General features: G+C 52.5%; 1 long non-coding RNA gene across 1 annotated transcript; it reads right to left on the minus strand.

Annotated features, from left to right (window-relative positions):
* Window positions 1-6,317: 6,317 nt before the first annotated feature.
* Window positions 6,318-34,657, minus strand: LOC138987273 (uncharacterized). The gene is made up of 3 exons (XR_011463777.1): window positions 34,516-34,657; window positions 7,821-7,890; window positions 6,318-6,879 (listed from the first exon to the last, which is right to left on the minus strand). It is a non-coding gene; the product is annotated as an uncharacterized lncRNA (long non-coding RNA).
* Between the last annotated feature and the right edge of the window lie 36,687 nt (window positions 34,658-71,344).

The raw sequence follows: 71,344 nt of genomic DNA on the forward strand, positions 1-71,344 counted from the left end.
GGGGGCAGGTGGCTGTCAGTGCAGTGTCCGAGCTCCAAGATCATCCTGGCCCTTCTCCTGCTGCCTTGGTTCATGTCCACCTTCAGAGGGCAGTGCCAGCCGCTTGGCCATTTTCACAAGGAAAGGAAAGGTGTCCCCGGGGTTCCTGGCAAGTTTCCACTCTTTCTCATTGGTCAGTGCAGGGTCACCTGGCAGCTCCTGGCTCTAACCCCAGGAGTGGGAAGAGGGCCTTCTCAGCTGGTTTCCCTCCAAAACAGCGTCCTGACCTTGCTGGTGGCCCTCTTTCTGTAGACACTTTATTCTCCAAACAGCATCGAGGGGTGTGGCCTGGATGCCTGACTTCCAGTCACGGTGCAGAGCTTGACCTCGTTTGTGACTCTGGCTCATTTTCTTCCTGTCTCTGGACTTGAGTTTTCCCGGGGAGAAAGCCAGGCCATGGGGTCAGCCTGGACAGGTAAGGTCCCTCCAAAGTCATCTTAAATGACACAGATGTGACATTCTCGTGTACAAGGAGGCCTGGTTGGGGCTTGCTCCAGGACTTGCTAAATAATCTGGACATTTCAAGATCCATGGAGGAAAGGAGACCAGGGAAGAAATAGAAAGATAGCAGGATAAATAAGAGTTTAAAAGAAAAAACTAGGTGATTTTTCAGAAGGAAGAAAAGCATTTGGGTGAAAGCAATCTATTTTATCGGAAAAAGAGGCCCATTAGAACAGGCTAGAGGTGAAACTGAGGGCAGAAATCCCACTGGCTGGGGGACTCCTGCCAGGTGATGGAGGGGGGAGGATGGACAAGACGTGGGTCCATGTGGCGGAGACCCAGTGCCAGGATGGGCTCCACAGAGTCGTGCGCAGCCGCGAGAACTTGTCTTTGGCCAGAAGACACATCTGCATGAGGGGGAGCCTGGCTGCAGACAGCCCCATGTGTTTCTTTAGGTACACTTTCACCTCCGGGGCCAGGGGACCTCCCTTCCCACACCCGTGAGTGATGGTGCTCCCCGCAGGCGAGGGTCCCACCCCACGGTTGCCTAAACTTGCACTTCTCCCCGGAAGCTCTGTGCCCTGCAAACGCACTGACTCCCAGCAGCCTGCTCTCTCGATTCTACAGGTCTGAATGGCAGATTCAGCTCTGCGAGTGTTTCTGCACACACTTTCACGTGATGCTGATGCCCTGTCCCGGGAGGCCCAGCCCTTTTCTGAAGCCCCCGCAAGGCTGTGCACCTGGGCTGTGGGAGAAGCCCGTGGGCTCCTGTCGGACCAGGTAGCAAGGGATGAGGCAAGGCGGCTGCTCCGGACAAGCCCTGGTGGTGATCTCTGGGGTCTGGGCAGACAGAGTGACTGAGCAGGGGAGGTCAGCCACCATCCACGCCTGCGGCTGCTGGGAAGGCGATGGAGCTGGCTGGCACGGGTCAGCCCCGGGGACACAGGAGCTCAGCTCCATCCAGCGGCCTTTGCTAGGCAACGCCTTCTTCCCCGGAGCGTAGGGCCTGTGTCATAGATGCAGGAACCACTAAGAGACCTGATGTCACTTGGGACTAGGGAGCATCCAAGGTTGAAAATGAAGGGCTTGTGACCCTGCCCATTGCCTGGGGGACAAGGAGGCCCTGCCATCCGCTGCTGGTCACATATGCCTCGACATGGACAGCAGGATTGACGTCACCAGTTTCTTGAGGGTTGGAGGCAACAGACAAATCTCAGGCTGGGTAGCACTCTTGGGACAAAATCTCCAGCTTTGTGTGAAGCAAGCCGTCCTCAGGGTCAGAGGAGGGGGACCCCGTGTGAACCAAGCCAACCTTGGGGTCAGGGGAGGGGGCCCCGGTGTGAACCAAGCTGACCTTGGGGTCAGGGAGGGGGTCGGGAAGGGGGCCAACCCGAGTCAGAGGAGGGGGTGTGAATCGAGCCAACCTCAGGGTCAGAGGAGGGGGCCCCGGTGTGAACCAAGCTGACCTTGGGGTCAGGGAAGGGGGCCCCCGTGTGAACCGAGCCAACCTCGGAGTCAGAGGAGGGGGCCCCGGTGTGAACCAAGCTGACCTTGGGGTCACAGGAGGGGGCCCCGGTGTGAATCGAGCCGACCTCAGGGTCAGAGGAGGGGGGCCCCCGTGTGAACCGAGCCAACCTTGGAGTCAGGGAGGGAGCCCCGGTGTGAACCAAGCTGACCTTGGGGTCAGGGAAGGGGGCCCCTGTGTGAACCGAGCCAACCTCGGAGTCAGAGGAGGGGGCCCCCGTGTGAACCGAGCCAACCTCGGGGTCAGAGGCAGAGGCCCCTGTGCCTGCAGGGCTGACCTGAGCATCGCATGCAGCCGGTCCAGCTTGGGAGGGGCACAGGGACCCCCCCATTTTCCAGACAAGGAAGCCAAGGCTTGGAGATGGGAAGTAAGTCGTGGTTTACACTCGAGGAGTCGGGACAGCACACAGCCCAGGGCTCCTGTGACCCAGCGACCTCTTCTCAGGGCTGCGGGCTGCGATTTTAGGGGGTGGAGGGTAGGGCTGCCCTTTCCACCCATCTCCTGGCCCTGAGGCAAATTCTCCCAACCTGACTTCTCCCCATCCCCACCGCCTCCTCTGCCTCCCTCTGCCCTCCTGCAGGCTCCCCTCCTGTGATGCCCCAGGGACCGCCCAGGCTCCAGGCAGCAGACCTGTCTCCCTCCCTCTCCGCTGCTTCTTCTCCTCTCTCTGTCTCTCTGCCCCGTCTCTCTGGCTCTCTCTGTCCATCTCTGCCTCTGTTTCTCTTTCTGGCCAATCGCATTTCGAAGAGATTCTCTGTGGGGTCTCCAGGGGAGCAGCGTTGGCTGGGGGAGCAGACGATGGTGTGTGGAGGAGACCCTGGAGCCGCCCGCGTGGAGGGAGCCCTTGTTTATTCGCAGTGCCCTTGGTTTTGGCCGAGGGGCAGGACTTCAGGGCAGACCATCTGATGGCCCTCACCCCCGCCCGTGGGCGCTCCGGGAGCGGGCATGTCCTGGCTCACCAGGGCACTCTGCTGGCCTCAGGGGACCTCAGGCATCCAGGAGCTGGTTGGGGGTAGAGTTGTATCATCCTTGGGCACCTGTGCCCCAGTGAGGCACACCAGGAACCTGCACGCCCACGTGTGATCAGTAGATAGAGTACGCAGGAGTCAGTCTCCCCACAGGCCAGAGCTGAGCAGGAATGCCGGCAAGTCTGCAGCCAGCTCAGCAGAAACAGGGTCTGGTGATTCAGGCAGGGAGCGTGGCCTCTCTCAGAGCTGCCCCCTCCCAGGGGACACACACAGGCAGGCGGGCAGCCCCCTGGAAGCAGTGCCCCATGTTGGCCAGGACCTGCCCCTCGCATCTGCCCCTGCTCCCCCCTCACTCGCTGACTCAGCTTCCCCGGAAAGCCTGCCTTCAGCTCCCCCCACCCCATCTGTTCTCACAGCCTCATCTGCTGGGGGCAGTCAGTTCAAGTTCAATCACGAGAAAGGCAGGACAGATGCCACGGGGGACATTTTATTGGCAATCCCGGGAGAAAACAGGAATCTGGGCCCACGGGAAGAGCCGTGCGCAAGGGAAGAAGGCATCTGCCTCTTAGCCGGGGTGGGAGCCTGGGGTCGATTGGGTGCTCCCGAGGGTCACACCTGGCCTGGCCTCCGTGGTCCTGCTGCGGACGCTCATGCCGTGAGAGCCCGAGGCTTCACGTGAGTTTGGGGTCACACTGGCCACCCCAACATTTCACGTGGGTTTGGCCTCACACTGGCCATCTGCAAAGATGAACTGAAAGTGAATCCCAAAAGAAACCACATCAGATATGCCTGTGCAGGAGGGGAGAGCCGTTACAGCAAATCGAAACCCATGACTGTCACCCCGCACCCCTGGCGTCTGAACATGCCCCTCGCACGTGTGTGGTCTGCGGTGGGGATGCAAGGTCACTCTCCATACACTCACACGCCAGGGACAAAGGGGCTTTTGTTTCTCCATCCTGCTTGGGTCTTGCTCAAGAGCCCCGGCCCCTGGGCCTGGCCTCAGTCGCATCATCCCTGAACCAGTCCAGGAGGTTGAAGTTCACGCTGCAGGCGGCACCTCCCCCTTCCACCCCCTCCTAATGGTGGTGAGCCTGCAGGGGGAGCACGGAGGTGGGGTGACCCGGTGCTCTGGATGAGGTCTGGGGCCTTGCGGGCTTCTGATGGGGTCCCGCCCTGGGGCGTTTCCCCATCTCTCCACGGGAGCCCTGACTGCTGCCCACGTGCTCTGCTCTCTCCCCCACTGGCGGCTGTTGTCCTCGCTTGCTTTACCCTCCATGTCCTGGGCCTGGTTCCCTCTGTGTCTGAGGGAGCTGATGATGCCCTAGGGTGGCCAGGTCTGCGTGCCGAGGGCTCCTGCTTGCGCAGTGAATGCTCCGTAATTACCCGAAATGGCAAGTCCCAACACACAGCCGCATGCTGACGTGCTATCTGGATACTGGAGCTCTGTTAGCACAGATGCGCTCAGGGAGGCCGCAGCTGGCCCGGCCCACGCCCCTCGACGCCACTCCCCCGGCTGTCGACGCTGAGAGGAGGCCGCGGGGCTGACACCAGTGTGCTCGCGCGTGGTGACCCGGTGCCGACTGGCACTGGCACCCTCAGGCCAGACACGTCCGGGGCGGCTTGGGAGGGGGCGGCCCCCGGAGCCTCCTGCCGCCCTGCCTCCAGCAGCCCGGGAACGCGGGTTGGGGGCAGCATTCAGAGCTGGATGAGGCCCAGACTTGCAGGGTACAGGGGTCTCTGGGAACCCCTCCCTTTTCACAGATGGAGGGGCTGAAGCCGAGGGAAGGTCTGGCGGAGCAGGCTGGACCACACCCACCGCGGACTCTGCAGGCCAGCAGCATGTAGATCTCCGCAGGTGTATCATTTACGTGCCATGAAACCCACCCACCCCGAGTCCACAATTTCGTGATTGTGAGTGAGCTCACAGATCTGTGAAACTGGAGTCACACTCCAGTTTTACGGCATCTCCTCCACGGCCCAGAGCCAGGCCCAGCCCCATCCACCCTGGGCCCCCGGCACGGCACCCGGCTTGCTATCTCCCCTGACAGCACTGAGTGGATGGGACATGACACATCCCAAACCCGGCTGGTGGTCAGACTGGCATCTCGGGCTGTGACCCGTGCGGTCTCCGAAGCGGCCCACTGCAGCTTGGGGGTCTGCAGTCTCCAGCCTGAAACTCAAGAACGAAGGTGGCCATGGGGAGGGGCGGGCGGGGGGGCAGGGGGCCGCGCTCAGGAAGGCTGTAATAACGCAGCGGGGAGTCACACGCTTGGCCCTCCCCAAACACAAAAGCAGGCATCCATCTCCTGTGGGGCTGTTGAATTCTGCCAGGCAGCACAACAAATCACAAACACCGCCACCAACGGGAAGAGAAAGGAAAATTATAGCGTGGGGCACGGCGACCTTTGTGCCAGGAAACACGCTGTCTGGATCGGAGGTGGGACTCGGGGCTCGTCACGCCCCCGCCAGCCGGGAGCTGGAGGCCCCACAGTGGCCTCACCCGCAGGTGGTCCTGGCAGAGCCCCTTGGAGCCGCCCACATGAAGCAGCGGGGACGGGAGCCGGGAGTGGGGCCAGGGTGACGCACGATGCCTGCGGGACCCCGGGGGAGCATCGGGGTGAAGGGTGAGCAGAGAGGCATCTCCCAGCTCTGACTGCGGATGCCTGCCTGCCTCTCCCCTCCCCCAGCAGAGTTCACATCTTCCCAGGCTCCCACCCTGAACGGGGGCAGACGTTCTAGTCCGGCTGGAGGTGGCCGCGGCCATCCCGCCCAGTGAAGGTCCTGCTGGAGCAGAGGTGACCGCTCCTGGAAGCACTCTGAGTGCTTGTGTTCGTGATTTGTGTGCTGCTTGGCAGAATTCAACAGCCCCACAGGAGGTGGATGTCTGCTCTTGTGTTTGGGGAGGGCCGAGCTTGTGATTGCCCACTGCGTTATTACAGCCTTCCTGAGCGTGGCCCCCAGCCCTCGATGGAGTGAGCCGGACCCGTGAAGGCTGGTCCTCCCTGTCTGCCGGTCACTGCCTGTCCTGACACTGACCCCTGGGGTCACAGCAGCTCCAGCCTCGGCCGAGGAGGGCTCACCAGACAAGACGGTCCTGAGAAAATCCTTTAGGACACTGGTCTCCATTTCTGTCAAGGCGACCTTAAGACTCAGAGATGGGACTCCCTGTGGCCCAGGGGTTAAGACTCCGCTTCCACTACAGGGGGCAGGGGTTCCATCCTTGGCTGGGAAACAAGGTCCCACCTGCCAAGCAGCACAGCCCACAAAATAAGTAAACAAGCAAACACTCTCTTTTTTAAAAAAAAGATTTATGTATCTTCAACAAATGAAGACACAGGCTTCTCAACTGAACCCAAGGAATAAGTAAACGGACAAACGTGTCTAGACCAAGTCAAGATTAGCAAATAAATCTTCAAGCTTTGAGTATTGATTTGATGTCAAAGGGATCATCCTTTTTAAAAAAAGAGTCAGAGAAGAGTTTAAACGTCTGTCGCGGGGAAGGGAGGAGCTGGAGGCCTGTCCCCTCTCCCGGGCTGCAGGGCAGGTGTTTCTCTCTGGCACTGGGAGCCCCCGTGTGCAGAGCTGTCTGCTCATTTTGGGTACCAGGGACTAGGAGAAGCCGTTCAGGTTTTCAGGGGAGTCACAGGCTTCTGCCTCTCCAGGGGTGGGCACACCCACCTTGACCTGCCCGTGGCTGTGACCTCTCCCTGCTTCGTGCCTCTCCAGGTCCCTGGCGGGCAGGGAGAGCGGGCGGAGGGAGGTGAGTCCGTCCAGGAATCCTTGAGTTAAGTCTCTCGTGGGGGATCCAGTCAGAGAGGATAAATGCTCAAAACAGGCCCTGGGTCGCAGAGAAAGTTCTGGGCTGAGAGCTGACTCTTGGGAGGGCTCTGGGTCCATCAGACGTTCCTAAAAATGGAACAAGAGGAGACACAGGAGCGGCTTGGGCGACAAGGTCAATTATACCCCCAGGTCTCAGAGGCAGGAGTGCAGGGCCCTTAGGGGACCGCTGGGGGGTCAAGAGGGACCGGAGTGTCAAGAGGGATGATGCCCCAAGCCCTGGCCCTTCTTGGCGTTTCTGCAGAAAACACGAGGTGGGGGGGGTGACAGCCTCAGATGGACTAGGGTGGACACCCCCTAGGACTCGGGACACACAGTGACCCCCAGGGGCTCGGCACCGGGCCCTGCAGTGATGCAGGCAGAGGACCACCGCCCCCAGGGTGCCCAGCAGGGAGAGGACATGTGGGTCTGGGTGGGTGGTCTGCTGGATGAGGCACGACCCTGCCTGGGCCTTGAGCCATTGGGACAGCCTGGCTGGCCCTGGGAAGGGGAGTTTCCCACCCAAAAGGTTTTAAGATGTCAAAACAGCACAGTGTATAGAAAATCAGAAACAGAAAGAGTGTGAGGGCCATCCCAGGAAAGAGGTGCTGAAGCTCAGGGGTGGGCTGCGATGAGGAGGGAGGGAGCTTAGCTGTTGGTAGGGGGGCTCCATACCCCACAGACACGTCACGTCCCCATAGACACATCACAGGCCCACAGACACGTCATGTCCCCATAGACACATCACAGCCCCACAGACACGTCACATCCCCACAGACATGTCACATCCCCACAGACACGTCACGTCCCCATAGACACATCACAGCCCCTCAAACATGTCATGTCCCCACAGACACGTCACGTCCCCACAGACACATCACATCCCCACCAGATATCATGTCCCCATGGATGTGCACATCCCCACCAGGAGCATCCCAGGTCGGATGACACTGGAGGAGGCTCTGGAGCTCGGAACCAGATCCTAACTTGTGAACATACTCGGCCCAGGGATGTCTGGGTGGTTAACTTACCGATTTGACCTTGGCTTCCTTGTGTCTGAGGCAAGTGGGTTCAACAAGGTTTTCTCTGCAAGGCCTCTGGCTGCCAAACAAAACACACAAAAGGACCACAGACTGAGGTGGATTCTCTCAGAGCAACAGGTCAGCCAGGATGTCAGCAGGGTCGGTCCCTCCTGGAGGCCAGAGAAACCCTGCCCAGTGCCCCGGCACTCCTGGGGGGGGCCCCCGCCCGTGGTGTTCTGTGGCGTGTGGCTGTGGCACTCCCGTCTCGGACTCTATGGTGGCATCACCGTCTCTGGTCTCTAGACCGTCCTGACTGTCTCCTCTGACGGGTGTCTCCCTGTAAACAGGAGGACACCCACGGAGGCTCACAGGAGAGCACGGTGAGGGACAGTGGCCTGGCGCCCAACCGGCATTATCACATGGAGTACATGGACAGATTCCCTCAGCTCTGAACTCAAGGACCACAGGCCCATCTCGGACTGGGTACCACGTTAATAAACCCAGAAAGTGAGGTTCTGGAGAGGATGGTCACATGTGTCCTTTAGCTGCCGTCACAGGACAGGCAGAGAACCAGTTCCCAGTCCATTAAGGGTGCCCAGCCACTGAGTCATCAGTGTGACATAAGAAAGTGGTGGCTTTCTAGACCTCCCACATCAGCCTCATTAATTCTCCAAGAATGCTCCAAAGCCTGTAGCCCTGGGGAAAGGACTGCGAGTATTTTCATGGCAGCTCCATCCTCTGAGTCTCAATGCTGCAGTACCCTCACCTGCCCCATCTCTCACAGACCGCAGCTCTTTCATGATGGAAAGACTTCTTTTTTACAGCACCTTGGTTGACCCGTTTGAGCTTGGCTCCATTTGAATGTCCTCATAAGAACAGGAAAGATGAGGCTGCATCATCAACCCAGGATGGACAGAGAGGCTTCGTGGGAGTTGCTGGGTTCTCATTTCACGCTTGTCAGTCAGCCCTGGAAGCCACAACCTTCCTGGGAGTCCTTTCAGAGCGCTCAGCAGCCAGTGGGGACGGGGCAGTCTGCACCTCTGCCACTGATGGGACCTTTGTCCAGCTGTGACCACTCCACAATTCAACTTCACATCTTCAAAATTCAGACTTAACTCAATTGCTATGGGATCCAACTGCATGAGATCTCATCAATGCCCGTGCCCGTCACCCGCTTCGGGGAGCAGTGATCACCAAGCCCACCTGAGACGGCCTCAACATTGTTAATTGGCTATACCCCAGATCAAAAGGATTTTGGTGTTAAAACAAAATAAAAATTTAAAAAATTGAAGAAGCAAACAAACAAAATATGCTCCCAGGACAGAGCACGGATGAGAGCGCGGCCCTGAGCACCTGTAGACCCGGGGCAGCCGGCCGCGGTCCTGGTGGGGTGGGGGCGAGCCCTGGCCTGGGGTCCTCGCTGCTGACCATCAGGGCCTCTGCTTCTCCTCCACTGGAGACAGAGAATGTCTGTCTTCCGTGTTTCCCTGTCTTCCATCTTCGTCTTTTCATCCCACTCTCTGGAACATTTCCTCAACTTTCTGTCCACAGATTTCTGCTGTGTTTCGTCATTTTGCTTCACAACTTGGCGAGCTCGCTTCCCCTTCCCGGGGGCAGCCCCTGCCCACCCCGCCGCATCCCCCAACCCCGCCCGCAGCTCCCTTTTGTTTCAGACTCTGGCCTCCGTCACCCCCCAGAGATGCACGGCAGCTTCTTCAGGACTTCCCTCCCAGGCCCTCTGTGGTCTCTGCTTCCCTCAGGCCGAGTCCTCTCCCTCTTCTGGATCTTTTCCTTTGCATAGCAGGCTTTCTGAAATACATGAGCAGACAATCCAGGACAAGGGACATTTGGAAGACTGGAGCAGAGGGTGTGCCAGCTGGGCCAGGGGTCTGGCTGGTTGATGCCAGGCTGTGGGTGGTGGGGACCGTGGATGTGGGGACACCAAGAGCCGCACGAGCTACGTGGGCCTCCGGTTGACTCAGTAATTACTAAGTGCCAGGTTCTGTCCCTAAACACTCGTTCCTGCACAGGAACAAAGCTGTCCCTCTTTTTGGCTTGGGGAGATGAAAATCTGCCGGATAGGAGTTCTGAGTCCTGGGGTGGGGGCGGGTCTGGGGATGTGGACCACTGGCCGTGGAAGAGCAAGACCCTTTTGCTCAGCCCACCTCTCTCCGTGCCAGGCTTGGAGTGTTCTAGAAGCAGTGGCCCCTGCCCTGCCCTGCCCTCCCGGGCCGTCACCTGCCAGCACCTGTTTTATTGCCATGAGCTCGTTTCCCTCCCTGTGCTGGTGCTAGGGTGGGGGCAGGGGAGCAGGATGCCTGGGGGCGGGCTGGCTTTGTCCAGTATGCCCATACCATCAGGAGCGTCCAGGGGAGCATTTTAGGATTCTCACTCAGGTGGAAAAAGTCTGCCCTGCCCCCCGAGGACGTAGGAGCCTGTCTCACCCACGGGCAGGCTGGTGCAGCCCTGCATGGCCACCTGGGCTGGGCTCCTCTCAGGGGCTGAGACCCCTACAGGGGCATGGGGCGTGCTCTCCAGCCTTGCCAAGACTGGGGTTCCAATCCAACCAAGGCTTGGCAATGGGGGTCAGCCCTGGGCTTCACTGTCCTCATGTAAGTGGAAGGTAGAGACGAGGTGTAGCACTGGCTCCTGGCAGTCTCCAGACCAGTACTTGCTGATTGACTGAGTGAGCAAAGCTCTAGTGCATGGAGCTGAGTTAGAAGGAGTGTGACGGAGCACCTGTTGCTTCTGCAGCTGGTTTAAACAGGTTACCTTCAGAACTTTGGAGGGGGCCAGCAGACACCCTGGGGTTGGCTGTTACCCTGGATAGTCAGTGGGCTGGGAAAGAGGAGACTGTTTGGGGTCATAAACATGAGCTTAATGGGCTTTAAATGAGCCTTGGGGGTCACAGGGAAGAAAAGGGGGCTGAGCCAGAATCATCAGGAGGAACTCTCAGGGCCTAGTGCCTGCACGGCCTGCCACTCTGCACAGGTCACCCCTCCTCACTCCACCCTAGGAGGGGAACTCTGGCCACCGGCTTCTGGCTGGGAACTGAGGCCCAAGAGGGGAACATGCTGTCCCAGGGGCCAGGGTGGAGGGGCAGACCCGGATGTGGACGCAGGCCTCTGAACCAAGCCCAGGCTCCCAGCCACTGGACCGAGTGATCGGCGGGACTCTGTTCCAGCCAGGGCCCCTCCCGCCCTCTGGGGAACGGGCATTCAGAGCAGCCCCTTCCAGCTCCACGGCCCCAGGGAGGCCCTCGGGGGCACTCAGTGTGGGAGCCTGGGTGGGGGTCTGAGGCCCGATGGTGGGCAGCAGTGTAGCTTCACCCACCCACCACGGAGCCTGCCAGACCCTCCGGCTCCATCACTGCAGTGCATCCTCTATTCACCCACGGCCCAAATCAGCCAAGTCACTGCGGTCCAACTTAAACGTGGCCCTGATGGGGCCTCGGGCTTCCCTGAGGGCTGATGGTAGAGAATCTGCCTGCAGTGCAGGAGATGGGTTCAGTCCCTGGGTCAGGAAGATCCCCTGGAGGAGGGCAAGGCACCCCACTCCGGTATTTTTGCCTGGAGAATCCCATGGACAGAGGAGCCTGGCGGGCTACAGTCCCTGGGGTCACAAGAGTCAGACCCGACTGAGCAAGGAAGCACACAGCACAGGGCCTCACTGAGTGCCCTTCACCAGCTCCCATCAGCACAGGTTCTGTGTGAAAGCCCCCAGCCCTGCAGCAGACTTCCTGCCTCAGCCGTTCCTGAGAACGGGACACGGCAGCTCTGTGACCACGGGGCCCTCACCTGACCCAACTCACTGTCGCCTGCAGACCTGCTCCCAGCAGCATCCAGCGTGCGGTGCTGGGACCCCGAGAGCCGACGACTCGGCCCTGCTGCTGCCGGCCAAGAAGCCTCCCTGTGCTGAGATGAGCCCCGAGGGCAAGCTGAGGCTGGCGCCTGGACCCCGAAGGATCCGTCAGTGATGACCACCATCATGTCACTCCTGAGGGCCTGCGCCTGCTGCAGAGGGTCTCGTGGCCCCCAGCCAGCCCCGCCTCCCGGCAGGAACGCACAGCAGGACTGTGTGCGCCCGGCACCCCTGCTCTTGGTAGCACTTTCTCAGGGTGCGTGCCAAGGAGGCTGGGTGTTTCATTCCGGGCTCCTCTTGCCCCTCGACTCCACTAAAGGGCAGGACACCTGGTCTGGACCCACCCACCAGGACCCCCAGAGCCTGTGAAACAGCTGCAAACCAGCTGAGCTGCTGGGCCCAGCATCTTCCTGGTGTCCACTGAGACCCGCTCTCTTTGCTCATTTCAATCCTCCGTTAAGAGTTTCTGGGACCCCAGGCAACTTAAGCAGTGTAAAAGTGAATTTTAGGAACCATCAGTATGAGCCCTGCCGATGGAAGAAGGAGGCGCAGAGAGGCCACGCTGGCTTCCCAAGGCCACACAGCTGGTTAGCCACGGACGGGGCCGAGGCCCAGGCTCCCAGCACCGACCTCACGCTGCGTCCCTCGGCCTCACCCCACCCCACTCCCAGGCAAGCCCCAGGCAGCCCCAGGAGCACTGTTCCTCCCGTGGGAGAGTCTGATTCTGCAGGACTGACGGAGCCCCACAGGAGCCTGGCAACAGCAACCTCCTCTGTCTCTGACCCGCCTCAGGCCAGGGGAGCGGCTGGGATCCAGGCGGCCTGGCCTGCTGTCGTACCCCAGCCCTCCACCCCGGCTCCCGGGAACGGCCATCCTTGAACCAGGCCTGCTGGCGGGGTAATCGCTTCCAGAAGGCTGGGTGTTTGGTTGCCGGCTGGACGTAGGCCTGCACTGCGCCTTGCCATCGATGGGATACGTTTCCCGTGTCCAGGGGAGGAAGGGCCTTCCTTCTGGAGTTAAAAGGAGGCAGAAAATTGCTTTTGTGATGGTCTCTGAAATAAGCTGGAAAGTGCCCAGGGCAGAGAGCAGGAGGCCTGGATTGGGGTCCACCCAGCCTTGGTCACAGCCCTCTGCCAAGCATGGCAGGGCCCTGGGGCCTGAGGCGGTAGGGGCCTGGTGTCATGGGGCCGGGCGGTGCCCAATTGTCCGCGCTGGCGCTGGGCCCCGGAGTTTCCCAGAGCTGGCGAGCGGAGCCTTTGCAGCTGCCGTGGGCACAGGGTGAGTCTTCTGCGTTATGTTTGGGTAGGAGGGGGCTCAAGACAGATCCAGCCAGGTCTGACCCGACGTGGCCGACTCTCCTGGAGGACCACAGGCCCCGCCCTGGATGCACAGAGTCTAGGTCAGCTGGTACGGCTGGGCGAAGGCCCCCAGGAGGCTCTTTACAGGAAAGGAGATGCTTCCCTTGGATGATGGCCTTGGCTGGCCTGCAGACGCCCCTTTCTTGGGGCCCTTGCCCTGAACCCTCGCAGGCTTTCGGCCAAGTCTGCAGGAGAGGCGGACAAGCTGGCCGGGCCCCGCCCTCAGCCGCAGCCCCAGCAGCCCTGCTGTCTGGCCTCCCAGCCTCTTTCTCTCTCTGGTCCTGAGGCCGCAATAGGCCGTGGCAGAATCCGCAGAGCCCTGCCTCTGAGAGGAGGGCATCGTTTGGATGTGAATGCGACCCTCTTGGTCTCATCTCTCGCCAAGAAGAGCAGGGACATCTACCATGGGGGGTCCTCCCAGGACTAGTGGAGGCCCGGATCCACTACGCGAGCTGGACACGGGGCCCAGGGGAGCGTGGCACGAGGCAGAGTGTGGAACCTGGGGGCGCGGGTGAACCCATGTCGAATGCACGCGGGCGGTCCAGCCAAGGCGCTGGTACAAAAGGGCCGGGGGGCACGCCCCGGAGTGAGGCGACAGGTGGAACCAGGGTGGTGAGCACTCTGGTGAGAACGGGAGGAGAACCAACTGTGTTCATGATGACTGACGTTTCCCAGTACACGTTTCTATGTCTTTATCACACACCGGAAATAACTCACTTGCCAAAATTTGAGTCATTCTTCACTTTCTTACATGTCACTCCAATCCATCAGCACATTAAAATAGCTGTGCCTTCAAAATACACTCAGGATCCTCCCGGGCGAGGTGGAGCCGTGAATCAAGGATCTGTGAAGCGGCAGAACTGGCCATGAGCTTCACACGCGTGAGTTCTCCTGGAAGCCAGCTGAAGCAGGCGCGGTGACTGGGAGGTGGGGCGCTGTCGGCCTCCGAGCGTCGGGGACGCCGAGGCCCGGGAGGGGCTCCTGCTGCTGGGACAGGAGCTGGACCCCTGTCCAGATCTCCTGCGGGGTCAGGCGGGCAGGGGCGGGGTCAGCCCCCTGCAAACTGCGGCAGATGGCAGGAAGGACAGGGAGGGCGGGGCTCGGGCAGGACTCTGCTGGTGGACTGCTCGCTTCAACAGGGGACTCAATCCCACAGGCCACCTGCCTCTGAAACCCCGCAGGACCTTCTGGAGTTCCAAAGAGCAAGTTGAATCAGAGAAGTGAGGAAATGCAGAAACAAGGAAAGCAGTCAAGCGAGACATAAGTGTATGCTTAGTGGCTCAGTCGTGTCTGACTCTGCGACCCCATGGACTGCAGCCCGCCAGGCTCCTCTGTCCATGGGGATTCTCCAGGCAAGAATACTGGAGTGGGGTGCCATTTCCTTCTCCAGGGGATCTTCCCAACACAGGGATTGAACCCAGGTCTCCCACATTGCAGGTGGATTCTTTACCAGCTAAGCCACCAGGGAAGCCCAAGAATACTGGAGTGGGTAGCCTATCCCTGCTCCAGCGGATCTTCCTGACCCAGAACTCAAATCGGTGTCTCCTGCACTGCAGGCGGATTCTTCACCAACTGAGCCACCAGGGAAGCCCACTGTCACCTAAGAGAGGCCTTAAAACCAACGACAGTCATCTTTACAAGAAAAGAGAAAGATTTGGATATAGAGGCAAAGAGCACACACCGAGAAAAAAGCTGAGTGAAGACAGAAGCAGAGACTGGAGGGGTGCGTCTACAAGGCAAGACCCACCACGTGTCACTGGCTGCCCCGGAAGCTGGAAAGAGGCCTGAAATGGACTCATCTTCAGAAGCTACAGAAGGAACCAAGCCTGCGGACACCTTGACTGTGGACGTCTGGCCTCCAGAATGGGAGAGAGTGAACGTGTGCTGCTGTGAGCCTGTCCCACCACACACCACTGGCACCCTGAGAACCAGCAGGTACGCGGTGCGATGAGGCCGAGGGGTCGCTGTAGACAGCAGTGCCTAAAGACTCAGGCTGTGTGAGCTCCGTTAGCAGGAGAACTCACAAACAGTTAAAAGGTGCCGGTTTTCAATTTTCTAATCAGCGTCATCAGATGCTCTGAACAGAAAACCGACTCACTAAATTCTAGGAAAGGATTCCGTTTTTTAAGAATGTAATTTATGGACTCAAAGTAAAGCCTTGGGAAATTCATCCATTTGAAAGGGACACATCTGATAATATTGTTAGTGTAATTTAGTCAAAATGGGCAACATTAAAATAAAGTCAGGGCTTCCCTGCTGCTCCAATGATTAAGAATCCACCTCATGCAATATAGGGGACACAAGTTCAACCCCTGGTCCGGGAAGATCCCACATACGTTGGGGCAACTAAGCCCGTTCCCCACAAGTACTGAGCTGTGCTCTAGAGCCCCTGTGAGCCACATCTGCTGAAACCCGTGCACAGAGCCCGTGCTCCACGGCAAGAGAAGCCACGGCAATGAGACCAGAGCACCGCAGCTAGAGAAAGCCCATGCATAGCAACAAACACCCAGCACAGTCAAAAATAACAATTAATTAATTAAAAAAATAGTTCTTTTGTAGCGACAATACGGAGTTTGTTGGTAGAATGATGTTCTTGTTAAATGTAAAAGCTTAAGGATAGAAACTGGGGATTGCGTAGGGTACAAACATAATTCATGATTGTTCCCAACACCCTGATCATCTAGGGCTTCCCTGGTAGCTCAGCTGGTAAAGAATCTGCCTGAAATGCAAGAGACTCTGGTTCGATTCCTGGGTCAGGAAGATACCCTGGAGAAGGGAACGGCTACCCACTCCAGTATTCTTGCCTAGAAAATGCCATGGACAGAGGAACTTGGTGGGCTATAGTCCATGGGGTCACAAAAAGTCAGACACAAGTGAGTGATTTTCACTTTTCATGATAGTCCACCAAACTAACTGAAGCTACAGCCCTCACATTTCACAATATTATGAAACATATATTTATTTACACATAGACACACACATAGCTGGGATAACTGAAGTATAATTTTGGGGGGATTAAGCTCATGTTGGAAACAAATGTTGGCAAATATAATGACAGTAAATTTTTTTTCTCATTGTGTCTGTTATGAATTTAATTTTAGTAATATCTGAGTTCTGCAGGACCCAAATGCCCTACAATGGTATTACTGACCCTTTCTTTTTTCCCGGATATCTTGATCGAAAGTATGAATTGAATGGAGTGTCATAGAACTTTGACTTTTGAAGATGTTGACAAGTATAATTATTCAAAACAAAACCTTAAACAAACAGCATTAAAAATGAGCTAAAAAAAAAAACAGAAAAGGAGAGCTTAGTTTCAATCATGAAACTAAATAGTAAATAAATCAAAATTAATAAATACTAGCTACTATTGCTTGAATACTTCTGCCAATAATAATTATAAAAGCTAAAAGTGAAAGTGAAATTTGCTCATTTGTGTCCAACTCTTTGCAACCCCATGGACTATACAGTCTATGAAATTCTCCGGGCCAGAATACTGGAGTGGGTAGCCTTTCCCTTCTCCATGGGATCTTCCCAACCTAGGGATTGAACTGGGGTCTCCTGCATTGCAGGTGGATTCTTTACCAACTGAGCTATCAGGGAAGCCCAGAAAACTGGTTTATAACCAATCATGTCAAGGTACTGAGAATAAACTAAATGAGGAAGAAATGAGAAGGGATATAATCCCTGAAAAATAGGGAAGTACCCAGAAAATTAAACCCAGGAAAATAATTCTCCTCTGAATTTCTTTTTACTCAAAAGACAAAAATTAAACTCACTGGTGATTCAGATAGAGTTAGCAGAGAAAGGTTTTAAAATTACTACAGTTAATATGTCAAATAGTGGGGGGAAATACACAAAATGGAAGATACAGTGTTTCATTGAGAATTGAAATCTATAAAGAAAGTCAAACACATTGTAGAACTGAAAATATAATATCTAAAATGAGATGTTCATTCAGTGGATTTAAAAATACACAGATGCTGCAGAGGACAGAGACAGAAAATATAAAGATGAGTTAATAGAAAATACCCAAGATGAAAAAGGGAAATAAAAGAAAAAGTAAAAAGAAAAAAGAACTAGAGAGGCATGGAATCACAGTAAAGGGTCTGATAGAAATCACATGACAATGGGATATTTTAAATTAAATGGGTGGGGGTCGGAAGAGGAGATCCTACCAACCTAAAAATCTGTATGTAGAAATCTTTTAAATGTTGGTGGGAATACAAACTAGTACAGCCACTATGGAGAACAGTGTGGAGATTCCTTAAAAAACTGGAAATAGAACTGCCTTATGACCCAGCAATCCCACTGCTGGGCATACACACTGAGGAAACCAGAAGGGAAAGAGACACGTGTACCCCAATGTTCATCGCAGCACTGTTTATAATAGCCAGGACATGGAAGCAACCTAGATGCCCATCAGCAGATGAATGGATAAGAAAGCAGTGGTACATATACACAATGGATTATTACTCAGCCATTAAAAAGAATACATTTGAATCAGTTCGAATGAGATGGATGAAACTGGAACCTATTATACAGAGTGAAGTAAGCCAGAAGGAAAAACACCAATACAGTATACTAACGCATATATATGGAATTTAGAAAGATGGTAACAATAACCCTGTGTATAAGACAGCAAAAGAGACACTGATGTATAGAACAGTCTTATGGACTCTGTGGGAGAGGGAGAGGGTGGGAAGATTTGGGAGAAGGCATTGAAACATGTATAATATCATGTATGAAACGAGTCGCCAGTCTAGGTTCGATGCACGATACTGGATGCTTGGGGCTGGTGCACTGGGACGGCCCAGAGGGATGGTATGGGGAGGGAGGAGGGAGGAGGGTTCAGGATGGGGAACACAGGTATACCTGTGGCGGATTCATTTTAATATTTGGCAAAACCAATACAATATTGTAAAGTTTAAAACTAAAATAAAATTAAAAAAATAAAATGAAAACATAAATAATGACATTTTCAAAAAAACAGAAGCAAAAAGAATTCATTGCCAGCAGACGCACACTTCAGAAAAATAGTAAAGGAAGTTCATAAATGGAAGGGAAACAGTGCCAGCTTGAAGCTGAAACAACAGAAGCACCAGAGAAAGACAAATATTGTGTGTAAACATCGGAGAATATTAATTGTCTGAAACAGCAATAGCTTCTATGTCAGTATTAAAAACAGGCAGAAATTAGCATCATGAATAGGAGGAGGTAAATGGAATGCTATTCCTGTCTGTCCTCCTTTGTCAGTTTGGTACCAAGAAGCAGATACCAAAACTAAGCTATACTTGCAGAAGATGCACTGGGCGCCTCTGAGAAGGAAGAGGCGCGAGGCAGCAGGAGTAGGTGAGTCGGACGCTCAGCCCCGGTGCTGGTTCACTCTTGTGGACGGAGAGAGGGAAGGAGGAAGGCTTGGCAGGAAGAGATGGGGACTGTTTGTTGTGAGGCTCTGAGAAAGCCTTGGCCAGTCCCAGGCAGGCCACTGGGGAGCCCCTGGCAAAGATTACCTGTTGAAGGAATCCTTGGGCAGGAATAGGCTGGCTTTGCACTCCCTCCAAGCGCCATCATTGCCAGAGAGCAACTGGGGAGGAGACCATGGCCTTGGCTGGAGGCTACAGGGGATCAGAAAGAGCTACCCCCAGCTCCTTTCCCTGCAGCAGTGTCTCTTGAATCCACACGAGCATTGCTTTAAATGCAGTAAAAATTCTACTTTACAGTAGATTGTAATCAATCAAGGATACATACTGTAATCTCTAGACAACCTCTAAAATAGAAGTATAAAAGTACATACCTTAATATTCAGCAAAATTGAATAAAAAGCACTTGATTAACAATATCTTCAAAAAGATAATGTAAAGGAACAAATGGGCAAAACAGATGGGAAAAAAAATAAGATTAACAGTAATTGCATCAGTAATTACAGACAGATGGTTCAGTTGCTCAGTCATGTCCAACTCTTTGCACCACCATGGACTGTAGCACACCAGGCTTCCCTGTCCATCACCAACTCCCAGAGCTTGCTCAAACTTATCCATTGAGTTGGTGATCCAAGAAGATGAGATGGTTGGCCATCCAACCATCTCATCTTCTGTTGTCCCCTTCTCCTCCTGCCTTCAATCTTTCCCAGCATCAGGGTCTTTTCCAGTGAGTCAATTCTTCACATCCAGTGGTCAAAGTATTCGAGTTTTAGCATCAGTCCTTCCAATGAATATTTAGGATTGATTTCCTTTAGGATGCACTGGTTGGATCTCCTTGTAGTACAAGGGACTCTCAAGAGTCTTCTCCAACACCACAGTTCAAAAGAATCAATTGTTTGGCACTCAGCTTTCTTTATGGTCCAACTCTCACATCCATATGTGACTCCTGGAAGAACCATAGTTTTGATTAGATCCATTACATGCAAATGGATCAAAGTCAAAGAAAGACATGAAGATGTTCAATTAACAAGAGCACCAACCATTTACAAGATTTAATTTTGAAATTTCGTGGTATGGTTTGGCATATCTCAATTATGAAAACAAAATCTTTTGAGAGAATATTTTAAGTTGGATAATTTTACTGTATACTGAAACAGAATTCAATTGAGAAGTCTTAAAATTTTTTAGGATCTAAATATGGTGAAACATTCAAATGAATCTTAAGTATAATTTATTTAACAAGTTTTATTTTATACATATATTTGCCAAAGAAAAGTACTCTGAAAGGGGGAATAGAAAGAGTACCTGAGAAAATATTTGGCCTGAAATATTTATACATTTATTTACGGAAAAAACAAAATTAAGATTTTCTTTCATTTAGAAGAATTATTCTGAGGTTACTTGATAGCTACTTGTTAATTCTTACTTGTTAATTCTCAATAGAGAAATAGCATCCTATGATCAGTAGCAAAGAGTAGCAAGAGTTGAAGTGTGTCTGCAATTGCAGATTTATTAATGAGAAAACAGAACTTGGAAGAAGATTCCAGTTTTATGAAGAGACAGAAGAGATAAAGTTCATGGAAAAAGAATTGGTCAAGCGATGGGTTAAAGTGTTTGAATATATTTCAAGAAGAATGGGCTTATAATATTATTTTAGTGTTCAGATAACCAGAAGTTTACTTTATTTTGCTTTAATGAATACAGGTGCATGTTATTTTTAACAAGAATTTTATTTTTAAATTTATTTACTGGTAAAACTGTTTCATGTATCCAGCAATTCAAAATGGTATGGACCTAACAGAAGCAGAAGATATTAAAAAAAGGTGGCAAGAATACACAGAAGAACTATACAAAAAAAGGTCTTCATGACCCAGATAACCATGATGGTGTGATCACTCACCTAGAGACATAATCCTTCGCATCCTGGAATGCGAAGTCAAGTGGGCCTTAGGAAGCATCACTATGAACAAAGCTAGTGGAGGTGATGTGCGGGGAGCGAGCTCCGCCCGTGGCAAAGGTCATGAGGAAGGAGGCTTGGCATACGCAAAGGCGGGATCAAGCCTCAGGAGTCTCCCTGGAAATTCTCGAGCATCTACCCCCAAAACCAGAGTCTGCCTACTTTCTGCTTTGTGCTCTCACCTACACCTCTGACTTTACGGGGGGCTGTCCCCCACTACCTCTCTCTGAAACAAGAGTTAGCTTACAGCTCCAGTTAATAATTCCTGGGTGTGACAGTGTTTCAACCTACAAACTCCTTTGGAAATCCTCTAGCCTGCCTGAGTAGGTTTTTCCGGCCACATGTGATTGTTCAGAGCCTCCCAACTGTGAGAGGCATGAGATGTCCTAAACTGTCTAAATACAGATTCCTTTGAGCAGTTAAAAGATTGATTAGAAATTGTATTGGTGAAGGGATTTTCACTTGTTGGGCCAATGTTTGCTGCTAAGTTTCCATATCCCTTACCTGCTGTGTCCCTGGCAGTGTATTGATTAATATAATTGGTGTAAATAGTAGCTTTAATGTTTGTAACCTGGGACACTTGAGTTAATTCTTTTTCTTGTTATAGCCCACCACACCTTTGCTCTGTAGGAATGCAACTTTGTCTAATGCTTTTGGAGGGTGGCTCCTGACCAATCACCTTTAGAGAAAAATAAGTTTTCTGAAGAAAGGGTCTTAAAATGTTAACAGGCCTCCGGGCCAGAAGATGATGCAAATCACCTAAGCTTTTGCATATGATAAGTCTGCAGAAAGAAAGCCTGGCTTACTGCATGACTCTACCCCTTCCCCCATTATCCTCTATGCATAACTTAAGGTATAAAAACTACTTTGGAAAATAAAGTGCGGGCCCTGTTCACCGAAACTTGGTCTCCCCATGTCGTTCTTTCTCTCACCTTCTGGCTGAATTATTCAGCCTCTTTTCTCCACTGAATTTCCTCACTGAGCTATCCTTATTTCAGCCTCTTTTCTCCACTGAATTTCCTCACTGAGCTATCCTCATTCTATTACTCTTTATATCCTTAATTAAAGTTTAATTAAGCAGTTGTTTCCTGATCCTTGCCGACGCCGTCCCTGCTTCGAATTCCCTGGATCCACCGGGGCTGGACCCCGGCAGTGATGGAATTCCAGTTGAGCTACTTCAAATCCCAAAAGATGATGCTGTGAAAGTGCTGCACTCAATATACCAGCAAATCTGGAAAACTCAGCAGTGGCCACAGGACTGGAAAAGGTCAGTTTTCATTCCAATCCCAAATAAAGGCAATGCCAAAGAAATATTCAAACTATTACACAATTGAACTCTTCTCACATGCTAGCAAAGTAATGCTCAAAATTCTCCAAGCCAGGCTTCAACAGTACATGAACGATGAACTTCCAGATGTTCAAGCTGGATTTAGAAAAGACAGGGGAACCAGAGATCAAATTGCCAACATCTGTTGGATCATCAAAAAAGCAAGAGAGTTCCAGAAAAACATCCACTTCTTCTTTATTGACTATACCAAAGCCTTTGACTTTATGGATCACAACAAACTATGGAAAATTTTTAAAGAGATGGGAATACCAGACCACCTGACCTGCCTCCTGAGAAATCTTTTGCAGGTCAAGAAGAAACAGAACTGGACGTGGAACAACAGACTGGTTACAAATCAGGAAAGGAGTATGTCAAGGCTGTATACTGTCACCCTGCTTATTTAACTTATATGTAGTGTACATCATGAGAAATGCTGGACTGGATGAAGCACAAGCTGAAATCAAGGTTGTCCAGAGAAGTATCAATAACCTCAGATATGCAGATGACACCACACTTAACAGCAGAAAGTGAAGAAGAACTAAAGATGGAAGTGAAAGAGGAGAGTGAAAAAGTGAAAAAGTTGGCTTAAAGCTCAACATTCAGAAAACTAAGATCGTGGCATCCAGTCCCATCACTTCATGGCACATAGATGGGGAAACAATGGAAACAGTGAGACTATTTTTGGGGGGCTCCAAAATCACTATAGATGGTGACTGGAGTCATGAAATTAAAGACACTTACTTCTTGGAATAAAAGCTATGACCAACCTAGACAGCATATTAAAAAGCAGAGATATTACTTTGCAAACGAAAGTCCGTCTAGTCAAAACTATGGTTTTTTCCAGTAGTCATGTATGGATGTGAGAGTTGGACCATAAAGAAGGCCGAGTGCTGGAGAATTTATGCTTTCGAACTATGTTGTTGGGGAAGACTCTTGAGAGTCCCTTGGGCTGCAAGGAGATCCAACCAGTCCATCCTAAGGCAAATCGGTCCTGAATATTCACTGGAAGGACTGATGCTGAAGCTGAAATTCCAATACTTTGGCTACCTGATGTGAAGAATTGACTCATTTGAAAAGACCCTGATGCTGGGAGAGATTGAAGGCAGGAGGAGAAAGGATGAAAGAGGATGAGATGTTGGATGGCATCACTGACTCAATGGACATGACTTTGAGCAAACTCTGGGAGTTGCTGATGGATAGGGAAGCCTGGTGTGCTGCAGTCCATGGGGTCACAAAGAGTCGGACGCGACTGAGCGAGTGAACTGAACTAAACTGAATTCAATGCAATTATTTTCTTGATCCATAAGTAAATTTCAAGAAATTCACATTTTCATCATTTTTATTATTCCCATACTCTCGGTACTATCCTTGTTTGATGGTATCCTTTAAAACCCAGCATGAAAATTGGAGTCATAGCAGGTGACTTTGGATGAGCCAGTGTGTGTCACCATGATAAGGGCATGATGGCATATTATTCATTAGAATGGAGAGAGTTAGAAATGAAATTGGGAGTGACTGTGGTGTGTCTGCCCCAGGCACATTAGTACGTTGGAAGGCATTACCCTCAGGAAGACTTTAGGCTGCAGAGCCCACCTCGTCCAGCCCCAAGACCATTTTCTCAATTGGAACAGTCAGCAGAGAAAGGCGAGGTGACAAGGTGTCACAGAGGCAGTCCTGTTGGTATTCAGAAAGCAGTGCGCTGATGAACACGACCTTGTTTATGAGCCAGATCAGACATTTCCTTGTTACTGAAAGTCAAGAGCAAAAGGCAAGTTAACAGTAAAGAGATACATTATCAAGAATCAAGATGCCGAAGGTCAAACTTCATCTTACCACTAGCAAGCGCCTCTGTCATTTGAAAAGGTTACTCATCCCACTTGGAATATCAAGTGGTAGTTGATTGGGTTTAGAGCTTTTCCTATCTTTATCCTTTGCAAACTGTCTGGATGCCAATGCCCAATAACTCAGATCTCCAGATCCGGCAAACAGGAAACTACTAAGATACTTTTAGTTAAAGCCTGACTTTTTAATTAAAGTGATGGATAGAGCACTTAGCATAAACATTCTGTGTTCCCCCTTCTAACAAACATCTTAAGCAGAGCGAAAAGGAAAAAATACTTCGGTATTAACTTAACCTTTCTCATGAATACACTAGCTTGTATTTATTCTAGATTAGCAGAACTATTGTCAAAAATAGGCTCAAGAAATAAGCTAATAACCTGATACAGTGTAGGAATGAACACACATACAATACCTTGCTTTTGTTCAGTCACTCAGCTGTGTCTGACTGTTTGCAACCCCATGGACTGCAGCACGCCAGGCCTCCCTGTCTTTCACCATCTCTCGCAGTTTACTCAAACTCATGTCCATCGAGTCGGTGATGCCATCCAACCATCTCATCCTCTGTTGCCCCTTCTCCTCCTGCCTTCAATCTTTCTCAGCATCAGGGTCTTTTCCAGTGAGTCAGCTCTTCGCATCAGGTGGCCAAAGTATTGTAGCTTCAGCTTCAGTATCATTCCTTCCAATGAATATTTAGGGCTAATTTCCTTTAGGATGGACTGGTTTTATCTCCTCATTATCCAAGGGACTCTCAAGACTCTTCCCCAGCACCACAGTTTGAAAGCATCAATTCTTCAGTGCTCTGCCTTCTTTATGGTCCAACTCTCACATCCATACATGACTACTGGGAAAACCATAGCTTTAACTGTAGGGACCTTTGCTGGAAAATTGATGTCTCTGTTCTTCAATATGCTGTTTAGATTGGTCATAGCTTTTCTTCCAAGGAGTAAGCGTCACTATAATTAAAATAGATAACCAATACAGACCTCCTGTACAGCACAGGGAACTCTGCTTAATATGCTATAATAAACTAAATGGGAAAAGACTCTGAAAAGAATAGATATATGCATATGTGTAACTAAACCACTGTGCTTTACACATGGAACTAACTCAACAATGCAAATCAATTACAGTCCAATATAAAATAAAATTTTAAATAATAAAATACAGATAAAAAGGTCAAAAAAGTGAATGTATTAGCAAAAGCCAAGGGCTGCATCATTAAATTACTTTAGTTTCCATGTTTCCATTTTCGTTCTGTAAAAGCACAGTGTTTGTGAATTAGTCAGACTGCAGGTTTGGGCGCCCCTCCTGCCATGGATGCTAGCCGCACAGCTTGACTCCACATGCGGGTGTTGGGGGTGGGGTGGGGAGAGGGTCAGTTTTCCCAGGTGAACCTTGGAAACCTCACAGCCATGAGGTGAACCCCACCCCCCGGTCTCCAAGTCTGCAGAGTCACACCACTGCTGAGGGCCGCTTTACCTACAACCTGAGCTCAGTCTCAGCTACACTGTTAGGGCCTGGTTCCCAGGGCGCTCATCCACTCCCAGGAAGGCATTCCAGGAATTCTGGGGGCAGATTGGAGGTCCATCTTGTAGAAGTGGATGCCCCACTCAGAGGCGCTGAGTGTCCAGCTCAAGTGGTCTGGAGACAGGTGACCTCCAGGGACTTGGGACTCACTCCCAGGCCCTGCTGGCCAAGTTTCCAGGCTAAGAGGTTACAAATGGACGTTTCCTTCCATCCATACAGAATTCCAAGGATGGACAGTCAGGAAATAGCACCATCTGAGAGCTGGCACTAAAAGTTATGCACCCTGAGCCGTTCACTTTTCCGTGTCTCAGTTTCCTTGCTGGTAAAACAGGGGAGCTGAGTCAGAGCCCCCACATTCTCCTTTGTACACCCCAGAACCCTGGGCGAGTTTAAACCATATACACATGCATTGAAAATAATTTTCATTTTTCTAAAATTGGAAGGTATAATCAAGGCGTGGTCTTTTCAAGAAGTATACCTCAGTTATCCTGTTCCTTGTTGGAATTCCAACAGCACTCCATTACATAAATATTATATAACACCCCTCTCTACAAAAAACCAGAGAAGCCAGGCGGGTGAAGAACAAAACTATTACAGAGAACAGTGAGAAGTATTACTCACCATCAGCCACTTAATTCCAAGGATTAGGAGCCAAGCAGAATACCACACAGTAAGTGAACATCACCTAATTAAAACCTCCTTTATAAATGGTGCCATTAGAATCGCCACAGCCACCGATCGCGGGAGTATGTCATTATGCAGCATTATTACGGCCCTAAGACGCTTCTCTGGGACATGACTCAGAGTTCATAAACCCAGCAAGGACCCGCGCTCCCGATTCCAGCCAATTTTCGGAGCGCTGTGAAAAATACAGTTACGCCAGGGTGTGCTTTTCACCCCAGAACAGTTGTTGCCATTTTGTCGACAGGGGTGGAGTAGATGAGCGGAGGGAGCTCATGCAGGAAGAGACGGGGGATGTGGCTGAGGAATGAGGTGGGAATCAGAGTTGGCCAGGCCGCCAGCTCCTCACCTGCAGGGCTGGGGGGCCTTGGCAAGAGTGGGGGCAGGCCACAGCCCCGACTCCTCTGTGAGCCCACCTGGTTTCTGGAGCAGGACCATCCCCCAAACAAGAGGTCAGAACTGGCCTACAAGGGGCCTTAAGGCTGTGCAGCATTGCTGAATAGAAGGAAGAGAATCACCCACTTCTCTCCACCACTGCCCACCCCCCCAGTTTCCCAGCCAGGGCATAGAGGGGCGGTCACAGGCAACACAGGCCAGAGAGTGGGGCCTTGCTGCTGGGAACTCTTCTGTACCCCCATGCTGCCTGCCCCAGGGTGGAGACCCCTGGAGCAGGCAGCCTCTCCTTCCTTCCTTTCTGTGGAGAGGGGCTTGCCTGAAAGGTGAGTCTGACGCAGGAACCAGGTGTGCGGACTCAGCTCAGCCCTGCACCCCGCTCTTCTTTGCAGGAGCCAAGCGTCCTCCTGCCGGCCCAGCCCATCCACACCAGATCCGGGCCAGGCCCCCTCAGAGGGAAACCTCTGTGTTTCCACCTGAGACGTGAAGCCGGTCCGCCTAGTCGCACAGGGTTAGGTGGTGGAGGTTTAGTCCCTAAGTCGTGCCCGACTCTTGCAACACCATGGACTGTGGCCCGCCAGGCTCCTCTGTCCATGGGATTCTCCAGGCAAAAATACTGGAGTGGGTTGCCATGCCCTCCTCCAGGGGATCTTCCCAACCCAGGGATCAAACCTAGGTCTCCTGCATTGCAGGCAGGATTTCCCTGCATTGTAGGCAGAATCTTTACTGACTGAGCTACAAGGGAAGATAACCCGCTACAGGGTGAGCGGGTTAGTGAAAACTGATAAGCCATACTGGACTAGTGAATCTGGTAAGTCCGTCAATCAGGTTCACCTGAGGAACCGGGCCAAGCAAACAAATGTGGACCTGAGGCCAGGTGCCTAGGGATAGCAACTGGCCAGGTGTGGGGTCCAAGGAGGCTGAGCTCCCCGCCCGGGTTTCACCCGCTGGGATCTGGCAGTTCGATGACCAAGAGGGACGACGTTCTTCCCAGGGCTCTAGCCCAGCTGGGATGTGTCACAGGTTAAGGCGGTGGGTGGGGGTCTGTGGCTGCTCCTCCCCCACCCTCCCCTTCCCCACTCGGGGTGCTGTGAGCACCTCCCCCACCCATCTATCAGCTGCCATCCCGGCCAGGACTTGCTGCACCAGCCAAGGACTAAAGCTGCATTCCCTCAGAGCAGGGTGTGACGGGATGACACCAGCTTCTCTGGTCAGTCGTGTCTGACTCTTTGCGACCCCATGGACTGCAGCCCGCCAGACTCCTCTGTCCATGGGATTCTCCAGGCAAGAATACTGGAGTGGGGTGCCATTTTATTCCCCCAGAGGTCTTCCCCACCCAGGAATCAAGCCTGGGTCTCCCGTGTCTCCTGTGTCTCCTGCACTGGCAGGTGGATTCTTTACCATCGTGCCATCTGCGAAGCCCTTTTCTCTGGATTGTGGTTTCATCACACATTTCCTGGAATCTCTGCAGTTACATATCCATCACTCCAAAGCACGTTTCCAAGACAAACCATTCAATATCACAGTAATCCAAGTCTATGCCCCAAACACTAATGCCAAAGAAGCTAAAGTTGAACGGTTCTATGAAGACCTACAAGACCTTCTAGAACTAACACCAAGAAAAGATATCCTTTTCATCATAGGGAACCGGAATGCAAAAGTAGGAAGTCAAGAGATACCTGGAGTAACAGGTAAAGTTGGCTTTGGAGTACAAAATGAAGCAGGGCAAAGGCTAATAGAGTTTTGCCAAAAGAACACACTGGTCATAGTAAACACCCTCTTTAACAACACAAGAGAAGACTCTACACATGGACATCACCAGATGGTCATCCCTGAAATCATATTGTTATATTATTTGCAGCAAAGATGGAGAAGGTCTATACAGTCAGAAAAAACAAGACCGGGAGATGACTGTGGCTCAGATCACAAACTCCTTATTGCCAAATTCAGACTTAAATTGAAGAAAGCAGGGAAAACCATTAGGCCGTTCAGGTACGACCTAAATCAAATCCCTTTTGATTATACTGTGGAAGTGACAAATAGAGTCAAGGGATTAGATCTGATAGATAGAGTGCCTGAAGAACTATAAATGGAGGTTCGTGACATTGCACAGGAGGCAGTGATCAAGACCATCCCCAGAAAACCAGAAAAAGAAATGCAAAAAGGCAAGATGGTTGTCTGAGGAGGGCTTATAAATATCTGAGAAAAGAAGAGAAGTGAAAGGCAAAGCGGAAAAGGAAAGATATACCCATTTGAATGCAGAGTTTCAAAGAATAGCAAGGAGAGATAAGAAAGTCTTCCTCAGTGATCAATGCAAAGAAATAGAGGGTAAGAATAGAATGGGAAAGACTAGAGATCTCTTTAAGAAAATTAGAGATACCAAGGGGATATTTTATGCAAAGATGGCCACACCAGAGGGCAGAAACAGTATGGACCTCACAGAAGCAGGACGTATTAAGAAGAGGTGCCAAGGATACACAGAAGAAAGATCTTAATGACCTTAACCACAATGATGTGATCACTCACATAGAGCCTGACATCCTGGAGTCCGAAGTCAAATGGGCCTTAGGAAGCATCACTGCGAACAAAGCTAGTGGAGGTGATGGAATTCCAGCTGAGCTATCTCAAACCCTAAAATAAGATGCTGTGAAAGTGCTGCACTCAGTATGCCAGCAAATTAGAAGAACTCAGGAGTGGCCACGGGACTGGAAATGGTTAGTTTTCATTCCAGTCCCAAAGAAAGGCAATGCCAAAGAATGTAAAATAGAGAGCCAGTGTGAGTTTCTCCCCTTGCTTAATTTTATCTAAAATAAGTCAGTATTTTCAATACAATGCAAAGGGCTGAGATGCTTGGGCTCCATTTACTTCCTAGTTTCTCCGTGTGTAACTCTGCACCCATTTAAGCCTTTTACTAGGATGTGGCCATCCTGGTCCTAAACAGTCAGCGTTCACTCTGGCTGCCCCTGCCTTTACTCTTTTCTGCTGTTCCTTCCTTCACTTCTATGCTCACTGGCATCATTTCCCTTCTACTGGCACGATCCCCTTTCACACTGCCTTTAGTTCATGGTTTTACTTTTAACTTTAATTTTTTAATTTTGTATTGGGGTGTAGCCGATGAACAATGTTGTCATAGTCTCAGGTGAAATAGAGAAGGAACTCAGCCATACATACACATGTATCCATTCTCCCCCAAACCCACCTCCCGCTCAGGCTGGCACATAACGTTGAGCAGAATTCCATGGGCTATACAGTATGTCTTTGTTGTTTATGCAAATTAAATATAGCAAAGTGAACATGACTTTCCCAAAGTCCCTAAGTATCCTTTCCCCCTGGCAACTGCAAGTTTTGATTGCAAGTTTTCTCAGACTTCATTTGAAAATGCCTCTGTGTTACCTTTACTTTCAGAGGGTATTTTCACTGGGCATAGAAGTCTAAGTTGGCGGTTCTTTTCTTTTCTTGGAAGATGTCATTCAATTGTCTTCTGACTTCTATGTTTTTTGTTGAGAAGGCAGTTGTCAGGTTACCTCTTTGAAAATAATGTATATCCCCCACCTCCCACTCTAGTATCTTTTTTTTTTCATAAATGTTTTTAAATTGTGGTGAAAGACACATAACATAGAATTTACTATTTGTAAGTGTAGCATGAAGTGGTATTGAGTACATCCATATTGTTCTGTGAGCCTCACCATCTGTCTCGAGAACTCTCTTCATCCTGCAGAGCTGAAGCTCTGTACTTACTGAACAATAACTCCCCCTCCTCCTCCCCCAGCTGTTATTCTACTTCCCTTCTCTGTGATTTTGTCAACTCCAAGTGCCTCATATAAGTGGAATCACATAGTATCTGTGACTGGCTTATTTCATTTAATGCAATGTCCTCAAGCCTGTCAGAATTTCCTTCCTTTTAAAAGCTGACCAGCATGCCATTGTCTTTACAGACCACACTTTGTTTATCCACTCATATGTAGATGGGCCCCTACTCCAGTATTCTTGCCTGGAGAATTCCACGGACAGAGGAACCACTATGTATGCTTAGCTGTGACTTTTTCTTTTTTTTAATTCTACTTGTGGTTCATAACATTTCTTGTTCTATGGACTGATGCTTTTAGCGTTTGGGTGCTTGCTCAGCCAGTGCATCTTCAAAGCTGTTCTGTCCTCTCCTCTGGGGCTTTGACTATAGATACATCAGACTTTTTTCACCATCTCGCATGCTTCTTTTATGTTCTTTTTCTGCATTTATTATCCTTTTGCCTCTTAATGTGTCTTTCTGGGTACTTTCATTTTGCAGATAGTTTTCACTTTCATCTCAGATTCAAAGGATTTGTTAACAAAATAAGCCCACTCGTCATACACAAACAAATAATATCAATATTTATTAGAGAGCTATCTAGCTTTCTTTCAGTATACTAACATTAAAAGAAAAAAGAAATAGAAAGAGCAGAGGATACATCGCCAAATCAGGTTTTGACCAACATCCAGGCTTAAACAGCACCGGGAAGTCCCGTGGTACCACAGGTACTGCTGCTGCTGCTGACTCGCTCAGTCATGTCCGGCTCTGTGCAACCCCATGGACTGCAGCCCACCAGGCTCCTCCATCCATGGGATTTTCCAGGCAAGAGTGCTGGAGTGGTTGCCATTGCCTTCTCCGGCCCGGCACACAGGGAGTCCCAACTGGAAAAAGGTCCCAGGCAGCTCATTCACTCCGTGGATGAGACTTCAAACACTGTGAGGCTCCGGTTTACAATCCCAGGATGCAGACTGGTGTCGTTGTCATCAGTCTGTGAGCAACTGCAGCTCCGGTTTCACGTTAATGCAGTTTGTTTTGTCTGATAAAACTGGGAATGCTGGTAAGCCCAGGCTTGGTTAATCAGACTTCCTCCAGGAGCTCAGCAGCCTCAGGATCATCCTCTCTCTTATCTATGGTGCTGTGAGTCTTGCACCCTCAGCTGGAAGTCAGGGCATTCACAGTCAGGGCAGTGTCCAGGTACATTAGAAGCAAAGTCCAAGATCTTCTCTGCTTTGTCTCGGAAGCTTAAACAAGACTATCTACTTAATTTCCTGAACAACTTTCTACCGGCCCATCTTCCAGTTCACTCATCTCTTTCATTGTCTCTGATCTGCTATCAAATCCATCTATGCCTTCTTACACTTGCTATTTTATCTCCCAGCTCTAGTCCATTTTAGCCTTTTTCATAATTTATAGTTCTTCATCAAAACTTTACACGTAATTAACTATTTATTTAAATACATGAGCCAGTGGTGTTAAAGTCTGTAACAGCTCCTATGTCTATATCTTCTCTAAGTCTGTTCCCAACATTTGTTTTTCTTGCCTGGATTTTGGTCATTTGTATTGTCTCTAGTATGTCTGGTAATTTTTGACTGAATGTTTGACAGTAAGTATAAAATGTTTCAGGCTTCCCTAGTGGCTCAGATAGTAAATAATCCATGTGCAATGCAGAAGACCCAGATTCAATCCCTGGGTCAGGCAGGTTCCCTGGAGAAGAGAATGGCAACCTACTCCAGTATTCTTGCTGTGAGAATTCCAGGGACAGAGGAGCCTTGCAGGCTACAGTCCATGGGGTTGCAAAGAATCTGATGCAACTGAGTGACTTTCACTCCCTCATAAAATATTTCAGGCATAGTTTAAGATTCTGGATTACATTATCTTCCCCCAAGGAAATCTTTTTGGCTTAGTTTGCTTCCAGCACTTTGAGTTGGGCTGAGTGGATCTGTGGGAAGACATGCCTGGTGGACTTTGGCCGATGCTGGGGTTCCTCCCAGGCCCTTCCTCTCTGGGAGGCACTTTTCTCTGTTTGCCATCCCCAGCTCTTTGGGTTTCTGATGCTTCAGACTCTCAGCTAGGGTCTTCTGCCCAGTTTTCTAGTCTTTGACGCCAATGCTGGTGAATAACTTAAGGGAGGAAGAAGAAGCAAATGCTGGACTCATTTCTGTGAGTTTTCCTTCTCTCTAGGATCTTGACCTCTCAATTACCCTTTGCCTTGGCAGCTCTTCAGTACCTTTAAATTGATTTTTAAAATGTATTTTATCTAGATTTTTTGAAATGGTTCTCAATGGCATTGGTGAATGTGGTTCACTGTTACAAGAAGCAAACATTTCCCTTTTGACATTTTAATGCCTATTTTGGCACAGGTGGGTGATGAAAATGAACGTCATCCCTTCTTCTTATCTTCACAAGCAAGTAGATTATTAGACCACCAATGACAAATGTCTATTGAGCCTATTTGCAAGGTACCAGAGGCAGAGGAAATACCTCTTTTCTGGGCTTTTCCCAGGGAGCTTTCAGAGCACTAGGAACAGGGGCAGATGCTTTGTGACCATTTAAAGACAGCTTTACCTTACATCATCTTGTTCTGTTGAAAGGGAACAATAACTCTAAGTGATAACCCATTTAACGGGCTGAGGCCAATCCCTAGCACCAGCTAGTGCTCAGTCAGTGCTCCTTTTTGACTTCTGGAAGCACCTTCCTGCTCTCCTTAGAGCTTTGCATTCCTGTCTCCCACCTTCAAAAGCTCTTATAAGAAGTTGGCATAAACTAGGAGTTTGGGATTAATGGATACACACTCTTCAGTTCAGTTCAGTTCAGTTCAATCGCCCAGTCGTGCCCGACTCTTTGCAACCCCATGAATCACACCTAAAATAGATAAACAACAAGGACGTGGATACACGTGTGTGTGTGGCCGAGGCCCTTTGCTGTCCATCTGAAGCCATCACAGCCTTGCTCGTAAGCTATACGCCAACAGGGAACTATATTCAATATCTTGTAGTAACCTACACACAATGGAAAAGAATCTAAATATATATATATATACACACACACATACATAACTGTTGCTATTGTTTAGTAGCCAAGTCATGTCTGACTCTTTGCAACCCCCTGAACTATAGACCCACCAGGCTCCTCTGCCCATGGGATTTCCCAGGCAGCAATATTGGAGTGGGTTGCCATTTCCTTCTCCAGGGGATCTTCCCGGCCCAGGAATTGAACCCACACCTCCTGCACTGGCAGGTGGATTCTTTACCCTGGGCCACCTGGGAAGCCTATATACATGTATGTGTAAATCTATACATATATATAGATACACAGACATATATACACACATATATATGAGTCACTCTGCTGTACAGTAGAAGCTTACAAAAATTGTAAATCAATTAGACTTCAATAAAAAATATTTTTAAAATTGAGAATTGCATGTGTATCAACCATTCCTTCAGACAACCAAGGGATGAAATGTGAGTTGTAACCAAAAGCAAAGAACAAGCAAAGTGACCACATCCTGAATTTCTCTTTTCTTCTCCTCCCACTTCGAAAAGTTGGAAGAAACTATATTTATCAAAAACCCAGGAGAGTTACCCTAGACCCAAGACTTCTTTCTTTGCTTTCCTCCTCCCCTTGAAACATAACAATGAAAACACAAAACAAAATACATTAGCCATGTTTTTTTACAGATAAACTGTCAAAGAATAAAGGATGAAAGGGAAAGCTACACATTGAAAGAGACTTTATAAACATCAGTCAAACCCACTGTGTTAACCTTATTTGGATTCTTATTCAAACAAAGTATTAAAAGATTAAATTGACATTAATGAGACAATTGAAAATGTGAGCTCTTAGTATTTGATGATATTAAGAAAATTTTAACATAACCACAAAACCATTATCATGCCTAAGTATATGAGTCCTTATCTCTCAGAAATACACATGAAGATGGTACAGAAGAGATTTTATGATGTCTTGATTGGCTTCTAAAAAATATGGAGGAAGAGGGGAATAGGAGGGAGTTTCGATTTTAAAAAGAGGAAAATGACTGCCCAAGGGAGGATGCTTGAGTGCTCCAAAAGGTTAAAACTGCACCCAGAGTTAGTGAGCATTTCTAAGACTTCTGCTTTTTTGGATCAGCTACTACTCTGCCTTATCTCTTCTCATTTCCTTCTTTAAATTCTGTGTAAACCATTAGCTTCCGTACTAATCCCCATGCTGAGCAGTAGGTTTGGTACTATCGTCGCAGGTAATCAAAGTCCTCATTTCATTTATCTCCTTTCCCATTAAGGGACCAAGTCTCTCATCTCCACAGGTCCCCGGTCCCCCAGAGCCACGGGAGAGACAATAGCAATTTGAGGCAGGATTTGAGTCCCCAGATGGTGACTAAGCGCCAGCCACTGGGGATACTAAGCCAAGCACTGAAGCCGGCAGAGCAGCCCTCATCGCTGTGATGGGGAGGTGGGAGCAAAGCATAAGCTCTATGTCTGCAGCTGGAAGTCCCACTGAAAAGTTGGTCCCATATGGGAAGACCCTAACCCCAGCACTCTTACATACCCCTTACGTGTTGGAGACAGAACAGACATCCTGGGTTCTAGCAGCAGCACTCTGGGTGTCCACCAGCCACACGAGCCTGGGGAATCTTCTAGCCTGCCTGAGCAGCAGAATCCTCATTTAGAAAACGAAGCCAGCGTTCTTCCCCTGCCTTCTTCCTTAAAGGGAATTAAGGTCAAAGGAGTTTAATCTTAGGAAAGAGTTTAGGGAACTTCAGAGCAAAGCATTATAAGAAGGGGAGGGACCATTACAAGAACCCAGAAGCCCTGGGTCAGTACAAACTGCCGGAGAAACATGGCTTGATGCCAGCTGTTTAGGTGAAAGAAATCAATGGTAACTGAAGACAGAAGCTTTTTGGTGTTGGAGTCTTCAGAAGACAGGACTTGGGAAGAGCAAATACTTATCCAAAGCCATCTCAGATGTCCCTACCTCATCTCTGCTGCCCCCCCAAACAGCAACGTCACAAGCAGGGTTCACCGGCTGATCTCTCCCTGTGTTTTCTCTAGTCTGGTGACAGCATCTCAGTCCCGGTGGTCTGTCCACTGCCGTGAGCCCAACTTTAGTCAGGCTCAGCTAAGAGGAGATGGGATGAAACGTACCCCTCAGCCCACCCTGGCAGGCACAGCACCTTCTCCATAATGCAAGAGGCTCCTCATGGTTGGCACATTGGCTCTGTTCAGTTCAGTTCATTTCAGTTCAGTCACTCAGTCATGTCTGACTCTTTGCAACCCCATGGACTGCAGCACGCCAGGCCTCCCTGTCCAACACCAACTCCCAGAATTTACTCAAACTCATGTCCATTGAGTCGATGATGCCATTCAACCATCTAATCCTCTGTCATCCCCTTTTCCTCCCACCTTCAATCTTTCCCAGCATCAGGGTCTTTTCCAATAAGTCGGTTCTTCACATCAGGTGGCCAAAGTATTGGAGTTTCAGCTTCAGCATCAGTCATTCCAATGAATATTCAGGACTGATCTCCTTTAGGATGGACTGGTTGGATCTCCTTGCAGTCCAAGGACTCTCAAGAGTCTTCTCCAACACCACAGTTCAAAAGCATCAATTCTTCGGTGCTCAGTTCAGTTCAGTTCAGTTGCTCAGTCGTATCCAATTCTTTGCAACCCCATGAACTGCAGCACACCAGGACTCCCTATCCATCACCAACTCCCAGAGTTCACCCAAACTCATGTCCCTCAAGTCGGTGATGCCATCTAGCCATCTCATCCTCTGTCGTCCCCTTCTCCTCCTGCCCCCAATTCCTCCCAGCATCAGAGTCTTTTCCAATGAGTCAAATCTTTGCATGAGGTGGCCAAAGTATTGGAGTTTCAGCTTTAGCATCAGTCTTTCCAAAGAACACCCAGAATTGATCTCTTTTAGGATGGACTGGTTGGATGTCCTTGCAGTCCAAGGGACTCTCAAGTGTCTTCTCCAACACCACAGTTCAAAAGCATCAATTCTTCGGCACTTAGCTTTCTTTATACTCCAACTCTCACATCCATACATGACCACTGGAAAAACCATAGCTTTGACTAGACGGACCTTTGTTGGCAAAGTAATGTCTCTGCTTTTTAATATGCTATCTAGGTTGGTCATAACTTTGCTTCCAAGAAGTAAGCGTCTTTTAATTTCATGGCTGCAATCACCATCTGCAGTGATTCTGGAGCCCAGAAAAATAGTCTGCCACTGTTTCCACTGTTTCCCCATCTATTTGCCATGAAGTGATGGGACCGGATGCCATGATCTTAGTTTTCTGAATGTTGAGTTTTAAGCCAACTTTTTCACTCTCCACTTTCACTTTCATCAAAAGGCTCTTTAGTTCTTCTTCACTTTCTGCCATAAGGGTGGTGTCATCTGCATATCTGAGGTTATTGATATTTCTCCTGGCAATCTTGATCCCAGCTGGTGCTTTATCTAGCCCAGCTTTTTGCATGACATATTCTGCATATAAGTTAAATAAGCAAAGTGACAATATACAGCCTTGACTTACTCCTTTCCTGATTTGGAACCAGTCTGTTGTTCCATGTCCAGTTCTAACTGTTGCTTCTTGACCTGTATGCAGATTTCTCAGGAGGCAGATCTGGTGGTCTGGTATTCCCATCTCTTTAAGAATGGGCTCTGTAGTTGACTCAAAGCCAGTGAGGCACTGATCACACTGGGGCAGTAAAATCCGCCAATAGTCTCCACCCCACTCGCCCTCTTTGTGAAGGTGATCCACAAGAACTAAGCATGGGGAATCCCTGGTTGTCTGCTGGCTAACTCCACATCCAAGTGCAGGGGGCCCAGGTTAGACCCTGGTCAGGGAACTAGATCCCACAGCTAAGAGTTCACATGTTGCAATGAAGGTCCGCTTCTCAAAGAACCAGCACGCCACAGCTAAGACTGGCATGGTCAACAAATAATGAATAAGATAAATACTTTAAGAAAGACTGCAGCGTGGAGTCAGGCACCTGCCCACTGCCCGACACCATTTCCCCAGGGAAACACTGGCGTGGAAGCCCTGAGTCAGGAATCCTGGGTAGCGGTCCACTCAAGGGATTTCTGATACCCTCAGCAGCAACCACAGAGGTTCAATAGCAAAGCGCATGGAGAAAGGGATTGGGGGTAGGTGTTCCCCCTACCTGTGCTTCCTGCCTGAGAGGGGCAGCCTCTGGGATGGGGTGAGACCCCTAGGGCCTGCCACACTCTGCCAGAAGGTGTGAGGGCTGCGCCCCAGGCCATGCCAACCATCTCGTGTCTACACCCACACCGGAACGGTTCTCTGTCCCGTCTCTGGGCTGGGTGGGTGGAGATGCCTCCACAGAGTGGGCCACTGGCAGGAGGAGGGACCTGAGCCCAGAAGCAGTCTGGGGCTCCTAGGACTTTGTTCAATCTTTCTGGAAAAAATACTTTACACCCTCCAGTTATCTTGGAGCAAGCCCCAGTTTCCTGTAAGAGAGCTGAGGGGAGTGGTGCAGACCTGCCTGAACTGAGGGGTGGGGGTGCGGGTCTGTCTGTCTGGACTGAAGGGTGTGGGTCTGTCTGTCTGTCTGGGCTGAGGAGTAGGGGTGCATGTCTGTCTGTCTGACTGAGGGGAAGAGGTATGGGTGTGTCTGTCTGGACTTAGGGGTGGGGGTCTGTCTGTCTGGACTGAGGGGTGGGGGTCCGTCTGTCTGGACTGAGGGGGGGTGCAGGTCTGTTTGTCTGACTGAGGGGCAGGGGTCTGTCTGAGTGTCTGGACTGAGGGGTGGGGGTCCGTCTGTCTGTCTGACTGGGGGAGCAGGGGATCTGTCTGTCTGACTGAAGGGTATGGGTCTGTCTGTTTGGACTAAGGGGTGGGGGTGTGGGTCTGTCTATCTGACTGAGGGGCGGGGGTCTATCTGTCTGGACTGAGAGGTGGGGGTCTGTCTGTCTGTCTGGACTGAGGGGTGAGATGGGGTCCTGCCTGGGCCGGGCTGGCCGTTGTGTCTGCTCCAGACACCAGTCTTCCGGCAGGGCAGGTGATCGCCTTCCACAGACAGGCTGTACCAGGGGGTTCTCAGGGCACAGCGAGAGGGACAGGGTAGCCCACGCCCCATTGCAGAAGCCCACCCCCACGTTCCGTTTAAGGACCCTCTAGGTGGACAAAGGATTCTGCAGCCTCTGCTGTGAGGACACGACCTCAGGATGCAGGGAAACCCACCACGTACCCATGTACATACACGCCTGGGTGTGTGCGCGTGTGTGAATATATAGTCCTGAGTCACTGCTCACAGCAGGAGGAAGGCAATTTTTAGACAGCGTCTGCTCTGTGCTCCTAGTGAATTCACGGGACTCTGTAGAAAGAGACGAGGAGGGAGATGGCGAGGTGACAGACTAAGATGAAAACGGAACTGGCTGAGAGGCAGGGCCCAGCATTCAGGCAGTAGCCCGGAGCTGCGCCAGCAGGGGAGGTGGGGGCCCTAGACACGCCACAGGGACCCAGGGACCCGTGTAGGGACGCAAAGACAGAGGAGTGAGAGGAGAGGAAAGGCTCCGGACGGACAGGATGGTGTCATGAGGACGAGACGTCGACCCTGGGACAGTCACTGCCCGAGCTGGTGGGACGAGACCATGGCACGCGTGAGGGTAGTGCAGCCGCCCTGAACCCACACGGCCCGAGCCCAACCTCCTGTAAAGGTCGTACCAAGTTCGAGGACAAATTGTGACCTTATATGAGTGCCTCTGTGTATCCCGCACTGTCGTCTGTGTTTGAAAATATAGAAACGTGCCCCAGAGAGTGGACAGATGTGCTTCAGTGATGCGGCCAGGAGCCGAGCTGGTGAGGGCACCCAGTCTCTGCCTAGGAGGTACCTTGACGTGGAGACACTGACCCTGCACCATCAGCCAGCCTGGCCCTTCCCTCCTGACCCGTGTGAAGTGCTCTGATCATTAGAAGTAATAGAGAATTAGGGAGCTTTACAGCCGGGCTCCAGCCTCCGCACCAGACACATCATCCTGGACCCCCCTTCAGGCCTCTCCACCCAGAGTCAGTCCCACCCCGTGCATGCCGGCCGGCTGTGCGTGTCCTGGTCCTCACGGCCTCCCCCGCACAACCAGCACCCCCGCTGCCTGGTGAGCTCCTTCTCATCCTCCACTGCCCCCTCAAGGACTCCTCTTCCAAGAGCCTCCCTGGTGTTCGCCAGGCCTCCCCTACTTGTGCCGTGCTCCCACCGTGGGTCTGAGCTTGGGAGTCATCACACATGGCAGTCTCCAGTGGCTTCCTGGGGCCTGGCACTGACTGTCCTTGCTCAGCTTCTGAACGTCTTCCCTGAGTTCCACGGTGTGAACTTGCAGGCCAGCGTCCTCTCCTGGACTGAGCCACACGTGCACAGGGTGTCCGCACACCCAACTTTGCTTGCTGCTGCCGCGGCCCCGGGGGGTACAGAGCAGACTCCCAGCATCTCAGCTCTTCATGGGGTCAGGAGGGACGGATGGGTGGCCCCAAGCTCCAGCTGACCAGTCCCCACCTTGGGGTCAGCCCTCTCCAAGAACACCTTGGCCGTGATCCCCTTGGAGCCCACCACCCTGCCGGAGAAGGCCACCAGCATCTCTGACGTGATGGAGGGAAAGCGCACAGATGGCCTGTCCTCCAGAGGGAAGGGAACAAGTTAAAGACAGCTGAGGACACGTGTCACCAGAGAGGGACAGATGTAGGCACCAATGAGAGCAGGCTCACCAGGAGACAAGCACTTCTGGGAGCCTGTCAGGGTGCAGTCAGCCAGCTCTGGTCGGTGTGGAGGAGACCCTGGGGGTGTTAGCGTGTGGAGGAGACCCTGGGGGTGTCAGCTACCCCGAGTGCTGGGAGGTGAAGGTGGCTTGTGCAGGTGACAGGTGTGTTGTGATAGATTTGGCCATGGCCTGTGAAAGCCAGACCACCTTGAGCCACAGGCCACGCTCGTGGGTGCCTCCCTGTCCCCGAGCCAGCACTGGAAGGGTCCCAGGGCCACACCCAGAGCCTGCAGCTCTAGGTGGTCCTTGGAGTCCATCTGTCTGCAACTCTGTGCCCAGAAGTTCATCTGCTCAGACAGCAGGGGAGCTGCATCCACGGGGGAAATCAAGGCTCAGCTGGAGGGAACCGCTGTCCAGGGACCCACGGCCAGGACAACAGGTGACCCTGGGCGCTGCCTCTGACCGGTCTGCACAGCTGGGCCACCCCGGCCCCTGTCTGAGCCTGGGTTTCTCCCCCTGTGAAACACAGGGGCTGCCTTCCAGCCTCTCCAGTAGACGATGCTCATCTCTGCTCAGTCCTGACTGTAAGATGAAGGAGCTCAGGCCCCGGTTTGGCCCAGTCTTGTGGGAAGGTGGTGGCAACACCAGACCCAAGACAGGCTGCCCAGGCATTTTCTCCAAGCACCTGAGCTCTGTGAGGGCGCCAGGGTGGGGGCCACCGGCACGGAGGACTTGCTGGCCTGACTTTGCTTGAGGTTGAGAGGAGGGCCGCGGGGCTGCAGGACCCCAGAGCACCAGGCAGCCCAGTATTCCATCACTGCTCTGCCCTCCTGCATAACGAGTGGGCGGCAGTCTTGCCAAGAATCAGCCTCTCCTGCTGCCCCTCACTCCCAGCACCCGCCCAGGGGAGCCCATCTCTGAAGCCCCTCGCTTCTGCCCAGAGTGCCCAGGGGCCAGGGAGCAGCCTCTGACTGCAGCGGGGGCTTGGCCATGGCCTGTGGAGCGGGTGGGCCCAGGGCTGAACTCTGTCCTCTAGAACCGCGGACTCTCAGGGTAACGTCAGAGGAGTCACCCGGGCGCTTCTCCTCCTTGGGGTCTTCATCAGAGTTACGGAGACATGATTCCAAACCACATTTCAGGGAGGTCGAGAGACAGGTTCAGGCCTCAGTTCCTCAAGGGGAGGCTGAAATGAACCCAGCTGGTATCACAGGCCATCAGGATACCAGGGGCGGAAATGAACCCGGCAGGTGTCACAGCCCATCAGGATGCCAGGGCAGACCCACCTCCTTCCTCAGAGGCCACATTCCATGACCGAGATGGTCGATCCCTCAAGGGTCGTGTTCAGGGGTCAGAGCAGACTCAGACACTTGGCGGGGGTGCGTGAGGCACTCTCTAGCCTGCGGGCCGGGACTGAGCTGGTGGGGTAGGGTGGGGTGCACCAGGCCAGGGCCCTGGAAGGCAGGTGAGCTGGAGGGTACAAACCGTGGCTCCCACCCAACCAGGCCTAACAAGTGGCCCGCACCCCTGAACAGGAACAGGATGGCCTGACTGTACTCACATAAGTCCGCCCACCCGATGCTTATAGAGTCAGCAGAGAAGAAGCAGGGGAAGCTGTGCTAATTCCTCGGCGTCACAGTGGATGGAAGGAGCCCAGGCCTCAGCCAGGGAGGGGCCAGCTGCCGGCCAGGCCGTCCCAGATGGCAGCCCCCACGCCGGGCCCCCTGGAGGCACTGCTGGTCTCTGAAGGCCCAGCGTGGCTGTGCGAGTGGGAGCCTGGGGAGCAGACAGGAAGGATGGCCGCTAGGCCGGGACAGGCGGCCCATGGAACGCCCAGGGTCCTCCGCGGTGTGACGGGTGCTCTGGACCTCTTCAAACACACCACCCAGAGCAGGAATGCTCAGCCTGCCACGCACAGCTCTGCACTTATCTTCAAAACTTTATTCTTTGTTTCTATAGAAATGATTCAGGCCCAAAGTGGAAAAAAACCAAACTATCCAGAAACAGAGAAAGGAGAGCTTCTCCAAGCTCAGCCGCCTGGACACGACCGTGGCTGAACTTGGCTCGGCGCCCTTCTGCCTATAAAAGCAGAATGAGAAACGAAGCCCCGCCAAGGCCAAGCCCGTAGCAAATCACGGAGAGGGAACGGTGTGCGGAAAGTCTGGAAAAGGACCAGACCTCCTTCTTTCCAAACGCACCCAAGGGAGATGACCCTGCAGAGTGAGAGGAATCAACTTGTTTATACAAACTCAAGCTACGGTTATGCTCAAACCAGGTCACAGCAAGCACGCTGCTCTGAAATTGGCTTTTTCTATCAACAATGTGCTATAGAAATAGTTTAATATCAACAAATAGCCATGTATGTCATTTTTTTACTACTGTGTGATAGTCCATGTATTTACCATAGCTGATGTAACCAACCTCCATTTAAGACCCATTGACAGCTTTTATTGCTCTGTTTTTTCTATTTTACTTTTTTAAAAAAATAAGTAATATTGTAAGGGCGTCTTTGGGCTTCCCTGGTAGCTCATCTGGTAAAGAATCCACCTGCAATGCAGGAGAGCCCAGTTCACTTCCTGTGTCAGGAAGATCCCCTGGAGAAGGGATAGGCTCCCCACTCCACTATTCACGGGCTTCCCTGGTGGCTCAGACAGTAAAGAATCTGTCTGTGATGCGGGAGACCTGGGTTCGATCCCTGGGTTGGGAAGAGCCCCTGGAGAAGGGAAAGGCTACCCACTCCAGTACTCTTGCCTGGAACATCCCACGGACAGAGGAGCCTGGTGGGCTACAGTCCGTGGGGTCATGGAGAGTCGGACACGGCTGAGTGACTAAGCTCACGGTGCAGCACGAGGGCACCTTCATGCCCTCTTCTCTTCACCCCGTGTCATTATTTACTTTACAACAAATAATGACTCAAAAGGCACAGACATTTGTTTCATGATACCTATTTCCAAACTGTCTTCTAGATCATTCTCTTTCTAAAAAAAATTTTTTTAAACTTTTTATTTTGTATTGGGGTATAGCCAATTAACAGTGTTGTGATAATTTCAGGTGAACAGTGAAAGGACTCAGCCAACATATTAGATCATTCTGATTTAAGATTCCTACTAAATATGCAGGAATGTTCTCACCAACATAGAGATTTTTTCCAATCCAATTTCTGAATTCCAGTAGGAATTTTTTTTTTAATCTTATTGCTGAGCTTAGCCCTGTGTCATATTTTTTTTCTGTTTTGTGTGTGGTTGTGCAAGGAGATCCAACCAGTCCATTCTGAAGATCAGCCCTGGGATTTCTTTGGAAGGAATGATGCTAAAGCTGAAACTCCAGTACTCTGGCCACCTCATGAGAAGAGTTGACTCACTGGAAAAGACTCTGATGCTGGGAGGGATTGGGGGCAGGAGGAGAAGGGGATGACAGAGGATGAGATGGCTGGATGGCATCACTGACTCGATGGACGTCAGTCTGAGTGAACTCCAGGAGTTGGTGATGGACAAGGAGGCCTGGCGTGCTGCGTTTCATGGGGTCGCAAAGAGTCGGACACGACTGAGCAACTGAACTGAACTGACTGAACTGTGCTGCCCTTTCTGTTCTTGGGGTGACTTGATTTCTAATTTATTCCTAAAAACCCGTATATATGTGGGTTTGTTGGTCAGGTATATGAAAAATATGGTCCCAAATGTTGACCTTTCAGGAGGCGTTTCTCATCCATCTGTTTTACACTTTCCTGTGGTCACATTTGTCAGTATTTCCTATTATGGTTTCTAGAGTTGGGACATCCAAAAAAAAAAAAGACGTTTTCAATGAGGCTCCATTCTAGAACATTCACAATCTGCTTTTTGCTGTATAATTCTCTAATGGTTCTGGATGTCTTTAGTTTTAAAGACATTGGACTCAAACTGTCCTCTTTCTCCACCTGCTGAACCATTTCTCCCAAACATTTTATTGAAAACTGAAATCAATCTCGCTCTTGGTCTGAAATCCACCATTCTGTCCACCCAGCCCTGCCCCACCCACACCTGGATTCAGCGACAGGGGTTTTAGTTACAGTTTAATTCCTGACAGGCTTGATCCTCCAACATGGCTCTGTTTGAGAATTTTTCTTACTATTGTCTTCTTTTTTCATTTTTGGTGAGGAATCTTTGAGTTTTATAATGAGAATCATCTTACTTGATGAACAGAAAAATTAGTACAGGAATAAATCATGAGGGCACGGGGTCCCCTATAATCTTTTTCCACTTCGTGCAACTGGCCCTGAGGCATCATCATAAAACCCCAGTTCAGTTCAGTTCAGTTCAGTAGCTCAGTTGTGTCCGACTCTTTGTGACCCCATGGACTGCAGCACCCCAGGCCTCCCTGTCCATCACCAACTCCCAGAGCTTACTCAAACTCAGGTCCATTGAGTCGGTGATGCCATCCAACCATCTCATCCTCTGTCGTCCCCTTCTCCTCCCGCCTTCAATCTTTCCCAGCATCAGGGTCTTTTCAAATGAGTCAGCTGTCTGCATCAGGTGGCCAAAGTATTGGAGCTTCAGCTTTAGCATCAGTCCTTCCAATGAATATTCAGGACTGATCTCCTTTAGGATGGACTGATTGGATCTCCATGCAGTCCAAGGGACTCTCAAGAGTCTTCTCCAACACCACAGTTCAAAAGCATCAATTCTTTGGCGCTCAGTTTTCTTTATAGTCCAACTCTCAGGAATCCTGGAATCAGAGGACACCGGAGAGACTCCAAGGGCCCTGTCTCCTCTGCACTCATATGTGGAAATATTTGAAACAGATATTCACTGGGTGACTTTTTGTTTGTCTTTTTGTTGTAAGGCATCTTCCTTCCTTAGACAGCAAAGAGATCCAACCAGTCCATCCTAAAGGAAATCAGTCCTGAATATTCATTGGAAAGATTGATGCTAAAGCTGAAGCTTCAATACTTTGGCCACCTGATGTGAAGAGCTGACTCCTGGAAAAAGACCCTGATGCTGGGAAGGATTGAAGGCGGGGGAAGGGGACCACAGACGGTGAGACGGTTGGACGGCATCACGATTCAATGGACACGAACGTGGGCAAACTCTGGGAAGTGCTGAGGGGCAGGGAGGCCTGGCGTGCTGCCGTCCTTGGGGTCACAGAGAGTCGGACATGCCTTGATGACTACACGGCAATAATCTTCCTTTTTGGTGACTCTAATCCCTCCCCACTCGAGACTCACCTGATGTCCTTGAGTCGGGGGCCTTGTGTCCCAGCCCGAGGTCTACGTGTCCAGGTGTCAGGTCTGCACAGAGTCTCCAAGGTGGCCCCCCCTCCTCCCTGGAGTCTGGGCCTCGCTTGGCTGGTGGGCTGGGCGGAGGGACTGAGCAGTCACCGCTCTGGTCTGCCCTCCTCCCCAGGCATCACCTCTGTCACCTCTCTCCACTCTCTGGCATTCCCCGAGCTAGCATCTCTGCAGAAGGTTTGCTCCATGCCAGGGGCACCTGCCTGTCAGGGTCTCCTGTCTGGCGCTCGGTTCAGCTACCTACCGCTGTGTACCCAAGAACCCAGCACCTGGACAGCAAGGTGTCACGACGTTCTCTGACCGTCTGAGGGTCACCTGGGCTCAGGTGGGGAATCCTTGCCTGGAGTAGCCCGTGGGGTCAGGTGGAGGGCAGATGAGAGACCTGAAGATGCCCGGGTCAGAAGTCCCGGAAGGCCATGTCATCACACGGCCACCCCCTTAGCCACTGTGTCTGGAACAAGAACAGTCTGGGGGTCTCTCTCATGCATCTGAAGATTACCTGAAGGGGCAGGCTTCACATGGGGGTTACAGGGTGCCCAGGTGCCCAGGATCCAAGTACCATGGCGTGGGGGCGCTGACTGAAGGCCCGGTGTAAAGCTTGGCCCTGAGGGAGAGGCGCAAGTCCAATCTCCTCTGCAGGAAAAGCAGACCTGCCCAAGGGCTCTGGCGGTGGCCTCGGGCCTAGCGCAGCCTTGGAGGCGTGGAAAAGGTGCTGCAGAGAAATCGCCCAGCACGGGGCTCCTCACCAACCTGAGAGAGTGGGGACACTTGAAACATACTTAATTTCCCTTAGAAATGACAATCAGTTACACTTCTTGTACCTGAGTGTCAAGAGCAATGAATATCTCTAGCTATTTTAAGTTTCCATAAGCCACAGAGACTGTTAAAAATACTGGGTGGATAGATGGGGGGCTGGAAGCGTAGATGGATAGATGGATGGATGAATATATGGATGGGTGGAGGAATGGATGGATGGATGAGGTAGATGGATGGATGGGTGGGGTAGATGGATGGAGGGATGGATAGATGCAGGGAGGGAGGGAGGGATGGGCAGGTGTTAAATGGACATTTAGGAGCATGACATCTCTCTGAAGATGAGTTTTCTGATCTTAAAAATTCGAATGTGGTCTGTTCACTGACTTGTGATGTCAAATGTGATGTCGTGATGTTTGGAAGAAAATAGTTTCAACTACTCACTTCTTTCCTTCGCACTTCAATGACGCTTTGTCATGTAGAACTGCCTCCTTTTCCACAATATGCGCTCTCGAATCAACCCTGGCACTCCTGAGCACTGCAGACCAGCCTCGTGGGCCAGAGTTGGTCTCCTTGGCCCACCTGCAGTTCTACGCATGGGGCAGCGTGAGTCCGGTGAGACCCAGTGGCCTTGAGATGAGTCAAGTGCGAGTTCAGCCCTTCTCTCTGCAGCTAGCTCTGCAGGCTGGGTCTTCGTCCAGACGCTTGGCCTTTGAAAGTAAGGTGATCTAACTGGGACACAGTCAGGAATGCGCGGCTGGGTGCCCTGCCAGCTGCCTCTGGGAAATGGACAAAAACACATGCCACGCGGGAGAGCGTGTCCCCTCTGGAGTATCAGGTCACTCTGCAGCAGCATCCCCCGTGATTGTGTAAAACGGGAGAGCAGAGCAAACATGCCTAAACACAAACAGGCCAAATGAAGGTAAGGGTTTGGTAGGATTCTCGCTCATTAGGTGTCAGCCTGGGGTGCTCGAGGATGCGTCAGCCACGGGAGCCCTGAAGCCGCCTCCACTTTCCGGGATCTCCAGCGGAGCTTGTCGGACTCCAGGGTGCTCAGGTCCCCGGGGCCTGTGAGAGTGGAGATCTTGTTTCAGGAGGCCAGGGCCGGGCCTGAGCGGCTGCATTCCTCACAAGCTCCAGCTGAGGCTGATACTGCTGTTCATGAGCCACACACAGAGAGCAGGGTGCAAGCCGAGGCGGAAGGGGGCTCTTCTGAGAGGGCCTGGGGGATGGCGGGAGCCCACCTGGTCCTGACGCAGTTGGCACCTGCTCCTTTGCGCCCATCGCCTGCCCCTCTGCGCCTGACTCTGCCCCCTTCTCTTCCCCTGTCACACGGTCTCATCCCACTCACGGCTCAGCTGAAATGTCCCATCACTGGAGGACTCCCCGGGGCGCTGCCCTCGTTCACAGCCCCTGGGACACCGGGGAGTCAGGGACACTGGGTTGTGACCCAGCCCTGGCCCTGCTGCGTAAGCACAGACTGTCGCCGGGCCCGAGTTTTGCGCTTGTACACCCGGAACCGGGCAGGAGCTAACGCTGTAGGAGCAGACGTTCTTCAGAAACTAGTGCAATGTGGAAAAGAGACCTCAGAGTAGATCTGGACCCAAATCAGAATACAGTGTGGACACGAGGGAACTACAGTCGAGAAGTGGAGTGAGATTCAGTGGACGGACAATTATAAGAGCTAACATCGGGGTGAAGGGGCTCTGGCTAAAGCAACCCAACAGGATTCTTGCTGAAGGCAGGCCTGGGAGGTCAGACATCCCCCGGGGTGGTGGTGGTGGGGAGGTAAGGACCCCAATCAGACATGGAAGGTGATTAGACATGGATGGTGGGTTTTTTGGTGAAACTGACCCAGCAGGATTCCTACTAAAAACGGATGTTACGGGGAAATGCACGCATGGGCCCAGGAGAAGGTCTGGGATCCTGACTGACGTCTGCTCGAGCTAAGAATCTCTGCACCGCCTGAGAGGCCAACCTTCTGCACAGAAAGCCCTGGAAAGCTTTATGCAAATTCAAGCGAAGTGAAAGTCGCCCAGTCGTGCCCGACTCATTGCGACCCCATGGACTATACAGTCCATGGAATTCTCCAGGCCAGAACACTGGGATGGGTAGCTTTTCCCTTCTCCAGGGGAATCTTCCAAACCCAGGGATCGAACCCAGGTCTCCCACATTGCAGGCAGATTCTTTACCAGCTGAGCCACAAGGGAAGCCCATTGCAAATTCAAGAGACTGTGAATAATTTTGAGGTCTCTGTCAGAGGGCTTCCCCTCCTTAAGATGCTAGAGGGCGATTGCAGGCCCTGTGGGGCCTCAGCTCAACGCTGTGCAGGAGAAGGGCGCAGCCAGTGCCCCTGGGCCCTGCCCTGTGCCGCTGAGGACAGGACCTTCCCAGAGGACAAGGGGCCTTCACTTTTCTCACCACCCCAGGTCATTGGAGGCCCAGTCGGCGCCCCAGAACCAGGTCGCCCTCCCTGGTTCTCCCTTCCGTCCGGGTGGTGGTTCCGGGTCCTGCACCTGCTGGGGGAGGCGGGCCCGTGGCACACACCGCGACCACAGGGCCGCCCACGCTCGCCGTGGGCCTCCGGGCGGACGCAGGCTCAGCCCCTTGACGAGCCGCACAGGCTGCGGGGATGCGCGGGGGGCCGCGAACCAGCCGGGGGCCTCTGCCGGGAGCTCAGCCCTGAGTAGCACTGGCACCTCAGGGGCTCGGAGGGCGACTCGAGGGATTTCTGCTGCTAGGAAAACGTGGAGTGCTTTCAGATTTGGAGAAGCACAGGCTTCTCAGATCTGCCGCCAGAGACCTCATCCTCTGGTCAGAAGGGACTCTAAATGGATTTTCTCCTCTGGACAGGAGGGAGTTTCCACTCCACAACAGGTGTCTTCCCCAGCCCTGCTGCTCGGGCTCCAGATCAGAATGGTCTAGACTCGGCTCCTGGCCTGGACCACCCAGCTCGTGGGGTCGCAGGCGTCCTCTGGGGGCATCACCTGGCCTCCAAGCCTTCTCTGCCGGGGGGGACAGGACGGAGCTGAGTCGGGCTGGCTGTGGTCGGCTGACTGTTGTGCAGTGGGCGAGTGGACGGTCCTCCCGAGCCCTCTCCCATATAAAATGGAGAGGCCGGAGCAGGCGCGGTCAGAGCCTGTTTCCCGCTGACGTTACGCTCTGTGGACAGGCCTGCCTCTGACACCTCTGTGTTTCCATGTGCCGAGTACATGGGTTTGAATGTGTTTCAACACTGCAGAGAGTGTGTGATGTAAAGTGTACGACTGTGCAGGGTCGTTTGCTCCAACCCCTAACTTTCTCCTTTTACAGGGGCCTCAGGGTCCTTGTATCTGCTGGGCTCAGTCTCTATGCATTTCTTTAAATCGCAGAAGCAATTTGAAAATGTCATTGGCTTGAAAGGACTTCTCTGTGGTGCTTTAGGGAAACAGAAGAGAGAGATGGAGAAGTCTTCCTTGCCCTTCTGATAAAGGCACTAATCCCATCATGGGCCCCACCCTCGTGAGCTCATCTAACCCCAGTCACCCTCTCAGATAGTGCCTCCTAACACCACCACTCTAGGGGCTAGGACCTCAACATGTGAATTTAGGGATGAGACAAACATTCGGTCCATAAGGGTGTTGTTAACAGAAAAAGATATTCTTTTATGATGAACTGTTTCTGTACTGCTGTTATCAGCTTCCTTGTCTGGAGCAATTACAAATATTCATAAAAGTCACTTCTAGAAATGACCCTGGAAGCAGGAACAAATTCCATTCCATGAACACACACACACCCCCACACACGCACACAGCCTGCTGTGAAATTCCAAAATGTGTTACATGCAAACACACGTGTTACCATGCTTCTTCTAAGCTCACCATCACACATGACCATGCACTCCTCAGAATAAGACAGAAGAGTGGGAGACAGCGGAGATTTTCCTGCCGGAAAGTTAGTGTCAACGTCTCAGCGCTGTTTCTGCATCTCCGAGTCAGCCTCGGACGTGTCCACACCCACCTCTCTCCTCCCTCGGACGCCACCCCTTGCTGGTCCAAACCTGAGATCACCATTTTCCCTGCGGACAGATTCTTTCCCACTGCCAAGCCTTCGTCCCCTTGGCCGATGGCCCCACCCTGCAAGGCTCCCATGGGGCGTCCAGGGCTCCTGTTCCCCACCCACCCCCAGCACCCCACCAAATGTGCTCACCTTCTCCCACCCCTAGAATCCGCCCCTCCCCACTCCAATCAGGGCTCCTGCAAACACCAGGCCCAGATGCCAGGGTTCCTTCCTTTCCCATCCATCCACCCTCCTCCCTCCAGCTGCAAGGGGGAGTTTTCTGAAAGAGGAATCTGTGCTGGACTGTGGCTCCCATGCCCTCCGGATCTCAGCTGTGTCCCCTGACATGCAAGCTCCCGGTGACTTGGGTTTGCCTCCCTCTCCACCACCTTGCTCTTAATGGCCCTGACGTTCGCCCATTCATCAAACGCTCAGGATCTCTAAAGTGTTGAATGAAGAAATGAATGGAGGAATGAATGAAGAGAGCGCTGAGGGCCTCAGCCTCCCAGCATGTCCTCCCATGTCCCCAGCCTGGAATGCTGTCCCTCCTCCCTGCAGGGCTGAGTGTAACCAAGGACCTGGATTGTGCCTGGCTGGATTTCAGAGCTGTGATGGGCCAGGGGCTGCTGCTGCTGCTGAGGCCCTCCCATACCCTTTCAGAAGACAGGGTCTGGAGAGGGCTGTCCCACCTGCCATCGACTAGGCTTGAAGACCCCCGAGTCGTCTTAGCTGGGGCCTCACATAGAGTGGAGCAGAGACAAGTCACCTCCATCCCGCTGGGTCCTGCCTTGATTTCTCACCCACACGAGTGGCAGGAGATGATGAAACAATTGCTGCTTTAAGCTACTCCATCCCAGGTGATTTGTTATTTGGCGAGCGGTAGCTGACACAGCCGTTAATGTTGCAAGTCCCGCCAAGGGCCGGGCAGTGCCCGCAGGGGCCAGTGCCCAGTGAGCTCAGTCGCCACCACTTCCGTGTGGGAGGGGCTGCTACCCACCCAGTCATGGGCGAGGAAACACGTGCAGAGGCTCAGGTGCGCTGCCCAGGGCTCCACAGCCCGTGAGGGCAGACTGAGTGTGACAGTTTTCCAAATGCATCTGAAGAGCTTCAGACTCTTGAAACCAATGGGCCTTGCCTCAATCAGATGTCATGGGGTCATTCGGGTGACCTGCAGCGTCCTTCTCTCTCCTGTTAGCCGAGGGCGGAGGTGATCCCTCATAGGAGGCAGGGTGACGGCTCCCGTCAGCTGCTGGAAGAGCCTCTGTGCTTTCAGGGAGGCAGGTGTCCAGACCTGCAGAGCATCACCTGGGAACAGGCCTGCTTCCAAGCACCTGCTCTGCTCTCTCATCTCGGCAGTGAGTGAGCCCCCTCCCGAGCCCCGGGGTCTGCCCGCTTCACCCAGGTCCCCTCCCTGCCCCTTCCCCATCACCCACCCCCCACCCAAACTGGCCTCCTCTCCGGCACCCTTCACCTGGAGCTCTGTACACATCATTCACCCACTTGCTCCAGAGACCCTGGGACCCAGGCTCCACCAGAGCAGGACATATCTGGTCTGGTAGGGACATGCCTGATCCCCCAGTGTCACCAGCGCCCAGACCGGAGCCGAGCGCGAACTTTACATTAGCCAATCACTCCCCACTCTCAGGGCACAGACACATGTGCCCCTCTGCGGGATTGCAGCACCGGGGCCGCTGAGGGGGCCGTGAGGGCCTGGGGCCCGTGACTCGATGTGAGCAGGCTGCTGTCCCTGCCAGGCCCCGCTGGAGGGAGGAGCCGGGGGCCGAGCCCAGCCTCGCGAGGACCGCGGCCTCCCGGCACCTGCGGATGCGTCCTGACTCATCTCCAGGCTCCCGGAGGAGAGTCTGGAAGGATGGAGCAGAGACGGGGTGGGGTGAGGGGGACCTCTCTGCGGGCACCGCCCTGGCCAGGACCGTCAGGTGTCGTTGTGAGGACGGTTAACGGGAACAAGCAGCGGACGAGTCAGCCGAGGACACGGCAGCCCCCTTGCCCTCTGTCCTCAGGTCCTGGAGCGCCCGCTGGGTGAGGACGTCCCTCCTTTAAGATGGAATCCTCAGCCTGGAGCGTTTTTTTAATTTATTCATTTAACTGGAGGATAACCACTTTACAATATTGTGACTTTCTGCCATACATCATCATGAATCGGGCATAGGCGTACGTGTCCCCTCCATCTTGAACTCTGCTCCTACCTCCCTCCGCACCCCACCCCGCCAGGTGGTCACAGAGCAGCCGCTTTGGGTGTTCTGCGTCAAACATCAAACTTGCACCGGCTATGTTACATTGTTTGGCATTGCCTTTCTTGGGGATTGGAATGAAAACTGACCTTTTCCAGTCCTGTGGCCACTGCTGAGTTTTCCAAATTTGCTGGCATATTGAGTGCAGCACTTTCACAGCATCATCTTTTAGGATTTGAAATAGCTTAGCTGGAATTCCATTGCCTCCACTAGCTTTGTTCACAGTGATGCTTCCTAAGGCCCACTTGATTCTCACTACAGTATGTCTGGCTCTAGGTGAGCTGGATTTAGAAAAGGCAGAGGAACAAGAGATCAAATGGCCGACATCTGAGGGGTCATAAAAAAAGAAGAGAGTTCCAGAAAAACTTCTGCTTTACTGACTATGCTAAAGCCTTTAACTGTATGGATCACAACAAACTGTGGAAAATTCTTAAAGAGATGGGAATATCAGACCACCTGACCTGCCTCTTAAGAAATCTGTATGCAGGTCAGGAAGCAATAGTTAGAACTGGACATGGAACAATAGACTGGCTCCAAATAGGAAAGGAGTATGTCAAGGCTGTATATTGTCACCCTGTTTATTTAACTTATATGTGGAGTATATATCATGTGAAATGCCAGGCTGGATGAAGCATAAGCTGGAATCAAGATTGCCAGAGAAATACCAATAATCTCATACATGCAGATGACACCACCCTTATGGCAGAAAGTGAAGAAGAACTAAAGAGCTTCTTGCTGAAAGTGAAAGAGGAGAGTGAAAAAGCTGACTTAAAACTCAACATTCAAAAAACTAAGATCATGGCATCTGGTCCCATCACTTCATGGCAAATAGATGGGGAAACAATGGAAACAGTGACAGACTTTATTTTCTTGGGCTCAAAAATCACTGCAGATGGTGACTGCAGCCATGAAATTGAAAGATGCTTTCTCCTTGGAAGAAAAGCTATGACCAACCTAGACAGCATATTAAAAAGCAGAGACATTACTTTGCCAACAAGGGTCCATCTAGTCAAAGCTATGGTTTTTCCAGTAGTCGTGTATAGATGCAAGAGTTGGACCATAAAGAAAGCTGAGTGCCGAAGAATTGATGCTTTTGAACTGTGTTGTAGGCGTAGACTCCTGAGAGTCCCTTGGACTGCAAGGGATCCAGCCAGTCAATCCTGAAGGAAATCAGTCCTGAACATTCACTGGGTTAATGCTGATGTTGAAGCTCCAATACTTCGGCCACTTGGTGCAGAGAGCTGACTCATGGACAAGACCCTGATGCTGGGAAAGATTGAAGGCAGGAGGAGAAGGGGATGACAGAGGGTGAGATGGTTGGATGGCATCACTGACTCAAGGGCATGAGTTTGAACAAGCTCCCGGAGTTGGTGATGGACAGGGAAGCCTGGTGTGCTGCAGTCCCTGGGCTCACAAAGAGCAACTGAACCGAACAGGTCTATTTTATATTTGGTAATGCATATGTTTCAGTGCTAGTCTCTCAAATCATGCCGCCTTCTCCTTCCCCCACTGTGTCCACAAATCTGTCCTTTACATCTGTGTCTCCTTTGCTGCCCTGCACATAGGCCCGGAGCGTTTACCCAGACAGGCAGGCAGGGACCAGCGGGCCTCCTGGTCGAACAGAAGTCCCGCCTGCCCCACACGGCTCAGGAGTGAGCAGCACCCCACTTGGAGGTTCAGACACAGGCTGGGACCTCGTGTTACCTCCTTCTCCAGGGTCAGCCTGGCTGGACACCCTGTCGCCCCTTCCCCAGCATTTCTGCAGCTGCCGCCGCCTCGGGGCCTCTCTGGGCAGCAGGTGGGAGTGAGGTGGGCCCAGGTAGGAGGCACCAGGCCCAGTGGGGAGAGGCTCACACTCTTGTCCAGCAACCAGGACAGACGCCAGGCCTCCCCGTGTGTTGCTGAGACGTCCCTGCACAGCAGTGTGGTCCTGGAAGCCACGATCACAGTCCTGCCAGTTTCTCCTTCTTCCGTCGCGACCCCAGAGTCCCGCCACTCCATGGGTGCTCACGGATGGCTTACCTCACACTTCCTGAGCCCTGTCTGCGAAAGGGGCCCTGTCCATTTTAAGAGCTTGAAGGACGCTGTGTCCAAGTTAATCCCCTTCCACGGGAACTGTAAGAGCTTAAATCCTTGCAGCAGAAAGAGAGCATTTGGCAAACCGGGGCTAAAATTCTCAAAACAAACTTATTAGTTAATGCAGCCTGTCACCATGACAACCAAACAGCCTGGAAACAAACCCTTAGCACACGGATTTATTACTGTGGAAGGTTTAGCTAATGCCGTTCCAGAGGTGTATTATTTTCCACTTTCAGTTATAATAAAAAAACTAATTTAAAATCCTGCATGAGAGCACAGTCTGTCAGAGACCTCCGTCCACAAAAGCAAAGCCCCCAGAGCACGCAGCTGGGTATCTGCACCTCCCCGCCCCCAACCGTCTCAGGTGTGCAAGGGGTGCAGGTGCGTCCTCCACAGGTGGCTGCCCTCCTTGGCCAGAGTGACGCACCAGGGGTCAGTAGGGACCACGAGTCCTAGGCCAGGGGCCCAGCTAGGGCTCAGGGCTTCCTTCCCAAGTTCACTCCAGGAGACACCGATGGGACCCAGTCCTGTTTGCAGCTCATGAAGCAGTCACTATGTGACCGGAAGGTGGGATGCCGCTCCTGAACCCTCCCCCACCTTGTTTTGGAACTCTGATTTCTTTCCAGAAGAGGAACCCCACCCTGAGGGGTGTGACCAGGGGTCATGGCACCCCCTTTCCCTCTTGGTGCTGTGACCTTCCCCATGACCTTCCCCCCACTCCCCCGTGGCCCCCCAGAAAGCCCCTCTTTCACCCCACCCTTCCCTTGACCCAACAGCGTCCAGTCCAGCCAGGGTCCTGACCGGGGTCTGACTGTACCACATCCCTGTGAGACCCCAGCCCCTCAGCAGATGGCCCAAGTGCAGGGGAGGGTTTTCAGGGACGGATCTGTAGACTGCAACCCTGCAGGGAATGAAAGGGCCAGGAGATACGAGGCTGGTCACCTTGGAGACCGGGATGGCTGGTGTGGCACCATGGACAGGACTGCCAGGGCAAAGGGTGGTAAGAGTCGGGGCCAGGAGACACGTTGCTGGCTGGGGTCCGTCTGTACTGACCTGGGCCCATCACCACTCTGGTTAACGTTGGCCTTGACCGGGAAGGTGGTGAACAGGGACAAGAATGTACCGTGCTCAGGAGGGGGTCAGTCTCTTTACCTGCCTGAGTCTGACAGCGGGCCTGTGAAATACCGGTAATAACAGCGGGAGTTAGCAGAAGGGTTATGCCGGGTTCTACTCGGAAGTGTTCCTCAAGGGTCAGTTCACCTGTCCACCAGGTATCAGGGTCAGGACTGTCGCTACCCCCGATGTACGGATGCCCTGTCTCTGGGCTGAGTGTTTGCCTCCATCCTTGGAGCCCAAGCCCCAGCCAAGTGGAAGGGCCTTAGGGCTCGAGCCGATGGCAGCAGACCCGTGCCGCCGCCCACCTCCCAGAAGCCCGTCAGGCAGGCCTGGAGCTCTGGGGGCCGATGGAAATCAGGGCTGGAGTACACCAGGGAAGGCTGGAGCAGCTGACACTGAGCGGCCAGCCCCTGCTGCCTCCCAACCCCAAGCTCAACACTAAGCCCCATCCCACTGGGCACCCCCATCCACAGCCTGACATGATGGCATCCGCCTCTAGGGCAGCGGGGACAGCTGCCCACCCCCAGACCTTCCCCAGCAGTGGCCACAGTGGTGGGAGGGACTGGCCACTGAGTTTGATACGTATCACCCCCCACTCCTCCTCCAAGCTGGATGGGGCCATCACCCGAGGGCACTGCTGGGCCAGGCCCACTGCTGGGCCAGGACTTGGCCAGAGGGAAGGTGGACACACGGAGCCCTGGGGCCTACACCAAGGCGGGAGCAGGTGGGACCCAGGGTGCCTGCATGACGGACTGCCTTTCTGGGCTGGGCCTGGAAATGCAGACACGAGTAGGAGTCTAGAACAGAGCTTCTCTCCTGGACAAGGAGGTGTCCGACCTGAGGGGAAAATCCAGGATCCTGGGCTGAAGCTGGGAAACGGTGGGGCTGGCAGGAGGTTAGAAGGTTTAGACCAAAGAGGCAGGAAGGCCATATCCAGATGGGAGACACCGAGAGAAGGAGCATCCTTAGAAGAGGCAGGTCCTGAAGAGGGGAGGAGGGAGGTCAGAGGTCAGACGGGACCTAGGGATGGTGGGGAGGGGCAGGCGTCCAGATCTCCAGAGCCTGGAGGTCACAGGGTCAGAGGAGCCTTGGGGGGTGGGGTAGGGGGCAGCCCCCTGCAAGGACATGAACGCAACAGAAATGAGGTGACGATCAGTGGAAATGGTCCGTAAAGAGCTGGGGGTGGATCCAGGACACAGGAGGGATCTCCACGAAGGGGAGGGCTGCAGGGAGGTTCCCAGTGGGGCTGAAGGACAGTGGGCAGGGTCTCCCCTGAGCCAACCACTCAGAGGAGTGTAGCACCAGGGCCTCTGCAGAGAGGGCAGGAAGCTGAGGCAAGAGTCTCTGAGCAGAGAGCGGGATCTTTTCTCCTGAGGGGCAGGAGAGAGACAGAGATTCCTGCGCAGCCCCGGGGGCAGCCGGGCCTGGAGCGCCTGCGCAGCCCCGGGGGCAGCCGGGCCTGGAGCGCCTGCGCACTGGGCGCCGAGGGCTGGTGTCTGCATTTCACCCGGCTGAGGTCAGCATCCTGAGAGATGAGCGGGCAGGGGAAGGGACGTGGGGTCCCGGTACTAGTGGACCGGCAGTGGTGGGAGCGGCTGCTGTGGATGAAAACGTTCCTGCCGAATCAGGAGACAGGAGGCTGCAGCCATCAAGCCATCACACAACAGCCGCCCCCAGAGGTGCACCTGCGAGGACTCAGGATGAGACAGCTGAGGACGCTGACCCCAGGAGCTGAGTGCACAGCCAAGGAACGGTTGCAGTGAGCCCGGACCCCTGCATCTTCCCATCCACAGAAGATCGTTTAATTCTTTAACTTGAGATGTCTTTGCCACGCTCAGTCACTCAATCGTGTCCGACTTTCTGCGACTCTTTGCGACCCACTCTTTGTGGACCCACGTCTCCTGCATGGCAGGCAGATTCTTTACCATCTGAGCCAACATGGAGGTTCCCAATAGTAGGCTCTATAGGCCATATGTCTTGCATAGTTGCAGATACTCTACTCTGCAATAGAATTCTCAACACAAGAATTCTATCAGCTTCCTGATGGCTCCAATGGCAAAGAGTCTGCCTGGGTTTGATTCTTGGGTTGGGAAGATTCTGGGTTGGGAAGATCCCCTGAAAAAGGAAATGGCAACCCACTCCAATATTCTTGCCTGGAAAATCCCATGGATGGAGAAGCCTGGTGGGCTACAGTTCATGGGGTCTCAAAGAGTCAGACACAACTGAGTGGCTGATACACACACTCTCTACTCTGCCATGGAATTCTCCAGGCAAGAATACTGGAATGGGTTGTCATCCCTTCTCCAGGGGATCTTCCTGACCCAGGGATTGAACCCAGGTCTCCTACATTGCAGACAGATTCTTTACCATCTCAGCCACCAGGGAAGCTCATGGTGTCTAGTTTTCTTTAATTAACAGTAATCCTTTGATGTTCCAACTACCTGGCCTTGGTTGCAAAAACTCCTATACATCCTGCCCCGCTCCCCTCTCCCACCATGCCTTGTCTCTTTGGAGCTGTCTACCAGAGTCACCTGAGATGCTGTGTCCCACATTTAAGGCCTCAATTTTGCCCACCAAATGAAACATAACTCTTGTCTTTTATGCTGTGCGTTTCTTTCCAGTTGACACTCCAGAGGGACTACTGCTCGGTCCTCCACTTGTATTGAGCAAAGCGCCTTCACTTGGCTCTGGGGAGGAAGCAGTCAGGGGGGCATCATTGGAGAGGGCGTGCTGTGGGTGCCACTGGGTGAAAACAGCAAAGGCCTGAGGCCACGAGAGACATCGAGAGATGGATGAACACGACCCCGTCATTTTTCATTTTATTGCCAAGCCTGTTTTCCCATCACCTTCCTTGTAGGAGCAACACCCAGCTTCTCTAGGGTAATTCCTCCCCCCTCTCCATCCCACTTGGCTCTGCAAGGACCAAAGGCTGTTGTGGACTTTGCCGTTTTCATCTGGGCTCATTCTGACCTTGTGGCAAACGCTTTGTTCTGTCAAAGACAGAGGCTCATTCATCGTTAGTGAAAGAACTGAATGAGACGTAAAATTCAGTTGTGGACAAGAGCAATTATCCAAGGGTAATTACATGCCATTTTTTCAGTACTAGCTAAAAAAAAAAAGCATTGGATTTTCCCCCCAATTCAAATGTATTATTATTGGTAGAAATAACATAAAATAAAGTCAACAAAAATTGAAATTGCATGCAATAAAAATTGTTATAGATAAAAATTGAACAACAAAAAAAGTCATTGTTAATATTGGGAACTATGAAACTGAACCAGGGAAAATGAGAGCTGGTAGAAATAATTAACAGAAAATGAAACTGACATTACGTAAAAATACACATGTTAAATTCGTTGATTCAGATTGACAGAAGAATAAAAAAAATTCTTAAAATTTTGATCTGTGCAAATTACCCAAGAAATTTGGCTTTGTGGAAATAATGGCCACAAAAGAATACACATTAGCAGAAGATACAATTGTTGAAATTAGAGATCATTAAAAAACAAAAACAAAAGCCTAAAAAACCCCACAAGAATGGGTGAATCAAATTGTCACTGAAAAATGAAAATGGAAAGAGTCTGGTTAACTGCTCTGTGTAGAAACTGATCCCAGAAGTAAACCGACTGAATGGGATCAGCTTCAGAAAACGCTTTCCTGGCAGACCTCCAGAGCTGCTGGTACAATTCTGATGAAGATGATGGTGCATGGACGTGGAGTCAGAAACTTTCTCAGGATGAAAAAGTCTACTGGTCAAAATGGTGAGGCCAGACAGCTTAACTGGACGGACCCTCAGTGACCAGCCAGGCTTCCCCTCAGTACTGGTGGGGTTGGTCCTGCCATGCCTGCAGCCATGACCGGTCCAGTGACCACGTGAGAGCCAAGCACAGCCGGTGAGAGCGCTTTGATGAGATTTAACACTCGACCTCCGCCAGAAGGAAAGTCTCTTTCTTTATTCAGGGTCGCAAGCCAGAAGAATCCAGAATTGGGCTCCAGTGGCCACCGTGGCAGCCAGGTGGAGACATGCTTGAAGAACAAAGTCTGTCCAAACTGAGACAGAGGAGGAGAGGGGACAGGAGAGGGGGGCCTAGAAAGAACAGACCACCTCCCCCGAGCCCACAGGTCCAGCTGCGCTTGCGGCCTTCCGTTCTGTTTTGGGCAAGCCAGTCACTGAAGTTGGGTTTCTGTGACTTGTGACCCAAAGGGTCTGAACAGTACAGGAGTTGACCTCTGGCTCAGGTCACAGGGCAGGTGTCAGAGGGTGAAGATGCAGGAGGCAGGAGGCTGTGGTAGAGACCATGGGTACAGATCCAAGTCTCAGTGTGATGCCAAGACACAGCTCAAGGTCATGAGCATGTCTGCTTGGATAATGGTGAAGGTCAATAATCTTCAGGAAGCTGCGGGGCTGGAGCGAGGATGGGGAATGTGCGGCCCACGGGGGCCTCAGCATCGTCCAGAACGGTGCCTGCATTTGGTGGAGGGATGATAAACTGGCCTCTGTGGTCCCTGGAGGTTGGGGGAGGGCTGGTCAGGAGCTCTGCCGGTGGCAGTGAGGAAGGGCCAAGGGCCGCATCCTTGGATATCACGTGGACACGAAGGAGGGCCACTCACGGGTCTGATTGGCAGAGTCCTGTGACGGTCACTTCACCTACTAGGTTACCGTGGGCTGCATTGTGTTCCCGTCAGGATTCACTGTGTGTGTGTGTGTGTGTGTGTGTGTGTGTGTGTGCTCAGTCAAGGCCAACTCTTTTTGACCTCATGGACTGCAGTCCACCAGGCTCCTCTGACTGTGAAATTGCCCAGGCCAGAATACTGGAGCAGGAAGGGGACGTATGTATACCCATGGCTGATCCATGTGGATGTTTGCCAGAAACCAACACAATACTATAAACAGTTATCCTTCAATTAAAAATAAATAAATTTTCATTAAAAAAAAAAAAAAAGAACACTGGAGGATGTTGCCATTTCCCTCTCCAGGGATCTTCCCAACCCAGGGATCAAACCCTCGACTCTTGCATCTCCTGCGTTGGCAGGTGGATTCTTTACCCCTAGCACCACCTGGGAAGATCCTCAAAATTCACATTTTGAACTCCTGACCCCCCAGGATGTTAGCAGTGACCTGATTTGGGAACAGGGTCATTGTTGATGTTATTAGCTAGGATAAGAGTGGTGTGGATTAGTTACGCTAGAGTAGTGTGGTCCTGAATCCAACATGACTGGTATTCTCATAAAAAGGGGAAGTTGGGGCCAAAACAGGCCCCCAGAGAGAGTCCTGACTGAAGATGGAGACGGAGGTCCACCTGCCAAGGACCACACAGCTCATCAGCAAACTCAGAAACAGGAGGGACGCCTGGAACAGGTTCTCCGCGTAGCTCAGAAGGAGTGTCGCTCTTGGACTTCCAGCCTGCAGATGGTGAGGGAACGTGCTCATGGGAGGTAGGCCTCCGCTGGGGCCCTTGCTACGTCAGCCCTGGGGAACTAAAGCAAAAATATCCCTCCACGGGGAGTGCTCCCGTCAGAAGGAGTATGATGTCCAGATGGGCGTGTGTGCGCGGCAATGGGGAGCGGGGGAGGAGGGTCTCGAACTGGAAGCACACTGACGTCACGAACACACGTGGACAGACAAGTGACCCTTGGGTGAGCGTGTCGGCCCCTGACTTGGGTTCCCGGGGGCCGAAGCAGAGGTGGCAGCTGAGCGGGGGCTGCCCGCCAGGTGGGGGCGGCCGTCTGGGGAGGGAGCGCGAGTCCTCCCGGGGAAAGCGGATGCAGGAGGGATGGGGGGTACAGAGGCGCTGGGGACGAAGGGGAGCCCCGGCCCGCCTGGGCAGGACCCCAGCCGGTGGGTTTACGTCTGCTTGCCACAGCCCCCCTCTCTCAGCGACCGCTCCGGGAGGCCACTATCACCGCCCCAGTCCGAGACGGTCCTCAGAGCCGCGCGGCCGTGCCTGCTTCGCACGCCCCCATTCACAGGGCAGACCCTCCGCCCCGCTTTGGTCTGGGAAGACCCAGCTCCTGGCTCCTCCTCGCATGGTCCCTCAACCCCGCAGCCTGAGAAGCCTGAGCTCAGGCCCCCTGCCCAGGGCAGGGCTTTGACCCCTCAGCTCCGACAGGCTCTGGGGGTTCAGACAAATCTCCCAGGGCTCTGGAATGGTCCCTTCCCGTGTAAAACAGAGAGCTGGGATTCTGGAGGTCCCTTCTGTACAGTGATCACTGTGTCACCATCCCCATCTCCCTGCGATTTGTTCCCCTCCCACCAGGGTACCCCCTCCCGGGGTCCTGTGAGCAGAGGCAGCACCTTGTGGTGGGGCGGCGAGGATGCTACTGACGGCAGGGCACCGGGTTCAGGCAAGGACAGGGCCAGGCTGGGGGGCCCGAGCCGGGTTCCGCGCCCTCCTTTCCCCTCACAAATACTCAAGCCCAGCCCGGCGCACACCCCCGGGGTGCCCTGCAGGCTCTGCGTCCCCAGCCCAGACTCTCCAGGAGGCCTGGCCCTTTGTCCTCACCCTCCGCCCCCCGGGGAAGCCAGCCCAGGAAGGAAAAGTCTCACAGACCAGCCGCACTCAAGGACGCAGTGTGCTTTGTTTTCTCTCTGAGCCCAGGCATACTTCATTTCTGGCAGGATCGCCCAGATAATTCATCACTCGAGACAATTCTCATTTTCATTTAATGGGAAACCAGAGGTGTCCCCAGGTCACCGGCCCTAACTTTGGACTAACGTCATGGGAGGTGAAACAGGACGGAGGGGGGCTGCGTCAGTTACTTTTCTGCGATTGGTGGATGACTAGCGCCTTCTTCTTCATACAAAAACCCTTCCTTTCATGCCAGAGAAAGCCCAATAATGAGGAATGTGTTCTTTTAGGGAAGAGTGGAGCATTTGCGAGCATGGGGCTGCTTCCCTGAGAGCCTGGGACCTGACCTGAGAGGCTGTCATCCCCACCCCCAGCCCCTCACTGGCAGCTACACGGTTTGCTGCTCGGCCTTCAGCTGTTTTTGAGAAATAATTGCCATCTGTCCACAGGCACGTTGCTGTGTGTCCCAATCTAGGGACACGAGCCATTGTTGCAGTGCTGTGTGCAGGAGGCTGCTTCGGGGACATCTCCCAGCCCTGCCTGTCCTGCTCTCAGGCCAATCTGCAGGGAGTGTCTGGGGGAGTGGGGGGAATGGGGGGCCTCGATTCATCAGGAGTCGGCAGTGCCAATGGGCACACCGAGGGCTGATGGAACCTTAGGGCGCGTGCCTTGGGGCGAGTTATACGGAAGTGATCTGCAGGTCTTGGTGGATGGCGACAACTAGCTTTCTGCCATCCCCTGGCTATGGCACCGTGTTTGCTAGCAGAGTCTGGGCTACAGTATCTAATAGACCAGCCCGTAAAAAGGAAATCACGGTGGGGGTGGCTCCAGGAGTGGGCAGGGAGGTGGTCTTTGACTCCATATGGTCACTCAGGGATCCAGGCAAGGAGGGGCTGCCATCTGGAACAGGAGGCTTCCAAGAGCACCCTGGTATCTCTCTCCCAGGAAGGAAGCAGCACAAGTGGGATCTTCCTGGGACAGGTCTGGAGGAAACCCAAACGGCTCCCCACATTCCACTGGCCAGAACTTGAGTCACAGTATTTCCTATAAGCACTGCATGCTGGGAAGTATAGTCCCTAACACGGTGGGATGCTGGGAAGTGTAGTCCATATCGGCAGGGGATGCTGGGAAATGTAGTCCGGCTGTGAGTTGGGGTGGTGGGTCTGTGGTCATGGCCTCCCAGAACACCTAGGATGGGGCAGCAGACGAGGTCCAGAGGCTCTGCCCCGTGAGGCCCAGGTGAGAGAGCTGAGGACACTCATCCAGGAGAAGGAAACTCAAGTGTGTTTGCATCCATGTAGTTGAAAGTCTGAAACAAATGGACTCGGTAGGTGAGAACACAAAGGGAAGTGTAGAAAGGACAAAATGCACGGAGAGCCATTCTGAGTCCGAGGAACAGCTGCTCGGTGAAGAAGGACCTCGCGCTGCGTGGACGGAGCCCCCAGGACTCAGAGAGCCGAGGGCCCAAACTGCAAAGCGGGGCTCTTCCCACGTTAACTGCTGTTAAAACAGATCTTCTGCACGTCCCTCTTTCCTCTCCTCCATCCATCCTGTTTCATCCTTTGCTCTGCAAACCCCTGCTCCTCAATCTCGGAGCAGCAGTCTGGGGCCCGGCCTGCAGAGCCGGGTTTATCCAGTTGTGTCTCCACTTGGGCAAGCCCTCAGCATCTACTGGACTCCTAGTTCTTTCCCGGAACATAAAAAATAATAATAATTGGGGAGGGGGAGGTTACTGAAGGCCACCGGCTGACCTTCGAAACAGACAAGCAATACCACAGAGCTGTATCTGCAAACCACTGTGAGCTAACAAACAAGGCTACCCGACATGCTCAGTCCTGTCCGACTCTGCGACCCCATGGACTGTACCCGCCAGGCTCCTCCATCCATGGGATCTTCCAGGCAAGAATACAAGAGTGGGTTGCTATGGCCTCCTCCAGGGGATCTTCTCAACCCAAGGATCGAACCCAGGTCTTCTTCATTGGCAGGCAGAGTCTTTACCGCTGAGCCATCGGGAAGTGCCACGTATGTTATTGTTGCCAAATATTTCCCCACAGTGTTCACAGCTGTGACCTGGGCAGGCAGGCGAACTGAGGCACCAGTGGGCACATGGGTGGAGGGCAGGCAGAGGGCAGGCCTGGATGCATCCTTCTCTCGACAGAGAAGGAGCCTGGAGCGGCCAGCAAAGCCTTCTGCTCCCACAGGACCTGGCAGCCCCTCTCCTGCTGGGCACTGGAACTTGGCTCGAAATGGGGTGGTGGTCAGATCACACCTTTCAGACTGGACAAGATGCCCTTGAACTCAGCCTGGGCCACCATGTGGCAAAGGTGGCCTGGTGACAAAAGGAGCCAGCGGGGTGGGGGTGGGGGCAAGACTCCCCCATCTCCTTGGGAGCTCCCCAGCAGCGCCCCCTGCTCCTGGGGCTCATCCACACCTTAGTCTCAGAAACCAAGTGGCTGCAGGGGCGTCCCCACCAGGTGTGCAGGCCTAAGGATCCGACACAACAGGGGGTGCAGAGCTCAGCCCTGCACCCAGGATGAGGGCTCCGGCACCTCAGTCACGCTCAGGGACATTGAGCATACGGCTCCTTCAGGGTCACCGTCACCCACAGCTGTGCAGGCCACGCCTGATGTTCACCACCAGAGAGCCAAGGGGCCACTTCCAGGAACTTTACTCCTTGGGTAGGTGTACCTCTAATGTGTTGCTGTTGTCGTTCAGTCGTTCAGTCGTGTCCAACTCTTTGCAAACCCCATGGACTGTAGCCAAGCTCCTCTGCCCATGGGATTCTCCAGGCAAGAGTACTGGAGGGGGTTGCTGTTCCCTCCTCCAGGATCTCTTCCCAACCCAGGGATCCACCCCACATCTCCTGCTTGGCAGGTGCATTCTTTCCAACTGAGCCACCAGGGAAGCCCCGTACCTTTTAATATCAGTTCCCAAATGCCCTACTCCTGTGGAAAAAACACAGAAGCCACCTCTGAAGACCCCAAACAAATCCTGGAGCCTGCTTGCCTCCAGATGGGCCAGAGAAATGAGCAGGCCTCATGTACACCCCCGCCGCGGGCAGCAGGGCCCACCTGGCAGGGCCAGGCCCCGCACTGACCGCCCAGCATGCACTGAGTTCTGGGGAGCTATGCACCTGCCCACAGCCGGCGGAGGCCCCAGGATGAGTCCCTGCATCGGAGCAGCTGGGGGCCCCCTGCCGGCCCCTCCTGCGTCCACCGGCAACATGACCTGGCCTACTTCGTTTCTAGGTTGTTTATCTCCTGGCACAGAACACGCATTCCTGAGCGTGTGTTTAAATCCATAGAGTCCAAAGGGCAACCAGAACTGTTTATCCACAGCTGGGCCTCCTTAAACCATTGTCTGACGCAGCCCCCTTTTCCAAGCCGTTTCCTATTTTCCTGCTGATACCAGGAAAACCTGACATTTTTCAGAAGGCTGTGAGCGCCCGGAATGGCAGACAGCTGGCCTGAAGCTGGAGACGCAGTTAGAGGATCAATGGCCCACAGGAAACGGACGATTAGGCTCCTCAGATCAGCTGCTGCAGTTGATAAAGGACCCCTCCCCGCTACACACCCTCACCCACCACTGGGCACCGGCCACCGACCCTCAGGGCGGGGAGGGTAGAGGGTCGCACCCCAGCCAGGCCTGGCCTGACCGTTCCTCACCAGCCCTTTCGAAGAGACCCGGGGGGCCCCCTGTGCCGAGGGGCGGGGCTGAGCACAGGGGTCGCCGTGATCCTGTTATATGATGACAAGGCAGGGCCCGCCGCGGGAGGTGCCACAGCTCTGTGGGCCCCTGGTGAGGCGGTGCAGCCGCTACGTGCTGGGTCACGGACTGCTCCGCACGGCAGATGCCTTCTGAAACCTTAAGAACTCTAGGTGCAATGCCCTTTCCCATACAAATGCACCTTTACCCCAGAGCAGAAGCGACAGTTCAAAGTCACATTTGTTCATTCAGTAAACATCTCTTGAGCACCAACTATATGCCAGGCACTGGAATGCGGGGCTGAGCAGTCAGGGTTGGGGGAGCCTCAGTGGGGAAGGCGGAGGGTGCTCACCCTTTTACAAGCTGAAAGGCAAGAAGCAGGAATGGGCGGACAGGGCGCCTGCGCCAGAAGGGGGCTCCTCCTACCTCGCCCCTCCCCCCGGCTCCTCCCACCCGGCTCCTCCCACCTCGCCCCTCCCACCCCCGGCTCCCACCTGACCCCTACTCTCTGCCCCCACAGGCTCCGGGTTAACCAATCCAGACTGGGCCCAGGAATCTGTATTTTAAGGAGAACTCCAGGAAATTCTCTCCAAAGAGGTTTGGGAAGTGCATCAGTGCTGGGGTTCCCGGTGCCTCCAGAGATCAACTGCCCCGCAGAGACCCCATTAAAATGGGTGCTCCCCGGCATGAGGGTCTCTGAAAGCACCCAGAGGGCCTGGTAAGCAACGCGGCCGCTGGGTGGGAGGCTCCACTCGACAGACTGGAGGTAGTGTGGTGTTCACGTCTCCACACATTGCTGCCTGCACACACGGAGGAACCATGGGTGTTCAGGAGGGGTCTGGACGAAGACCCCGGCCCTCTCGCCCGGCTGGCATCAGACTGTGTTTCATGACCCACGCATAACGGGCTGGTTTCAGCTCCCAGGCACCCCTGCAGACGGGCAGAATCCAGCCATCGGACACACTAGGGCTTCTTTGCAAGCACGTCACACCCAATGGCGCGAGAGCTTCACAGAGAACATACTGCCTCTGAATTTTACTAAGAAAAAAAAAAAAAAAAAAAGGCAGAAAATAATGAATTAAAGCGAAGCCAAGACAATAAACGTTAGCTGTGGATCAGAAACCTCACTGAGACAACTACCGAGGGTGCGGAGCGTCAGGCCCAGGGCTGCGTCCTCTGCAGGTGGGACGGTCCCCTAGTCCGGCCCCTGGCGAGCTCAGGCCAGTCAGTGAGGACGGGCGCAGGCGGGCAGCGGCTGCCCGGAGAGGGGCTCTGGGGGGCTGGGTCTGCCCAGGGGGTGAGACGCAGTCTTCCCCTGCAGGGCCTTGGAGCACTGTGTTAATGCTTTTCACTGACACCGAGAGTCCCACAGTGTGAAAGACCGGAGGGTCAGCCCTGTCTGTATCTGCAGGGTTTGGATGTTGTGCTTTGTTCTGATTCTTTTCAAACCATGTTGTCACGTGTAGCAATCCTAGTACAATGTGTGAGAGCTTCTCCAGGCTGGAGAGCTAGGAGCTGAATTGGAGGTAAACTGCCAGTTTTGAAGAAAATGCCAGGGCACTCCTAGAGGAGCTGTGGTGTAGTTGTTGTTCAGACGCTCAGTCGTGTCCGACTCTGCAGCCCCATGATGCAGCACGCCAAGTTTCCCTGTCCTTCACCATCTCCTAGAGTTTGCTCAAATTCCTATCCATTGAGTCGGTGATGCCATCCAACCGTCTCATCCTCTGCCCTTCTCCTCCTGCCCTCAATCTTTCCCAGAATCAGGGTCTTTTCCAATGAGCTTTGGTCTTTTCCTGATGCTGTTTGCATCAGGTGGCCAAAATACTGGAGCTTCAGCTTCAGCAACAGTTTTTCCAAAGAATATTCAATGTTGATTTTTTTTAGGATTGATTGGTTTGATCTCTTTGCTGTCCAAGGGACTTTCAAGAGTCTTCAACACCACAGTTCAGAAGCATCAATTTTTCATCACTTAGCCTTCTTTCTGGTCCAACTCTCACATCCATACATCATTTTGCCATAAATTCTCTCTTTGAAGGAGGATTCCCACATGTCAATAGCAGAACATACTCTTTCCTCTATAGAAATAGTTTTAGAACTCCTTATTTCTTCACAGTTAAGTTTTTAATAAGTGTATCTGGAATTCATCTGTGTGTATGGTGTGAGGCAGGAATGTAATCTTTCCTATAAAGTAGTCACTTTTCCAAGTTATCTGGTGAATGGCCACCTGCCCTCCCTGGATCTGTTAAGCTCTGGTTCACAATATAAATGGCCTCTTTCCGGGTCTTCCTGGTCCTGTTTGCACGACCCCCACACTCGTGTAAGTACAGGACGCTGTGCCTTAACAGCTGGTGGGACAGAAAACAAAAAAATAAATAAATAAAAACAAAACCAAAAACATCCTTCGCTTTTCCAATTTAAAACTGCTTGCAATTTATACTTCCATACGAATTTTAGAATCGCTTTGTCAAGTTCCCTGAAAAGTCTTTTTTTCCTGTTACATCTGTGGGGTTTCAAGTAGATTTGCTTTGATTTTACAAGTTAATCGGGGGGTGAACGAGTATGTTTAGAACAGAGTCTGCCCACCATCTGACGTGGCATCATCCTCGATTTTTTCAGGTCCTTATATCTGTCAGCAAAGTTTTATGACTTTCCCGGAAAGCTATTCTTAGGCCTGTTTCTAAGGACACATTTCTGCAGGGGTTTCAAACACGCCCTGTGCTTCCACCCTGATCTCAAGTTGGCTTCTGCAGGGCACAGACAGGCTGGGTTCTGCACAGAGACTGCGTGACCCCTGTGCTTCGGATCGCTGATCGAGTCCTTGCTTCAAACCATCAGCCCAAATGCTTTTGAAAAATAGAATCTGATTGAGAGCCCCACTAACAGAACCGATGAAAATGTTGAGTGGGTCTTTGATGTGTTTGACGCCCTCCTGGTTTGGCTGAAGAACAGGAGGGCTGGCCAGCAAGGCTGGCCTGGAGCCTGGTCCCCAGCCTTGTGTCCCCACAGGTCCACCTGGAGGGAACCCGGGGCATCTGCCCTCCTGGCCCCCTGGACGATCACACAGGTGAGGGAGGGGAGTGGACTGGGGCCACCCCAGGCCCTCTGACCTCCAGGCACACCTTCCCTGGGGTGGAGGTTGGGGGGGTGCAGTTGGTGGCAGAACCCAACGATCAAGGTCATTTTGGCCAGAGAATTTTTTTTCCTTTTTAGTTCTCAGAGTCAGTGTGGTCTCATCTCCGATTTCCACCTGGACACTTCTTGGTCTAAATATTATGTCAGATTTAGATTTATAACTAGCTGCCCATCTCATCTGATTTCTCCTGGCAGACAGGTTTAATGGAAGGTTTCCCTTCTGACTTTTAGATAATTCCACCTTAATCCAAGGCGGCCCGTCCCCTGTTCCCGACACAACTCTGGGGGGGCCATGGGGACCTTCAGGGTCACGGCCATATGGGATCAGGGTCCATCCCAATGGCCCATCTGAGCTTGAGCCTCTGCAAAGACCCTGCTCCTCAGTAAGGTCACCTTCACAGGCCCTGGGGTTAGGACCCAGCCTTTCTCAGGGGAGACAATCCACCCCTTGGGGGTCTGTAGGGGCAACAGCTCAGCTGCAGGGCTGTATGTCATGGGGATCCCCGAGACATGCTGTCCAAGGGTCGAGGGCAGGGGTGCGGGTGAGTCTCTTGGGGGGTTATTCATCCCCCAGCCAGTCTAGGGACTCAAGGCTCTGTCTGCCAGGAGGTGAGTGACCTGGCCGCTGGCCTGGGATCCCGGAGTACCCACACTACAGTTTCAGGGACCCAGCAGCCTCTGGACGGCCCTTATCCTGGTGGCCAGATTTCCTGCCTCTGTGAAGCCCGAGTGTGTGTGGACCTGAGGCCCTTTGGTTGATTCCATTCTCCTAGTTTGTGACCCTGTGGTTTAAGGGGAATAAAGGAAAATAAAACCTGACTTAGTCCTGCACTCAGACGTCATTGTTAGTGTAACAGGAGATGCCAGTTCAGTCCACTGACCAACTGGACGGTGAGACCCAGAAGTCTCACTGTCAGGCCTCAGGGTGGGGGGCGGCATTCAGGCGGGCAGGAGGTTGAGTCAAGCATACCGCATCGCCCCCAGTGGAACCACCCGGAGGGGGTGGTTATCACCTCCAGGGGACACAACCCCCGGGGGGATACCACCTCCAGGGGTCATCACCTTCAGAGGTTGTCTGTCACCTCTAGGGATGTCCCTGGGGGTGGTGCCCCCCGACAGAGCCCACACACTTCATTCTTCAGCATCTGGGGAAATGTCCTTTGTCACCAAGCATCAGTCACTTCCTTATGCCCCACGTTTTTCTTAAAGGGGACCTTGACTTCTGAGAAAACTGGGCAGCATGGTTGCCCTGGACCCTGCACAGGCCTTGGAAGGTTCTCAGCTCTCCGTGGGCAAGACCACATGCTGTGAAGCTGGGGGGCGGGAAGGAGGTGGGCACCTCTCCGCCCCCTTCTCCAGGGGTGCCCTGCTGCCCAGCGCCACTGTGTGCAGCCTCTCCCTGTCGATCATTTGCTCTCTGCACCCCTGTTCCCCATTCACTTCCCTGCCTTGCAGGTCCCGCCTCCCGACCTCAGCTGACAAGCGCATGGAGCCAGCCCGGGTCTCAGCACCAGCAGCGGGAGGTGAGGGTGTCCGGGTCTGCTTCTCTCTGTCACTGACTCCTGATGGTGGAGACGCCTGGACATGGGGCCTTCCCTGTGCTATGTGGTGCAGAGACTATCGAGGAGGGACGTAGAGAGCCCCATCCTTCCACCTCCTCCACCTGGGCTCGCGGGCACCTCAGACCATCTCTGGGGAGGAGGGGGTTTTCTGCACTCGGGTCCACACATCCCACTGGAACCTGCCTGAAGCCCCGATGGGAGCAAGGACATCCTGAACACACTGAGTGCTCCATCACATGTAGGAAGGGCTAGGCGGGCGGGCAGCGAGGTTTTGACTTTTCAAGATGGGATCATCAGCAAAGAAATCACCCCAAAAGGAGGATGGCTGGCTTGCTGAGAGGTCTTCGTGCAGACAGCTGCCTGCCTCCCAGCAGGTCCCCAACCCCACACGGTCGTCCTGCTAAGAGATCGCCCACTAGGTCAGGAGGCAGGGGAGATCTCATATTCTCAGGGAGCACACACTCTTCCCCTGCTTCTTAGTGGGTTTTGAAAGCCCCAATCCTATTTTCCAGGTGCTCACTCTCCCAGCCTCCCTTACAGCAAGGAACAGGCATATGATGCACCTAAGCCAAGGGAGATGTAAGCAGGAGACTTCAGGGAGACTTCTGGGCAGGCTTTTCTCTCCTCCTAAGAAGTATAGATACAAGAGGAGAGTTCCCTGGTGCTTCTCCTCCCTCTTTTCTCTGCCCTGGAATGTAGACGTGATTCCTCACTAGCGGCAGCCATCTTGCAACTGTGCGGTATAGGCATAAGGTTGAAAAGCTTTCACGGTCAGAAGATAAAAAGCATCTGGATCTCTGAGGGCATTACTGAGCTGCCAGACTAACCTTGAGACTATTTAAACCTAGAATTCTTATTGACATCTTGACAGATATCCTGATGCTTCAGATCATGCTGTTGGATTTTCGTCACTTGTAGCTGTAAATACCCAAACTGATCTGTCGTTTATAAGTTCTACGCATCAAGTGCTACTGCTGATACAGGGAGGTATCAGTGGAGACCTCCAGGGGGTCAAGAACTCCTGTCCCCGCCCTGCAGTAGCCAGGATCCCTGCCCCCAGGGGTCAATGGAGGTCAGGTAGGGAACCTGGATTTCTTCCCACCTGGAAGTAATGAGGCAATGCCTCCACCTCCCTTGCAAAAGCAGCATCACAGGAAATCAGCTAAAAGAGAAGATTTAAATAAGATCCAGGGTTTCATAACA

Source organism: Bos mutus, chromosome 3 (assembly GCF_027580195.1).
Source record: "Bos mutus isolate GX-2022 chromosome 3, NWIPB_WYAK_1.1, whole genome shotgun sequence".
NCBI lineage: Eukaryota > Metazoa > Chordata > Mammalia > Artiodactyla > Bovidae > Bos > Bos mutus.